General features: G+C 39.1%; 2 pseudogenes; one reads left to right on the forward strand and one right to left on the reverse strand.

Moving 5' to 3' along the window:
* Positions 1-14,412: 14,412 nt before the first annotated feature.
* Positions 14,413-44,171, forward strand: LOC112174172 (annotated as a pseudogene).
* Positions 44,172-55,951: 11,780 nt separating this feature from the next.
* On the reverse strand, positions 55,952-56,562 carry LOC112168841 (annotated as a pseudogene).
* Between the last annotated feature and the right edge of the window lie 11,354 nt (positions 56,563-67,916).

Raw genomic sequence — 67,916 nt, forward strand, 5'->3', positions numbered from 1 at the left:
GCTATAGGGGCGTGACATGATCTGCAGCAGGGCGCACTGGGAGGCAAGGAAACGGCTGGTCTACTCATTTCATTTCATAGTCCCTTTATCAGCACGAAGCCCTAACCCTAAAATCATAACCTTCAAACCTAGTTTCCTCCACTGCACACCTTGAGCCCTCGATCCCAGAAGTTCAGAACCGGCGGTGGAACCACCTGAACAGGCCGGAAAAGCCCTAACTGGTCATCGAAAAACCTGAACCGGCCATGTTAGCCTCGCTAGTGCCCCTCTGTACCTGCCTTCGCGCGCGCCCTTGCTCCTCTCGCTGACCCCTCTGTTTGCCACGCCTCCGCACAACCTCGGGCGCGCCCTCGACGACCCCTTAGTTAGCCTCGCCAGGGTGCGCCCTAACCTGCAGGCCCTTCTGTTAGCCTCATCAATGTGCGCCTTCGCCTGCAGAACCCTCACTGGCCCCTCAGTCAGCCTAGCCAGCGACAGCCCCGCACCCCCTCACACAGCCCAGCTCCATTTGCCTACAGGTTAGGCTCGCCAGCTTTAGTTTTACGGGCCACACCTGTAATGCCCATGCAATCTTGTCCAGGGTCATTAGTTAAGCCTTCTAGGGGTGTTTTGGTAACTTAAAAATTATGTATTTTATTTTATTTAGTATTTAGTCTCCTCGGCCAAGTGCATGTTTCCCACTACCTTGGCCATTTAAGCCCGTTATGCTCTTTAGGGAGGGGTTCCTAATCGGCATAGTTTGGACAACTAAACTAGTATAGGTAAGCACATGCACTTGTTCCTTGCAAGGTACTCACTTAGCTGACTTGCCTACTAGCAAGTGTTGCGCGGTCCTGTTTGCGCATCACAAAGTAAGCCTGTGACAGTTGGTATCAGAGCCAACTTGGCTCAAAAAGCGTACTACGATGACGGGAAAAATGACGAACCAACAACGAATTGATTGGTATGACCAACAACTCGGAGAACTTGCGGGGGCTGACAGATTGATTGGTATTACTACCATGTTGGACTACGTCGACCGAGAAGGGTTGGTGGTGAGGATGACAGAGATGATTAGCCTAAAGGACTGAGTTGTGGCCCTTGAAAAATCAAAAGATCAAGGGGGCGGAAGGGAGAGAAATGAAGAAGAAGCTCCTCTTCCGAACGAGCAAATGAGGGCGATGAGTGATGCCCTTGATACACTCTAGGTGACAGTGGACTCTATGGCAGAAGATGTTCGAGCCACCATTGATGCTTTCAAGAACGAGCTGGTGGAGATGAATACCAAGCTCAACTTGACCATCCGTGTGATGGGAAACTAACCTGTGACGGACTATAGGAAGGTGAAGATATAGTAACCTCAAGACTATAAACGAGCGCAAGACGCAAAAGAGCTTGAGAATTTCCTATTTGAATGGAGTAATATTTCTGCGTAGTAAAGCCAGACTAGGAAGAGGTGAAAGTGAACATGGCGATAATGTATTTGTCGGGTGTTGCTAAACTATGGTGGAGAACCAAGTACAATGACATCCAAAGGGCAGTATGCAATGTTGACACATGGGAAGATTTGAAGAAGGAACTCAAAACTCAATTCTTCCCCTAGAATGTAGAATATATTGCCAGAAGACAATTGAAAGAGCTCAAGCACACCAACAACATTAGGGACTTTGTGAACAAATTCTTTGTACTCATGCTCGACATCCCAGACATGTCAGAGAAAGACCAGTTGTTCTATTTCCTGGAAGGTTTAAAGCCTTGGGCAAGGATAGAACTCCAATGGTAGAGGGTCCGAGATTTGACCTCCGCCCAGGCTGTTGCTAAAAGGTTGACAGATTACACATTCGAATAGAACTCTACCAGGAAGACCCAGTCCTTTTTTAATACAAATGCCAATAGAACTATGAGGCCTGGATTGAGTGAAGTAGGGGAGCGGAGTCCAAATTTTCCAACCCTGGAGGAGGGGACAGGAGGGAAACTATTGTGAAGGACACGGTATCCTCAGCTGGTTGCCTTGACAGGGGCCTTCACCCCTCGACCTTTTAATCCTTCAGGCTACACTCCCAAGCCATTATCCTGCTTCTTATGCAGAGGACTTTATCGAGTGAACGAATGTCCTCACAAGACATCCTTATCTGCTCTACAAGCCCATATCCAATTAAAAGAAATAGAGGACTAGCAAGAGCCAGATGAAGAGCCTGGACAAAAGGGAGCTTTGTGATTCTTGGGGGCCGTGGAGAAACAACCACAGTCGCCCCAGAAGTCCCAAGCTAAGGGCTTTATGTTCATGGATGGTTGTACTAATGGGAAAGTTGCCAAGAGTGTGATGATCGACACAGGGGCTACTCACAACTTTGTGTCGGAGACCGAAGCACGCAGGTTGGGGATGAAGTTGGAGAGGGATGTCGGTCGCATGAAAGTTTTGAATTCCAAGACCTCACCCGCAACAGGACTATCCCGAGGGGTACAACTCAAGTTGGGTCATTGGGAGGGAAAGGCCGACCTTGTAGTTGTCTAGATGGACGACTTCGATATCATATTGGGGATGGAGTTCTTGTTGGTAAACAAAGCCATTCCTATTTCTAATGCCCAACACTTGCTTGTTATGGGAGAAAGGCCGTGTGTGGTTCTGGCAAGAATCGAGCAACCAAGTGAACCCTATCTCTTGTCTGCTATACAGTTTCAGAAAGGCGTGAAGCGCCATAAGCCTACACATGTAGCAGTCCCTCTGGTAAAGGATGAGATTAAGAAGGAAGTGATCCCGAGAGAAATTGAGGGAGTATTGGAGAGCTAAGCAAATGTGATGCCGCTTGAACTGCTTCTGGGAGCCAAGCCACCTACAAGAACACCTTATAGAATGGATCATCTGGAACTGGCAGAACTTAGAAAGCAGCTGGAAGACTAGCTCAAGGCTAATTCCTTTCGGTGCACCTGTTTTTTTCCAAAAGAAGCATGATGGAAGCTGGAGATTGTGTGTAGACTATCAAGCTCTTAACAAAGTCACAGTGTGCAACAAGAACCCAATTCCACTGATAGTGGATTTATTTGACCAACTCAGTGGTGCCAAGCATTTCACCAAGCTTGATCTCCTCTCCTGGTACTATCAAGTTCGCATTGCGGAAGGTGACGAGCCCAAGATTGTGTGCGTCACCAATTACGGTGCCTTTGAATTCTTGGTAATGCCGTTCGGACTGACCAACGCGCCAGCAACATTTTGCACCTTAATGAACCAAGTCTTCCACGATTACTTGGACAAGTTTGTGGTGGTATATCTGGATGACATTGTGGTGTACAGTTCTACTTTGGAAGAGCATATAGAACATTTGAAGTTAGTATTCCAATAGTTGTGAGATAATTAGCTATATGTTAAGCGCAAGAAGTGCTCCTTTGCACAAGTGACCATTAAGTTTCTGGGTCACGTTATTGAAAGAGGTCGAATTAGGATGGACATGGAGAAAGTGGAAGCCATAAAGGAGTGGCAAAATCCCAAGAATGTGAAAGAATTACGCTATTTCTTGGGCTGGACAACTACTATAGGCGTTTCAATAAGAACTACTCAAAGAAGACAACTCTCTTAACAGAGCTTATGAAGAAGGGAGTAACATGGAGTTGGGGCAATGGCTGTGAGAATGTCTTTCAAGATTTGAAGAAGGTTGTGATGGAAGCTCTGGTCCTCGCCTTACCTGACCTGAATCAACAATTTGAAGTATAAACATATGCTTTTGACTTCGCCTGATGGGGAGTCCCACTGCAGCAGGGGCATCCTCTTGCTTATGAAAGTCATAAACTCTCGGAAGCTAAGAGGAAGTACACGGCTCAAGAGAAGGAGTTGCTAGCTGTGATTCATTGTTTGAGGACTTGGTGACACTATTTGTTGGGGTAGAAGTTCCTTATGAAGACAGACAATTCTACCGTCCGCCACTTCCTGACCCAGCCAAAGTTAACTTCGAAGTAAGCTCGATGGCAAGAGTTTCTTGCAAAATTCGACTTTCAACACAAGGCTGGCCACATTAACCAAGTGGCCGACGATCTAAGCCGTAAGGTCGACCTTGCCACCCTTAGAATGTTGGCTACTTTTTCTGGTAGTGCCATTGCCACAGACATTAGACACCGTATCAAGGAGAGTTTGGAAAAAGATCCTGGGCACATTCCCTCATAAAAATGGTGAAGGAAAGGAAGAGTCGTCGGTTCTAGATGGAGGGTGGCATATTGATGACAAAAGGAGAACAAGTGTTTGTTACACCAGTTAATGGACTACGGAGAATGCTCATGAGGGAGTATTAGTTAGGGTCGAAGTTCGTTGTGAAGACAGACAATTTTATCGTCAGCCACCTCCTGACCCAGCCAAAGTTAACTCCGAAGCAAGCTCGATGGCAAGAGTTTCTTGCAAAATTCGACTTTCAACAAAGGCTGGTCGCATTAACCAAGTGGCGATGATCTAAGCCGTAAGGTCGACCTTGCCACCCTCAGAATGTTGGTCACTTTGTCTAGCAGTGCCATTGCCACAGATATTAGGCATCGTATCAAGGAGAGTTTGGAGAAAGATCCCGTGCACAATCCCTCATAAAAATGGTGAAGGAAAGGAAGAGCCATCGATTTTGGATGGAGGATGGCATATTGATGACAAAAGGAGGATGAGTGTTTGTTCCACCAGTTGATCGATGGACTATGGAGAATGCTTATGAGGGAGATCATGACACCTTGTGGGAAGGTCATCCTGGTTGGCAGAGAACCCTCATACTTCTAAAACAGGGTTACTATTGGCCTTAGATGCGGGACGATGTCATAGAGTACACCAAGACCTGCCTAACCTGTTGCCAGCAAGATAAGATAGAGCGTCAGAAGGCTCTAGGGCTATAGGAACCATTGTCTATTCCTACTCGCCCATGGGAGAGCGTTTCCCTTGACTTCATTACTAACCTCCCAATGGTGGGAGACTTATTAGGCATCCTTGTTGTGGTTGACAGGTTTTCAAAGTATGCCACCTTTGTGCCAACCCCAAAGTATTTCTCGGCCGAAGATACAACATGCCTCTTCTTCAAGCATGTTGTGAAGTATTGGGGTGTGCCTTGGAACATTGTCAATGATCGGGACACAAGATTCACAGGAACATTCTAGATCGAGCTATTCAAGTTGCTTAGTTCCGAGCTCAACATATCTTCTAGTTATCACCCATAGATCGATGGACAAACAAAAGGATTCAATGCGATGTTAGAGGAGTACTTATGCCATTTCGTTCATGCCAATCAACAGAATTGGGTGTAGTTGCTAGATGTTGTACAATTTTGTTTAAGCTTGAAGAAGAGCTTATCCACCAACAAGAGTGTTTTCGAAGTGGGCACTGGTCAACAACCTCTCTTGCCTCATACTGTGCAAGAAGTTTACAAAGGGGCAAATCTGCGTGCTTTCAACTTCACAAAAGAGTGGAAGATCAACGCTGAGATTGCACAAGCCTATCTGGAGAAAGCAGCAGGGCGAATGAAGAAGTGGGCATATCAAGGCCGTAAGCCTAGAGAGTTCAAAGCAGGAGACATGGTCCTTGTCAAGTTGCTGTTGGAACAACTCAGGTTCCTACACTCCAAAGACATGCGACTATTCAGGAAGTATGAAGGACCACTCCCTGTCATCTCTAAAGTGGGGAAGTGTTCCAACAAAGTTGACATTCCAGCTTGGATGATAGTTCACCCCGTCTTCCATATCAAAAACCTCAAGATGCACTAGCCAGACCTTGAAGATCAAGCACGAAACAAGCCTGTTCGAGAGCACGTAGAGATCCGACCACCCAAGCCTAAAGAAGTGGAGGTGATCCTTGCAGAGAGAATGATCAGAGTGTCAGAACGCCCGTGCTAGCAGTTTCTTGTCAAGTGGAAGGGTCTTGGAGATGATGAAATTAGTTGGGAGAATGTTGAAGCACTGAAAAAGAAGTTCAAGCATAAAATTGAAGACTTCAAGACCAAGAGAGTTGTCGAGAGCGCCGACAGCTTAAGTAGGGGAGGATGTTAGGGGCCGCACTTGTAATGCCGCAAGCAACCTTGTCCACGGTCATTAGTTAAGCCATTGGCTGGTTGCTTGTGTGCTAGGGGTGTTTTGGTAATTTATAAATTATATATTTTATTTTATTTAGTATTTAGTCTTTTCCAGCTAAGTGCAAGTTTCCCACTGCCTTGGCCATTTAATCCCGTTATGCTCTTTAGAGAGGGGGTTCTAGTCCGCATAGTTTGGACTATGAAACTAGTATAGGTAAGCACATGTACTCTTGCCTCCCTTCACGTCTTACCATCAATAAAAGAGGAATTATTCAATCATCTGTGTCCCATGATATTGTTTCTTAATCTTTCCTTTTGATTATTCATTTGTTTATCGTGGTTGCCCAACATTTATATAACTGTGTTCTTGCTTGTCGCTAGCACCATTTTAATATCATGTGGCTTTCATTTTTCCTTGCAAGGTACTCACTTGGCTGACTTGCCTACTAGTAAGTGTCGTGCGGTTCACTTTGTGCATCGCAAATTAGGCCCGTGACACCTAGCGCCTTCGCACATTAGCCTCAGCTACCCTTCGCTGACCCTTCACTGATCCCTCGGTGAGCCTCGCTACCTGCTGTTTCTGGTGGCTTTCTCCGGGTACTTCACTCAGAATGCTATACCACATGGGGTACTGATCCAACTCCTAAATCCTATACCAAGAACATAGCATTAGAGGGATAAACCGTACCGGACAGTTTATGCCTCCGATGCTTGAGTAAGATACTAATATATAAATGAATCACATAAATAGTGGATATGGAGTTACTACCCATAAAAGGTTGTTGTGCTGATCCTTTTATACTCAAGCCTGGGGAAGGAGTTCCCCATCCTCTCGATGTGGGACGTAGGTTGTCCCTCTATAGTTATATCAGCCTTCTGTCGTGTAATTAGATGGGTTGTGCTGGCCAGGTTCCGGGCCTCGGGTGTTCGGGGTGACATCTCCCATGGGCCTTGTCAGGGTGGGTTGTAAACCCGGCCCATGGTATGGTACCTGGCTATCCCTACGGGCCCTAGTTGATAGTGCCAAAACCTAGTAAAATATGTCTAGTATGTACACCTGCAAGCATCAGACACCACCGGTGACTCCTCCGGCCACCAACGATTTTTTCGGCCACCTCTGGTGACCCTAAAAAGAGGTAAACTTTTATAAAATTTGATGCTTTCAATACTTTCAATTCTTTTCTTTTCTCGAGGATTTTCAGCCTCCCTTCTTCTACCCTCCACTTCTTCTTTTGTAGGGAGACCTAAACTGAACTGTGGGGGTTCATGCTACCTCCAAGCTTCGAGATTGTTTAGACCTCCAAACTTAGAGTTTGTTGAGAAGATACAATCGACCGCATACACATCATTGTTTCGATCTAATCCAATACCTCTTAAAATTGAATTTCTTTGGAGCGATTACGCTCAGAAATTCCTAATATCTTGGGAAGATTTGGGTCAAAAATTTCTTTTGTTTTCTTGGTAGCCTTTTTGCTCCAAAACTAACCCCTTTTCTTGTTCCTTTTCAGGATGAGTAACCTGAACAAACTAGACTTCACTTCAATGGGGACAATTGGCTCTGGATATCACAAGTGGGTTCATGATCTCCGCTAGCATTTCAAGGCTAAGGAATCCTGAAAATGATTCTTGAGCCTAGTTAGGATGTGCTAACTATTGAGCAAAAGCTTTAGAAGCAAATAGAACAGCCTTGGAGGCAAATAAGGTGAAAGTCGTCATCCTAATGACTCGTCATATAGATGATTCGCTCAAGTTCAAGTATCTGAATGAAGAAGACCCCAGAAGGCTGTGGGTCTCACTTGAAGAACACTTTGGCAACATCTGTGACTTCCTGCTTCTTGACCTAAAACTGAGATGACACGATCTCCGGTTCTGTGATTTGAATACAGTTCTTGATTACAACTCGGAAGAACCTCACGTTAAATCCTTAATGAAATTCTGTGGTAAAGAGATCACAGATGTGATTTTGATTGAGAGGACTCTCTCTACCTTCCCTATCTCTGCTTTGATGGTTGCTAAGAATTATTGAATCAATGTTACTACAAGACGGATTAAAAGGTTTCATGAGCTCATTGGAGCCATGAATGTCCCTGAAAAGCATGACAATATCCTTATGAAGAACTATAATTTGAGACTTGTGAGAACATAGCTTATTTCAGAGTCCAATTATAGTCGCACACCTAAGAGTGGGCATCAAGAGAGAAACCCTAAATCTAGAGACAATTTTAGACATTCTGGTCCATATTCTCGCTCTAATAAGAAAGGTAACCACCAAAATAGGCGAACACGGAACCGAAGAGGTCAACGTGGAAAGAGAGAGGGAGGCAACGCCTCTGGCCATATTGGTGGCGCCACCAAACACTAAGAGCCATCCTAATGACGCTTTCAAAGTGCCTCAATCAAGGGAGCCTGAGCACAAAGATGTTTGTCTTCAATGTGGACCGTCTGGACATTGGGCAAAGGCATGTAACACATCCCAGAATGTTGCAAACACATACAGGATGTATCATGAAGCAAGAGAAGCGAACTACATGGAATAAGAAGATCAAGAAGGTGATCTCAAGCTAAGGGGGGAAGACCTCAAATCAAGCTAAGATCAAGAGACCGGCAATTTTGAATAAAGTTTTTATTTTCCAAGAGATGTAATAGACAATTACCATATATTTTGTACTAAATGTCATTGGTTAGGTTTTTCTTCAACTAGGCTTATCCAAAGCGAGTATGATGTCTAGGAAAGTTTTGAGATAAGTGTTACTAAAGCGATCTTTGCTCCACCGACATCTCTCCACTCACTTGGTCATATTTATTTTGGAGTTACCAAAAGAAGTTAAATGACTACCTTTTTTTTGCATTAGCTAGTTTCAGATTAGATTTTCTTTTGGTCAAAGAAACAATGATGTACATCATTGACTTATGAATAAAATTTCGAGTTATTTTCATTATGACTCCATTTGAAATTTTGAGCATATTACTTTGTGACTACAATGGTTGGGCCATCAAGATTAGTTCAAGGACATGAAATTGTCAATTAATATAATGATATTTATATCCACAAGTGTGAATAAAGTTTCAAGTTCAAATCTCCCATCTAGAATGTAGTGACTATCTAAACTGTCATCATTTAACCCAAAAAAAAAAAAGGTAAGGAGAGAGTAGCAATCACACTCAACAATGTAAAGAGCAGTCCATTAGTGGATTTTCTTGAGCAAATGACCCACCTGCTCCAATCTCAGCAATGTTTGGGTAAGGTATTTTGAAGTGGGAGATGACAATTAACAGGGATTTTAGAATTCCACGTGATAAGTGCCCTGTTTCGCAAAGAAATAGGAAGGAATTTGAAAGAACCGGGACTTTCACACGGGAAAATTACGGGGGAAATATATTAAGGCAAATCCCTTCTCTAAGTTACACCTGAAGAGGCGCAACTTTGTAATTCCCAAGAACGACCATGACACATCGATTTCTTACGATTTCTTCTGGTTCCATCGCTAATATCCAGGTTTCTTCTACACATTGGGCTTTCGTTTCTCGTTGTAATCTAGGTTTCATCGTTTAGTTTTTGGGATTTTGGACTTCCAATTTGGGTGATTCAATTATGTGTTATTAATCTTGATAATTCTTCATTTGCTTCTACGGTTTCTTCATCAAATCTGATGTGATTGGCCTGCTAGCTTGCATTCGTTCAATTTGAGGGATGTTGATTGTTTGTCGGTGTTTTGAGTTTTGGGTTTCATACATGTCGAGTAAACAAGAAGCTCAATGTTTATGTTTCGATCTTATAAAGGCCCAGTGTTTGTTTCTTACTCAATGTGAGATATCTACATTTCAAATGGAAGTAAATCCAATTGACATATTCATAAGTTTAACCCCAGAATCATCTAGATAGGCCATAAAGTCTGCATTTGAATAGTTTTGGTGGGATTGGATATGGTTTCTTTGATCCATTTTTGCTAGTTTCTGAATTGAAATCAGAGATTACAAATGTATGAATTGGAATTCAAAATGTATGATGAAGTTGATTACAAATCATTACTTGTAAAAATCGTCTTTGAACAAAAAAAAATTTGAGCTATTGGATTTAATTGTCACGTATTGATGTAGTTTACTGAAACCCTTTATGTAGTGTAGCACAAAGACTTATAAGTTCAAGATTGTGGTCATCTGTGTGTTTTTATATAGGATTTGGTTGCAGCTGGTGTTTGTGGGGCAATTGGGCAGCTGTCTAAGCCTTTAACTCTTGTAGTTCTATATGGCAAAGTGTTTGATTTAATGGCAACCCTTCAAGCTGGAGGATTAGATGGTTCTAGGCTTCATAGGTATTAAACATGGAATCAGATTATAAAAACATGTTAAGGAGATGCCACTAATGCTGGATTATGCTTAAGACTATTCTCTAGACTGTTATTACTGATGAGTTTTCTGTTGGTGCATGCGACTATGTGACTACGATACTTTTGTGCATATATTCCAATATAGACAAATACCATTAACACATTAATATCAGTAATATGAAATTTAGTTCCATTTTGCTCAGTTATACTAGACCAATAGCAACAGAAAAATCATGTTATGTATACTCACACTTTCACATAATTGAATATTCTCATTAATTTTCATGCACAATCAGACATTATTCTGAGAAAATACACTCCATTAGTCTTGACCGATCTATGTTGCCCACGCCAATTGGCATTCCATATTGATGATGGTTGGTAGGTTAGGGAATGATTCTTTCATGTATGTATATCTAGCGTCCTGAATTATTTTCAGAAGAGTCAAAACTAAAAAGAGCTATTCTTTTCACTTCATAGGATGGGTGGATGCCATTACATCTAGCTATTTAAGGCCGAAGACCAGATGTAGTAAGGCTTTTGTTGATTAAACGATCGATGTTTCTGGAATCTGGTGTGTAATCTTCAGCATGATTGTATATGCTTCCCCTCTTTCAGCTATGGGTAAGACTTTTAAGACTATTTATGAAATGAGACTTGGCAGACCCCACTACTTACTCTAGAATTGGATATGGTAATGAGACTTATCCCACTGTCAAATTAGTCAACTTGTTCTTTTGATTTATTTTTGTTCTTATGCCTATAGTAGCAAGTGAATGAACTTGGGATCAAAGGCTCTCACGGCCGCCCAACCCCCTAGAAACCCTAGCTCCTAATTCCGGCCTCTGTGTTGGCATCTTTACAGCCAAATAAACCGGATTTCTGCCGGCCTCACTGCCTAGCATGTCTAATATTGACTCTATCACCCGAAGCTTCGCCACTTCGCTCGCCATTGCGAGCAATGATGTGGTTGACATCTCTGCCATGTCTGATGGAGGTGCCCCATGCCTCCTAGCACGCTCTACAGAATAGTCGGTACGTGACTCGGGGAGTGCTGCAGCAATCTGCCGAAAGAACTGCCTAAAAGTATCCGCAAACCCCCTAGGTATCGGCTCATCATCCTCAACAGGAGGAGTTCCCCTACGTGCTCGGCGATTTCGAGCCATAGTACCTGAAGAAAGAATATTTAAGAAGTTCAAGGATCAATACCACAAGGTATCTACTTTACATGCATAATAACACACTAGTACCGAAGAGCACACGATAGGGATCCGCCGCGGTCGGGCCATCACTCGGGAGGTACTAGGCGTCATTAGGCATATAAAGTAGCAAGGAAGTAAGGAAGTACAGAATCTAGAAACCTAGTGCTCTGATACCAACTGACAGGACCCACCCCGGATTCCACCCTGGAATCCGAAGTGGCCCCGCGGGACCCACTTTTAAAGAAGGTTTACCAAAAATTTCGGCATAACCTCCCTTAAAAATGGACAACCCAAAACCTGTGGAAAACAAATTTCACTTCTAATAATCCAACCACAAACTCCTGGAGCCACCCTGCTCCCAACATTCAACCAACTCAAGCCCAAAATAATAATAGTTTAACAAGTACTTCAAGTCTAAGAAACTCCAAGATTTAGATACTACAATTTCCAAAGTTAGGTCGTAGACCTCAAATATAAATTCCATACAAGTTTGGGTCACAAATCCCATAGTAATCAGAGCAATCTAAGAACGTAAATTTAACATAGAGTACAGTAGGCTAAATAGATAACCTACAAAATATGATGACGGAAGCGGATGCGGTCACTATGGCTCACTCCTGAACGCTGAGCAGCAACACTGAAAACTGGGCATTTGAAATCGAAGGGCCCAGGGGAAAGTACATAAAAACGTTAGCGTGAGTGGACAAAAATAAACAATTTCAAACAAAAGGGATTTTATACTTTCCCACATTTATTTCTTTTAAAAATTCCCGATGCATGCAATGATTAACGAAAATAAAACAAGAGGAGTTCCGCTCATGAAAATCGACTAGCCCCGCTAATCACATACGATTTAAAAGAAAAAGTTGGAACTCTGATACTCAAGGAAAAATAAGACCAGCCCCGCTGGTTAAACGAAAATCGAGCTAGCCCCGCTAGCTTAAGTAGTAAAGTGAGTAGGGGAAGACGATAGCCATACGAGTGAGCCTCCCAGGCTAAAATACTCCCATTACTCCCGTAATATACCCTTACGCCACTAAGTGTAGCGATAGGATACCGGGCTACAGAATTATTGTCACAGAGACAGTAACCTGCGCCACAAAGGCGGAGGGCTACGGTGATCCCATCACCACGCCACAAAGGCGGAAAATCAATGCTAGCAATGATAAGTCACCCAAAGTATGGCAAAGAAAACCCGAAAACCAAGTAAATCCATAAGTACATAAAGCTTCCTCATCTCTCGTAAATGAATTTCCAACGACGTGTCCCACATGCCAAGATAATCTCAAGTTCAAAATAAATATAAAGATTTACTCCATCGAAATCTCATTTCGAAAATCTCATAAAAATCTCAAATCGCCGAGTATAAATATAATATAAATAGTATAAATCCGGAAATCACATCGGAAATAAATAAATAAGGTAAGATAAGCAAAACCAATGACGTGACCCCGCACGCCATAAAATCTTCAAATAATCAAATATCCAAAACCATTTCTGAAAATAACCATCCGCTCGAGAAAGTAATACGATAAATAAATTATAACCTCAGAATCGATTAAATAAATGCATGCATCATTCTTTGAAAAAAATAAAAGTCCACTCACAGTATATGATCAATCCAGACGTCGCTCGGTATTTTCCTCGTACGAAGACTCCTCTCGTCCTGTACGAATAGCACTCGTAAAAATATATTTACAGGACGGAAATTAACTTTACGATAATTAGAAATTGAAATTCATAACGTCCCCCTTCAAAATCCAACTCCTTAATTCACAACGAATCCATCCACAATATTCCAACAATATTCATTCATCGATATATAAATTCTAAAGTGAATTCGAAAGAATTTCGGCGATCGAATTCACGTAAATCAATAATTATTCATTTATACTCAATTCGAAATTCCTCCAATTTCCACCAAACTTCATGTATCAAATTCTACAATCATTATTGGATTTATGGAGCCAAAAATAGTAATTAAAACTCAGCTCTACGGGCCACCACGAGCCACCCACAGTGGCCGCGCGTGGGGCCCACGCGCCACCGGCAAACCACCACCAATAGCCACCAAATTTTGGTAGCACCACCTACTCAACAAACCCAATCTCTTTCTCAACTACAACAAGTTCCAATTTTACCTGGAAGAGCTCCAATTAAGCCGGTGAAAATTTTCCAGAAAAATTCAAGAACCCTAGGATCGGGTTTGATCGATTCGACCTCCACACTACAAATTGGAATGCAAGGCCTTAGGGGAAATGATCTCTAGCAAAAACCCGACCTTCGATGCCGGTTTGGTGACCAGAGATGGCCGGAATCGTCAGAAATCGGCAAAACTCGCAAGTTGCTACAGTAACCTTCCCAGCAAGAAATCGAGCTCCTCCGGCCAAATCTCCCCAAAATACCACCACAAATGCGTCAAGGGGGAGGAGACGAGCTTGGGGATAGCCGGATTTCACCGTGGGTCGGCCGGAGGAGGGAGAAATCGAAGGAGGAAGAATCGGGCTGAAGAGGAAGGAAATGTCGGGGGAGAAGAGAGGGAGAGTTACCGGGTTTCCGAAAATGGAAACCTACAGTGGTAACTTTCCATATATATATATATTTTTTTACCATGAACAGTAACTTCCACATTTTAAGCTATAACTTTCACATACGAACTCCAATTTTTACGTACCACATATGCACGCGCTCGGTTTAACGTCCTCTACAACTTTCATGAAGGAAATTTTCTCAAATTGTTAACCCATAAAAAGTCAACTTCTAGCCACCCCCCTAAAAGATAAAACTATAGCCGCGAATGGTAAAACATACAGTGATTCGTGTAACTCAGTAAAAGGGGTAAATCGGATGTGGGGTGTAACACGCACCGTTAGGCTGACAATGGCGAAGAGGCGGAAGCTGAGTATTTTTGTGCTCTCGTTTCTCAGTTTTGCCTTTTCACTGGGATCTGATGCTCACACCAAGCTACACACTTATATTGCAAAGAAGATAGGTTGTCCTCTTATCTTCCGAAGGTGATTTTCGATTAGTGATTTCGGAATTGAAGCTGTGTTTCAGTGTTCAGTTTATGTTTGGAGGTCTGTGATTGTGAAATATTGGTTATGCAGGACGATGAGCATGACATGGATGTTGATACTGCAACTTCTGCTACTCACAATAGGCGTACCTATGGTTAGTGTACTGTGGTAGAGCTTGACAATAAGAAACATCAATGATGGTCATCTGAATATGACAGTAGCATTAGCATTACAATATTGACAGTAGCTTTCTACAACTATTGTAATAGATTTTCACAATTATGGTAGTGGCGTTTTACAACTATGAAAGTAGCTTTTTACATAATTATATCATTGTTGGACCATGCATACTTTTTATTGAATTTATTTTCTTTTTCCTATTGCAATAGCTTTTTATTTTAGTTGTATCATTTACATTTCCATAGCTTTGTTAGTCTCTGAGAATAGTTTTCTCAGTCTCTGGGAGTAGGTTTTATTCTTCTTGTTTATTACTTTTGACGTTATTGAGAGTAACTTTTGATGATGGTGAGAGTAGCTTTTGTTACTGGTATTTGTGACAGCAGAGTTTGTTGTTGGTGAGAGGAGCTTTTGATATTGGTGACAGTAGCTTTTGTTGGTAAGGATAATAGCTTTTAGTTTTGGAGAGCATAGCTTTTGTTATTGACAGTATTTTTTGTTGTCGGTGACAGTAGCTTTAGTGACTTCGCCAGAAATCTCACCAGCTTTTGTGCTTTTCTGGTGTTGGTGACAGCAGTGTTTGTTGTTGGTGAGAGTAGCTTTTGATATTGGTAACAGTAGCTTTTGTTGGTAGGGATAATAGCTTTTGGTTTTGGAGAGCGTAGCTTTTGTTAGTGATAATATTTTTTGTTGCCGGTGACAGTAGCTTTTGTGACTTCATCGGAAATCTCACCAGCATAGCTTTTGTGGCTGGTGACAGTGTGACCTCCCCGGAAATCTCACCAGCGTAGCTTTTGTTGCTAGTGATAGTAGCTTTTATTGCTAGTGATAGTAGTTTTTGTGATCTCGCCGGAGGTTGCCGGAATTCTCAGCAAGGTAGCTTTTATTGCTAGCCATAGTAGCTTTTAGTATTAGTGACAGTAGCTTTTGTGGTCGCCGGAGTTCGTCAGAAGTTGGCCGGAGCCCCACTGGAATTTGCTGGAGGTCGGCCGGAGACCCGTCGGAGTTAACCGGAGACCTCGCCGGAGAGGAGAGAGAGAATGATTGTTGACTTTTTACTCTAGTGGTATTTATATAATTATGTTGGTTTTTATATTCAAAATATAACACACTTTTTAATCTAGTGGCTTTATAAGGAAAAAATTAGTTGGTGGCCTTATGGCTAAAAGAACATTCAAATATGCACTTATATGTAATTAACCCAAAAAATTACCTAAACAAGTCATTTGTATACCACCACTGATATCCCTTCACTCATGAATCTCATAATCGTTTCACCTTAAAATCCCATCACCTTAGAAATTTCTTGGAACCTTCAAATGAATCAAATCCCCTACCGAAACACTGCTTAAGAGCGAGAGCTCCAAATATCAAGTTTGCCTTCCAGCTATACAAGTCGATATATATCAAGTTTTCCTTTCCTCTAGATCTAATATAAACAACGTCCAGTATAATAGCTTAATACGAATTACCGAATCTTATATCAATCACATATGTAATGATGTATATTCAGATGATGGAGGATGATTTAGGTTCACTATTAATTAGCTGATAATAGCAAATACTAATTAACGTGTTGAATTCCCACACTCATTGGTGCCATTTTTAATTATGAAGTCCGCCTTCGTAAATTTCCTCCGAAGGTTAACACCAAATGCTAGTTTAAGCTTGCTGACTATTTGACTATCTAATATTTGTCATATCCCAATTGCATTAGAAAAACAAATTCAAAATCACATTCCCTTAGTATGCACTATACACATCACAAATGCTTAATTTGATTTCGTCAAAGTAAACGAAACTTACGTACTCAGCTATGCCTTCTTTCAATCAATTGTTTCTGACAATTAATTGAAGCAACACATGTATTTTATACCAATACATGCATGTGTTTCCTAGCTAGAATCAGAATTTCCGGGTCAGCCGGCTGTTTGGCACCCATCCTAGCTTTGTATAAATGTCATCTTAGAATCTTGCAGAGGATCACAATTAGAAATAACATGAAGAAGACGAAACCAACCAACTACCTAACTTGTTCTTTCTTACCCTTCCTTGTATCTCTTAATTTTTCCTTGGCCATAGCCGTTGAGCAGAACACAAGTACTATCGCAGTTAATGTCGGTGTAATTCTTGATGATCTTGATTCAATAACTGCAAAAGTTTGGTTAAGCTGCATCAACATGGCCCTCTCAGACTTTCATACCTCTCCTGATTCCAGTAAGTCGGCGAGGCTGGTTTTGAACATTCGGGACTCTAGAGCAGATGTTGTGGATGCAGCTGCCGCAGGTGCTTCTCTTTCTCCATCTCGTGTTAATTTGAGTTTCATTCAGACTTTTTGCAATGACTTTTGCGCTCAATTTCTAGTTAGCTAAAGCATGGTGTCCAGTTTTAACTCTTTCATGTATAATACTGTATAATTTAAGCTATCTCTTCATTTAGTTGGTGGCACAAAGTTGCAACTTGTTATGTCCTATTTCTCTTTGGATTAATTACAAAATGTACCCCGATCTATGAGGTCATTTTCACTTGAGAAAAATATACAAGAGAAAATTAGAAAAAAAAACTCAAAAAATAAGCTCCTATATATTAGGAAAAATCTATTCCTATATTAATCTAAATCCATTTACATAATTAAACATTCCTTATAGATTTTAAGTCTATAATTATGATTTTTCTTGTTTTTTTAGTTTGACTATTTTACCCTTCTGATTGAATAGGAATATTTTACCTCAAATATAGTTGTTGACTTTTAGTAAAATATTCATTTCACCTCATTTACCGGAAATGAAATATAATAATCCAACACCCTTGTCATTAACTTTCACTTGCTAATTTTGGTATTTCTAGATGAACCATAGGCCTAACTGTATAATTTTTTCCTATTGTACGTATATGTGTTAAATATTATGTGAGTTTTAACATAAGCAAATGATTTATGTACCTATCATTTAGGAGTTCACAATTTGTGCCTATCAATCAGGGAATAACTTAGGTAGAATGAACCATTGGTAAAAGGACGCGGCTATTGCCACCCTACCATTTTCTTAGTTCACCCTACAAATACTTGAATTATTAAAAGACTATATTACCCAACTACAAAATGACTAATAAGTACACTAATTTTCTAAAATCCAAATATGTGAGGAAAAATAAATACATACGTAATTAATAAATACAAAGATTACTTAATTTCTCATTGGATAACATTAATCTTTATTTTCTCCACCCAAATTTGAATTTATTACTTTTTTTTTTATCTTTTTGCTGCCTCATCATCGTGAATTCGTTAGTCAATTCACAAAACCATTAGTGTTAACTTTAACAAAATCTTTGTAATACTATTTGTGAACACCAAAAGTAAAAATTTAAAACACAAAAAAAAATAAAAATCAATCTCATCTTCATTGCTCATAGTTCTAGACTTACTAATGTTTTTTTTTTTAAGAAACGTACTAATCTTTTACATGGATTGAAATAGAGAACACTGAAATTGAAAAAAAAAAAACAAAATTAAAAAAATGAAGGTAAAGTAGATTATGATTTAATTTTTGAAATAGATTATGGTTTTATTAGGAAATTTTAATATATTTTAGTTTTTTATTGGTATAAATTAAATGAGAGATTTTCATTAAAAATATTTTTTTTCAATTGGATATGTCATGAGGATATTTTTGGAAAGAGAAATGGTTTAGATAAGTAAATTTAATAATTGAAATTAAAATGTAGGATGTAATGAGCAAGTAGGGTGAACAAAGAAAATGGTAGGGTTGCAATAGCCGCACCATTGGTAAAATTGCATAATTTTGTCTATCATTCAGGTGTTAAACATCGTGTGAGTTTTAACATAAGCAAATGATTTAGGTACCTATCATTCAGGGAGTTCACAATGTGTATCTAAATCATTCAGAGAATGACTTAGGCACCTATAATTCTAGCTTTTGAATGTGGAGATTACATAACCTCCAAACGAGGTATTGATTTAGATTAGGCTTTTGAATGTGGAGATTACATAACCTCCAAACGAGGTATTGATTTCAATTGCTGGAATCAAGAGTTGATTAATTATGGGCAATGTCTTTGTGCAACCGTTTCAAGACTTGCATCTGCAGAAAGTTTGGGGATGGTGGCAGCTTTAGTAATTCTTAACAATAATGGGTTTTAATATTTATCCTATTTAATAGGTTTTTTTTTATAGATAAACCTAATTAATAGGTTTGGGCGTATATTAAAACAATCTTATAGATGGGTTTAATCTAAAAGGTGTGTGTGAATTTGAGTGTCGAATCAAATTCCTGAATATACAAACAGTACCCGAACTAAGGCCCACTCTTAACTATAGTACCCGACTATGCAAAATTATCATTTTGGTACCTCAAATTTGAAGCCCGACTCAAGAATGGTACACACCGTCCATAACAGTGTTAAGTCTTTTGCCATTAGTCATTTTTTTAGGGGTAATTGGGTCACTCCATCTTAACCGAGACTTTTTATTTTTATTTTTTTCCTCTCTCTCTATTTCTTATACATAGCAGCTTGATCTCTCTCTCCCTCATTGTTCACCTCTCTCTCATTCTCTATGTGCAACCTCCAACTCATCTCACCGAAAGACGAGATCAAGGTCATGGATGCGATCAATCGTCTTCATATTGTGATACCCCGGAAATTCGTAATTATTTTCCGAGGATTTTCCGGAATTAATTTTATGTTTATTGGGCGGTTTCGTGGCTCGTGGATGGAGCGGAAGTGTTTCGGACGAATTTCTATTCGGAAAGTGTGACTTTAGGGATGGCGCAAAGGTTGACTTTTTATTTGTTGGGATTCATCGAAAACTTCTTCACGAAAGTTGTAGAGCGCGTCGATACGAGTTCGTGGATATGTGGAACGCGAGAATCGGAGTTCGTATGAGGAAGTTATGGCCATTGGAAAGAATTTCCATTTTGGTATAAATAGAAGTTTCCCAAGTTGGAAACTTACTATTTTCATAATTTCCTTTTCCGGAAACCATTCCTTTCTCTCTCTTCTCTCTCGTTCGCACCTTCAGAATCGAAATTATCCGGCTGACCCAACCCGAAGCCGGACGATCCGACCCGACTTTTCCTGTGAACTGCGGCGGTCTCCGGCGACGAAACTTTCCAGATCAGTTCGTCTCCTCCGTCTGGTCATCCCTGTGGTGTCCTTTAGCACCGATTCTCGGTGGTGGCGGCGGTAGAAGGCGGTGCAGGTTGGCGTTTTCGGACCCGGTTGGAAATCCTTGTTCCGACATCGGCGAGGCTTCAAGTCTTCTTGGTTGAGCTCAGAGCAGCCTCGTTGATCGATCCTTGGTGGTTGTTTGGATCGATTCACGTGAAACTTCGATCAACTCAGATTGGATTACTGTTCACGGCTTGTGAGGTAGTTTTCGATCCCTTAAGCTTGTTTTCTGACTTCGAGCTAGTTGTGAGAATTCACAAGCATGCTTAGATGAAGAACTTTGATGTTGGGAGTTTTGTGAAATATTGAGTTTTGGCGCGTTCCGGCCACTTAAGGAACTGTTTTTGGTATTATATATGTTCTACTCGTTGATACAAGCGTTTCGATATATAATATGTAAATTTTGGAGTTCGTATGAAATCGTTATGATTTTTGCAGTTTCATACCGATCGATTTATTCTATCTGTGAGGATTTGAGTGTCTGATCGACTTGTGGTTTGGTCACATCGATCGTGGACATATTCCGGAGACTTTGGGAGGTCTCGGATGTGGTTTTGCCTCGATTGGCTCCACCTTGGGGATTTTAGTTCAATATAGGGGTTTCGAACCTTAATCAAATGTGAATCGTTACTTATTTGAGATCATTGGTGATTAGTTGCTTTTAAAGGTGAATTGGACGAGTTGTTGGTGATAGTGTTAGTTCGGTTCTGTATAGAAGACGCAGCGGGAATCTGAGGTGAGTAATCTCACGAAGTTCATTCACGAACGGGTTGACCTTATTGTTTTGAGAGTTATGTAGTTAACTGCAAACTATAGTTGGTATTAGTGGCCTTCCTGAGTGAATGACCACTTATATATATATATATATTTACGTGGAATATGTATATTCTTGTGGGTTGATGAGTGAATTGAAGCAATAGGTATTGATGGGTTTCATTCTATTGTTTTGGGGCTTGACTTTTCGGGAAACATTGTGTGGGAATTGGGAATTTCTATTGTTTTGAAAAGTGTCAAGATTTGGTGTGAGTTGCTTTGATGTGATTTGAATGTTTTGATCTAACGACCGGGGGTTGGAAGATCTGAGAGTCGTAGGTTATGATTTCTCCTTTTTGTTTGATTTAAGGTTTTGATCTGACGACCGGGGAGGTCTGATGATTGGAGGTCACGGGGTGACATCTCCTTTCGTGTGAGTTGAGTAACTTTTGGGTCCTGAGTGACCATTTTGAAAGGTTTTGATCTGACGACCGGGGAGGTCTGAGGATTTGGGGTTGCTGGGAGTAACCTCAGGCATATATATCGGGACTTCACACCTTTGGCCGGGTTTGTGGATACGATAAGTTAGAGCTCTAGTCTGTTGCCATAGTACATCATGGGGGGTAGTGGGGAGCTATCTGATGCTCATGAATACGTGTTTTTAAAAGGGAGTTTCAGGGATTCTTTCTTTTAAATGTCCTGGGAGGACTTGTTTATCATATTTAATTGTCAGAGTTTCAATTATTATGATTTTGTCACGGGGTGACTTGTGTTGATTTGGGAATGTGTTTTAAAAGGGAGTTTCGGGGATTCTTTCTTTTAAATGTCCTGGGAGGACTTATTTATCATATTTAATTGTCAGAGTTTCAATTATTATGATTTTGTCACAGGGTGACTTGTGTTGATTTGAGAATGTGTTTTAAAAGGGAGTTTCGGGGATTCTTTCTTTTAAATGTCCTGGGAGGACTTGTTTATCATATTTAATTGTCAGAGTTTCAATTATTATGATTTTGTCACGGGGTGACTTGTGTTGATTTGAAAATGTGTTTTAAAAGAGAGTTTCGGGGATTCTTTCTTTTAAATGTCGTGGGAGGACTTGGTTATCATATTTAATTGTCAGAGTTTCAATTTATATGATTTGGTCACGGTGTGACCTTTATTGTTTCTTTTGGGAAAAGAATGTGCTGTTTTGGGAAAACAGGGTGTGTGTTTCTTTTACGAGTTAATGGGTTTCCTCGTTAGGGGAGTTGTGCATGTGTGGTTTTGAGTTACTCATACGGGCTTGCAAAAGCTTACGGGGTTTGTTGTGTGACAACCCGGTACACCATTCAAACGGTGTAGGGGTTAATCCTGCAGGTCAGGGTAATCGTTGCTGAAACCGAGGTAGCAAGCTAGCAGCTTTACGGTAGGAAGCCAATTTTGTGACTTTACCGTTATTTGGACTTCCGTTGTAGTGAGCTCTGAGGAGCATTTACGTTTATCTTGTTGTTGACAATTTAATTCATAAGCTTGTGTAATATATAACTCTATGGAGCGAGTGTATATTAACTTTGAGGGTTCAGGGCATCAATATGTGTGTAAGTTAAGGGGAAAAAGATTTCAGGTATTTTGTATTGATGGCTGAACATTTCACGCATATATAATTATGGGGTTATATATCGATTTATTGTGTATAAAATCAGGGGCGTGACAGTTTGGTATCAGAGCGTAAGGTACATATTTGGTGATAATCAGTACTATCCGAGTGATGGCCCGTCTGCAGCGGATCCCCATTTGATGCTCTTCAGTATTGATATAATCATTGGGTATGTAGGAGTGTTGATTGTGGGTTAGAATGTAGAATCGTCAGAGCATTGGTTTGCTCTGTGAGTGAAGTTGTGAACTTTTGTTTAGGTTCCTTGAGTTTAGTCTTTTGAGGAATGGGAACCTCTGGATTGAACTCTGGTGAGGTGATGAGGATTGTTTTCGGGGAAAACTATATTCTTTCGTACGAGCTTAGTTGTTAGATTGTTGAAGTCATGTTGTTTGACTTATGCTTGCGTTTGGAGGTTTTGCAAGTATTAATCAATTGTGTTTTGCTTCTTAGGTGATGGATTCACAGGGAGGCAGAGCTAGGGGTCGAGGTAGACCCAGAGGCAGGGGTAGAGCCCGAGGTAGGGGCAGGATTCCTCCACCGGTGGAGGAGATCTTCGAGGATGAGTTCGAGGCGTCGAATGTTGAGCTTCCTGTTCCACCTGTTGTGGAGGTTGCGAATGTGGTGGATCCCACTCGTTTGTCGAAGTTGGCAAAGGAGATTTCGAGGTTGGGTGGAGTTCCATTCCAGGGAGGTACGGATCACATGTTGGCAGATCAATGGATCGAGAACATGAAGACCTACTTCGAGATGGTCGTCTGCGACGACATTGAGAAGAGAAAGATTGCGGCGTTTATGCTCTAAGGCGATGCACGAGTTTGGTGGAGCGGCACACAGAGAGTCATGGATGTGTCCACCATGACCTGGAATAGTTTTGTGGAACTGTTCATGAAGAAGTACTTTCCGCCTTCTGTGAGGGAGTAATTGGAAAGGGAATTTGTCTCGTTAGTCCAAGGGACTAAGAGTGTGAGGGAGTATGAGGCTGAGTTTTCAAGGTTGTATTGCTTTGTGAGGCAGATGGATGCTGAGAGCTTAGCTTCGAAGTTTCAGTGGGGACTGAATGCTTCAATCCGGCGTGATGTCGCTATTCTGGAATTGAAGACGGTGGAGCTCATTTTCGCTAAGGCCATGACCATTGAGCAGGAGAACCTGATCTTCCAGAGCAGGAGTCGGCTGAGAAGGACTCCCGAAGGAAGGGAAAGGCAATTGCTTAGAGCAATGGAGGGACTGATAATCAGGGTGGGTCTGGGAAGAGGCGCAGGACTCATGAACAGGCACCAGTTATGGAGGCAGCTGCACCTGTGGGACAGGTGGGACCGCTGAGGTGTTTCAATTGTGGCGAGGTGGGCCATACTGCTAGGGGTTGCATGAGGCCGAAGAATGTAATATGCTTTAGTTGTGGCCAGGCAAGGCATTACTCCAAGGATTGTGTCCAGGCACAAGGTGGAGGACAAAGGAATCAACAGAGGCAACTACCTCAGGGAAATGCGAGGGTGTTTGCTGTTGGTCAGCAGGTTGCTAAGGAAGAAGGTACCTCATCTATTTCTGCTTGTGTTGCTAGAATGATGTGTGATAGTTGCGTACTTCTTTCCATGTGTTGTGATGTGTTGAGTTTTGCCTGTTGTCTATAGTTAGACTTTTGAGTGTGGCATGTGTCGTGATGCATCCTTCATTGTTATGGTAATAGAGGGTCTATACCACTTTGATTTTGATGGCAATAATAGGTGATGATTATGTGTGGGTCAGGCGGGGCCAAACCTTGGCTTAATTTGTGTCTCAAGTTGGGTAGACATTTATTGAGTTGTGATGCTTGGGCTTTTGTTGATTTGAGTTGAAGTGAAGGTTTCACTTTCAATTCTTGTAATGCAAGGGTTGCATTATCGAGGAAGTGATGCAGATATTGTTGTGATAATAGGATTCTGGACTCTTGTGTGATCTGTGTGTAGTGTTGCAGTCACAGAGTCTTTGTTGGGTAGTGTGCATGGATGAGATCCATGAAACGATTGGGTGACCACCAAGTGGTGTGGTAAAGATTCCTAGTATTGTGATACTTGATAGGAGCATTTTAATGCGACGTTTTAACTGTTATTTCCCTATATTTTCTGCGTTATTTCCTTAATAAAACTCTGTTTAGGAAAGTTTCCATTCTTCGAATGGGAAAGTTCCTAATTGTAGAAAGTTTCCGTTTTGTAGTTTCTATTTTCCATTTTAGAAAGTTTCCATTTTAGTTTAAGAAAGTTTCCATTTCTTATTTTAGAAAGCTTCTATTTTCAGGTTTTTGGAATAAATAAGCTGAATTGAGTTCATAAATGGAACGAGAAGTTTCATGAAGATGACATGGCGAGGAGAGAATCAAGGAAGAGTTTTTTTTAAAAAAGGAAAATATATTTTCCTTGGGGATTAAATTTGCCGTGTAATACTTAAGGAAAAACAAGGTGACAACGTGGGAATTGAAGATGATTGATTGAGGATTTCAAGGAGAGATTTTCTTGGGAGACTTTTATGGAAAGAAATATTGTTGGAGGAATAATTTGGTGTGATTGCCAACGTGAAAATCAGAAATAATCAAGGAGATGACGCCAAGAGAGATTCAAGGGAGATATTTATGGAAGGAAAATATGTGTGCACCAAGGAAAAGCTAAAAAGGCGTCTAGATTCATCCCTAAATTCCCTAAAGGAATGTTGGCCGAAATTCATGAAGAAAATCAGAATAATTTCAAGGAAATTCGGCAATTAAATATTAGGGAGGTATTTTAGAGAATTATGATTGGTTGGAACACATCACAAGGCTTACGTGGCATTCTATGATTGGTTGGACCACATCACAAGCTTACTTGGCGAATTATCATTGGTTGAAGCTATGTGGAAAATTCTGATTGCTTTGTGAACCCTAGCCATGCTCCTATATAAAACTCCCCCTTTCTCAACATCAAGGGTTCCTCTCCCCCATACAATTTACACTTTAGAAAAAAATCAGAAAATCTTCTTATCATAGCCCTGAGTTTCTCCATCCTCAAGTCATCTCCACGAGTTCAAGCAAGGCCAAGGGAGAAGAAGCATAGCCGTGAGCATCCATCATCCATCTCCAACCTTGAAGCTTGCTTTCGAGATTCAAGAGACCACCACATCAATCGTTCATCACCATCCCCATCTCACGGTGTAATCCGATTCTCCTTTGTAACCTTTGCTTTGAATTTCGTTGGTTATGAACTAGTTGACATATGTGTTTGAACAAATATTAATTTCTGGAATTTTTATGATTAATTGAGAATTTTCAGATTCATATTATTGTGATTCGAGAGTTGCTTATGTGGGTTTGTTTAATTAAATTTGCGTTATAGATAACTTTTGTATTTTAATCTTATGTGGTTGCAAACACTTAGGGTTTCGATATAATTGGTGCTAGGTTTAAGAACATGAAATCGACTTTTCGTTTTGTGTAAACTTGAATCAAAGTAGTAAAGGTTTTGTACAAAGATCGAATTTAATTAACGAGGATTGCAATTAGGTGGACTTTTCCATACTAAGTTGTACACTTGAGTTGATAGCCTTTCTCTATGTGTAATGCGTTAAACATGACATGATTGACTAGCTTTCTAGGGTTTGATTGCATGTTTGATAGGATTAATCTAGGTGCTTTCGCTTAGGTTAATTAGCATTGAAAAGTAAAAAATGGGAATTCATTTGCTTTCGAATGTTTCACATGATCAACTCCTTTCTCATGACTTAGATGAACAATATTAGGGTTTGAATCAATTTTAATCATATGTTTCGATTTTGATCTTTGTTCTCTCATTCCATTTGTGTTTTTATGTTTTTGCATTTTAATTCGTTTGTTTACTTAATTAATTTTCGAAAAACCCAAAAACAAAATCCCCCCTTTTTTAGTAAATAATGTTTATACTTGTGAAAATCTTTGTGAATATTATACTTTGTTGTAATTTTAATTGTTTAACTGTTTGACAATGACAGGTGTACCCTCAATCCCCGGAATAGAACGATCCCTACTTGCTTATACTACTATGATAGTTTTAGGGTTAAATTATGCGCTCGCTTTGAGCGCATCAATACTAGGTAGGGTACCTGTATCCATTATTGAGCTAGGTATGTTGTATAGTGAGACAAGAACAGGTTGTTGAGAAATGAGAATTGGATTTGAGCTTGGTTTATGCGTACTTGTGGGTGTGGTACGTGTAAATTTCGGGACGAAATTTCTTTAAGGGGGGTAGAATGTGATGCCCCGGAAATTCGTAATTATTTTCCAAGGATTTTCCGGAATTAATTTTATGTTTATTGGACGGTTTCGTGGCTCGTGGATGGAGCGGAAGTGTTTCGGACGAATTTCTATTCGGAAAGTGTGACTTTAGGGATGGCGCAAAGGTTGACTTTATATTTTTTCAGATTCTCCAAAAACTTCCTTTACAAAAGTTGTAGAGCGCGTCGATACGAGTTCGTGGATATGTGGAACGCGAGAATCGGAGTTCGTATGAGGAAGTTATGGCCATTGGAAAGAATTTCCATTTTGGTATAAATAGAAGTTTCCCAAGTTGGAAACTTACTATTTTCATAATTTCCTTTTCCGGAAACCATTCCTTTCTCTCTCTTCTCTCTCGTTCGCACCTTCAGAATCGAAATTATCCGGCTGACCCTACCCGAACCCAGACGATCAGACTCGACTTTTCAGGCGAACTGTGGCGGTCTCCGGTGACGAAACTTTCCAGATCAGTTCGTCTCCTCCGTCTGGTCGTCCCTGTGGTGTCCTCTAGCACCGATTCTCGGTGGTAGCGGCGGTAGAAGGCGGTGCAGGTTGGCGTTTTCGGACCCGGTCAGAAATCCTTATTCCGACGTCGGCGAGGCTTCAAGTCTTCTTGGTTGAGCTCAGAGCAGCCTCGTTGATCGATCCTTGGTGGTTGTTTGGATCGATTCACGTGAAACTTCGATCAACTCAGATTGGATTACTGTTCACAGCTTGTGAGGTAGTTTTCGATCCCTTAAGCTTGTTTTCTGACTTCGAGCTAGTTGTGAGAATTCACAAGCATGCTTAGATGAAGAACTTTGATGTTGGGAGTTTTGTGAAATATTGAGTTTCGGCCGGCGGCGGTGCGCCACCGCTTGTGGCGGCGTTCCGGCCACTTATGGAACTGTTTTTGGTATTATATATGTTCTACTCGTTGATACGAGCGTTTCGATATATAATAGCCAAATTTTGGAGTTCATATGGAATTGTTATGATTTTTGCAGTTTCATACCGATCGATTTATTCTATCCGTGAGGATTTGAGCGTCCGATCGACTTGTGGTTTGGTCACATCGATCGTGGACGTATTTCGGAGACTTTGGGAAGTCTTGGATGTGGTTTTGTCTTGATTGGCGCCACCTTGGGGATTTTAATTCAATATAGGGGTTTCGAACCATAATCAAATGTGAATCGTTACTGATTTGAGATCATTGGTGATTAGGTGCTTCTAAAGGTGAATTGGACGAGTTGTTGGTGATAGTGTTAGTTCGGTTCTGTATAGAAGACGCAGGGGGAATTTGAGGTGAGTAATCTCACGAAGTTCATTCACGAACGGGTTGACCTTATTGTTTTGAGAGTTATTTAGTTAACTGCAAACTATAGTTGGTATTAGTGGCATTCCTGAGTGAATGACCACTTATATATATATATATTTACGTGGAATATGTATATTCTTGTGGGTTGATGAGTGAATTGAAGCAATAGGTATTGATGGGTTTCATTCTATTGTTTTGGGGCTTGACTTTTCGGGAAACATTGTGTGGGAATTGGGAATTTCTATTGTTTTGAAAAGTGTCAAGATTTGGTGTGAGTTGCTTTGATGTGATTTGAATGTTTTGATCTAACGACCGGGGGTTGGAAGATCTGAGAGTCGCAGGTTATGATTTCTCCTTTTTGTTTGATTTAAGGTTTTGATCTGACGACCGGGGAGGTCTGATGATTGGAGGTCACGGGGTGACATCTCCTTTCGTGTGAGTTGAGTAACTTTTGGGTCCTGAGTGACCATTTTGAAAGGTTTTGATCTGACGACCGGGGAGGTCTGAGGATTTGGGGTTGCTGGGAGTAACCTCAGGCATATATATCGGGACTTCACACCTTTGGCCGGGTTTGTGGATACGATAAGTTAGAGCTCTAGTCTGTTGCCATAGTACATCATGGGGGGTAGTGGGGAGCTATCTGATGCTCATGAATACGTGTTTTTAAAAGGGAGTTTCGGGGATTCTTTCTTTTAAATGTCCTGGGAGGACTTGTTTATCATATTTAATTGTCAGAGTTTCAATTATTATGTTTTTGTCACGGGGTGACTTGTGTTGATTTGAGAATGTGTTTTAAAAGGGAGTTTCGGGGATTCTTTCTTTTAAATGTCGTGTGTAACATCCCATATTTTCACTTACCCGTTTACTAGTCATTTGGACGGTAAACGACAACTGCTCTTACTTTTTACCCTAATTCGGTATTTTAGTGGCCCTAAAAGATGACTTTTTGTTCGGGTCAAAATTTGAGAAAATGTTCTTCATGAAAGTTGTAGGGGACGTTAAACCGAGCGCGTGCATATGTGGTACGTAAAAATTGGACTTAGTATGTGAGAGTTATGGCTAAAAATGTAGAATTTACTGTTCATGGTAAGTTCTATATATATGGAAATTACTGTTGGTAGATTTCTATTTTTGGAAACCTACCCAACCGGGTAATTCTCCTTTCTCTCTCTCCCCGACTCTTTCTCCCCTCTCGGCCCGATCTCTTTCCCCTCCGGTTTCTTCCTCCTCCGGCCGACCCAGGACGTAATCCGGCCACCCTCAAGCTCGGTTTCTTCCCCTTGTCACGTCTGTGGAGGTATATTACGGTGATTTGGCCGGAGAAGCTCGATTTGGAGCGGAGGAAGCTACAGTGGCAGTTAGCCATTTTTGCCGATTTCCGGCGATTCAGGCCACCTGCGGTCACCATTTTGCCGTCGAAGGCTCGGTTTTCCACGGAGATCATTTCGCCCCTAGCCTCGAATCAAGATTTGAAGTGTAGAGGCAGAATTGAAAATCTAGGGTTCTTGATTTTCTGGGTTAATTTCGCCGGTTGAATTCGACCATTTACAGGTATAATTTGGGAATGTTGTAGTTGAGAAGTTTAATCAGTGTGTTGAGTAGTTGCTGTATATGAAATTTGGTAGCCGGTGGTGGAGGTTGGTGCCCACGCGCCGCCACTGTAGGTGGCGCGTGAGACTGTGTTTTGGCCAGAATTTGACTTCTGTTGTTGATATAATTAGTCAATTATACTTTTAGTTCCATGATTGCAGTTTTAGGATAAAATTGGAGAAGAGTGATTATTGATTTTGATGTTGATCAATGATGAAATTGTTAATTGAATTATGAGAAATCCATCTGTCAGATTTCCTTGATTCGGCCCTAAAGCCCATACCTTAAGAGAATAATATTAGTGAAGAAGATTGGGAGATTTTGGGCAAATAAAGATGATGTTAGGGTTTGGTTTTAATTAACGTAATTTAGTTTTCCATCCAGTAATTACGGTTTACGGACGTTATTTTGTACAGGACGTGAGGAGGATTCCCTCAAGGAGGGTTCGGATCGACGGCAGGCTTAGCCGTACACTGTGAGTGGACTTTTGTTTTAAATAGCGATGCATGCATTTATTTTCTTAAATAATGCTCTAGTGATTATTGATATTACTTTTTGAGGAAATGAATTAATTTTCGGAAATTGATTTCGAATTATATCATGGATTTGCTTTCAATAATGAGTTTCAAAGGTTGGTTTTGATTTATTATATTATTTGATGAATTCCTTATTTCCGAGGTAAATTTCTGGGATTAAGCATATCCCTAATCACCGAGTTAAGCTCCTGGAAGATTTTTAAGATGAGTTTCAATGGAGTTGGATATTCTCAATTGTTTATTGACTTTCAATTTTGGCATCGGGAATGCCTAATTAAGGATTTTGGATTTGGTTGGCTTCTTGGAGATTTTGAGAGATTTTTGGAAATGGGATTTACCTAAACTAAATTCCGGTTTTGGTTACGGATTTGAGAATATCTGGGCATGTGGGACACGCCGTCGATTTATTCCTATTTCTCACTTATCCATTTTGAGATTGAGAGTAATCTTGGCGTGCGGGGTCACGTCGTTGAATACATGGTTTCTATCTCGTGAGAAATATGGGGAAGCTACATGGATTTACTGGTTTTCGATGATTTTTCCTCACCATACGCTGGTTATGTTATTAGGTCTCCTCCTCACTGACTTTGTGTTGGTGAGTGGCAGTTGAGGTAGCTAGTTCTCCTCCTCACCTACTTTGTGTTGGTGAGTGGCAGTAGAGGTGATTTATTCTCCTCCTCACGTGGGTGGCAGTCGAGGTCATTTGGTCTCCTCCTCGCACAATCTATGTGTGAGTGGAAGTTGAGGTTATTAGTTCTCCTCCTCGCACAATCTATGTGTGAGTGGCAGTTGAGGGTAGGTAGAGCCTGAGAGGCTCCATTTCCCGTATGGTGATATCTCTTCCTTATATCTTGCCATTTCTCGACTAGCAGGGCCTAGTCTGATTTCCGTGTAACCAGCGGGGCTGGTTTTATCCTGTTGAGTATCGGAGTTTCGATCTTTCCTCTCGGTTGTTTGTGACTAGCGGGGCTAGTCGGTTTTTCTTGAGTAGGGCTTCTCCTGAATTGTTTTCTGAATCGTTACATGCATCGAGAGTTTTTTTAAGGAAATATATATATGGGAAAGTATAAAATCCACTTGGTTTAAAAATTGTTTATTTTTGTCCACTCACGCTAACGTATTTTATGTACTTTCCCCTGGGCCCTTCGGTTTCAAATGCCCAGTTTGCAGGCGAATTGGTTGAGGTCGGGAGTACACGGAGTTGAGGCATAGTCATCAGCATGGCTTCCGCATCTGTCGTTGAATTAGGTTTTCCTCTTATACCTTTCTATTAGAATTGCTCTGGTTACCTATGGGATTTATGATATTTGAGTTGGGATGCGTGTTTTGTGAATTGGAGACTGATGTTGATTTGGGGAAGCAGGGTGGCTCCAGGAGCATAAGGATGAATTGATTGAGGAGTGTAAATGTTTTCTACAGGTTTGGGTAGCCCATTTTAGGGGAAGTTCCGCCAAATTTTTGGTAGAATTTCTTCTAAGGTGGGTCCCGCAGGGTCACTTCGGATTTCAAGGTGAAATCCGGGGCGGGTCCTGTCAGTTGGTATCAGAGCATTAGGTTGTCAGGTTCTGTAGACTTGATCATATGTAGTTACCGTATATGCTTGTTGTTACTCAGTACCTCCCGAGTGATGGCCCGACTGCAGCAGTTCCCCATCATATACTCTTCGGTGCTGTTGTACTCATCAAGTGTGTACGGTACATATCTTGTTGGTGTTCCTTGGATTCTATGCCTCCTGTACGCCGACCTCATAGGGACTTCGCTACGTGTCGGATTTATACATGTCATGCACCCGTCCCTAGTAGTGGTAGAGTAAGGCTACTCTACAGATTCGAGTTGTACTATGAAATGTGATTCGAGGAAATGTTGTGGTTATTCCTTCCTCGGAGCCAGTAAGTTTGTTGGAACTGGGTTTAAGGCACGAGAACGGAGTTCATTTTCGTGTTTGAGTATCTGAGACGAGCAACTATAGCTTTGGGCTGTCTCTGAATACTTAGAATCAGAATTGTGGTTTGATGTGGGATTAATTGTAATTGTGGTTCTAACCTTGAACCGAGTTACGGGGGATGTGTCATGTAGACGTGGTTGGTGTTGTAAGAGTTATTTTGGATGATACTTTGCAATTTACAAAGGAAACCGGATTGGAAAATTCCTCCATTTGGACACCATGGGCTGTCGACCTGACCATGACTTGTGGACATAGTTTTATTCAAGTGAAGGAAATTGATTTTTGTGGCTTTTTGTGTTATGAATTGATTTTCTTAAGTTTTGGATTGTAGTGAGTATGGAGATGGACAGAAGTGAGTTTTGGAAGTCGTTTTGTGTTTAAATTTAAGTAGGTGGGATGCTTAAAGTTTTTCAATGGAGTTTGGTTTTGATCATTAAAAATTGGGAGTATTAGAATCAACTCTTTGTAAGTGATATTGTACGAATATGTGTCTTTGGTTAATCAATTTCGGTGAAATGGTCTAACACAACTTCGGGGATTGACGGTAGTGACATTGTTGGGTATCCATAGTGGGTCAAACGAATTACTATGTGATATGGAGTTTGATTTGAATTCTAAATCATGGAGTCATAGGAATTGAAATGTAGTAAGTTCTTGATGGAACAATTGATAGATTGAATGATTGAGATTTTGTAAGAGTAGTAAGGACGTGGATTTTCTCAGCTGATTCAGGGAGTATTTTAGGTCATAGTTTGACCAGAGTTCTAAGTTATATTTTGAGTCAAACCCCTTATGGGTTTAACTTGGAATTTGATTGTTAGGTGGTGGGACCACTTTCATATCTTGGTATCGCAGGAGGTGATACGAGATGTTGGATGGGTGTCCTTCATCCTAAAACTGGTGTTGTTTATCAGGGGAGGATGAACCGTGTAGCGAAATTTGGAAGTTGGAACCGATTAAAAATACAAAAAGGGAGTTTTAGAGGTTTTGAAAAGTTTCAGAAAATCAAGGACATTCGGCTCGTCTTCCGACGTTTTTGATCACTTTTATCGCGCATGAAGGTACTATTAGGTGTCATTGGATATCCATTTGGGTGAAATCGTTGAACTTGGGATCAAGAAATAGTTGTAGTGACGCAACTGGGTGTCCATAGCAATTCAAGTGGAAGTACTATGCATTGTGGTTATTATCTTAGTTAAAAATCTTTGAGCTATGGCGAAGGTTTGGTAGTAGTTTCCTTGCGGGGCGACATTAGTCAACAAGTTCCGGGATTCTGGTAGCTTTCAATGATGGATTTCTCGATAAGTCTTTCGAGGACTATGGAAGAATTTCTTTCCTTCTTGTGGACTACGTCGTTGCTTCAATATCTCTTTTTCTTAATGCACGAGTTGATTTTCTTCCCTGCAGTTTTTGGGGTGCTTTACGCTCACATAAAACGATGCGCTTTTGCTTACTTATCAAACCATTTACAAGTTGCTTTGAACATAAGGTTTTTCAGTCACGAATGGAGGTAAACTTTTCTTTTGGGATGTTTGAGTTTGGCGGGGTTGCTATGGAATCGATCAATTATTATGACTGGTAAGGTTTCAGTTTGAGAATCATTCATTTCAAGTATTGAGTTTCTAATCTAGTTGGTCCACTCTTGGATCAGATTTAGAGCATCCTACTAGTGTTGTTGGAGACATCGTAGTCCATTAAAGGATTTTGTACAAACAGGGTTTGGAAATTTCCACAATATCGTATCTGTAATGAAATTGACATGAGGTTTTGTCAGACGGTTGGAGATGTTGCTACTTGGGGCTGGTGAAGTAGTTATAAGAGAGAGTTTTCCTAACTGATTAAGAAAGCTATTTTATTTTGGTTTGATAAAAATTCGAGTCTAGCATCTATTAATTCAGATTGTGGTGCTCTCGGTGATGAGAATTACCTGGATATATGAATTAAAAATATCATTTTGGGGGCAACAGGGATCAATGAGAACGGCATGGATTCAACCGGATTTCAGATATATGACTATTAAAGAAGTGTAGCCTCGGCTAAGAACAACTTGAGTGTGATGCATCTTCTTCCAGATTTGATTCGTTGAGCTGGAGGGAGTTAGTAGTTATAATTTTTGCTTGCACGGGATTTCTAAAGGCATGGTACTTGGCATGGTAGTTAAGTGAGTATTAACTTGTAAGAAATAGTAGTAGTTTGATTGGAGACATTGGTAATTAGTAAATCTCTTGAGACACATTTGATTTAGAAAAGTTTTTCACATTATCGTATTTATAAAAATTTTCGAGTGAGGTGATGTATGTGTGGCCAGTAAGGTAACTATCAAATGAGTTTTCCTCGTTGACTTAGAACGTCTTTTCAAGGCTGGACCAATGATTTTGGTCAGGTATCAGAGTAGCGTAACGGAAGTGTAGTGGCCCCATAACCTACTTGGTTAAGAATTTATGGGTCCGTTTCGAGGTTGACCTTCGTATGTTTGACAACTGTGGGACCTTTATGTGAACGACCTTCGATTAGGAATTTTATGCACAAACAAATAAGGAAGGAAATGTTGTCTTGTGGTAGCTAAGGATGTTATTTGTTTTAGAATTGTCGATCAGCAATGACCATCTTGTGGTTATCACAATGTTGATGGTGAATGGGTTGGATCTTCACTAAGCGACTTTTATGAGAAAGTTATGAATGCTATAATTTTAAAAGGGTGGTTTGTGACGTCAATATCATGTGTTATCTGAGCTAACTATTGAAATGAACTTTCTTTTACACTGGAATTCATGTACTTGCGAGTTTATGGTGCTACATGGTTCAACAAGACAAGTGATTCGACTTTGGGTGTTGATAATTTTAGATTATAAGCATGTCTTCATTGCTTTTGTAGTGGGGATCATCAGAGTTTTGTTGGTTATTGATTTGAGGTTACGAAAAGGAAAGCTTAATCTAAGGAAGAGTTTGATAAGTTTTGAGATTGTGGTGTTAATCAATTGGTGTGCCTTTTCTTTTCTAACCGGCATGAAATTTCGAGGACGAAATTTTTATAAGGAGGGGAGAATGTAACATCCCGTATTTTCACTTACCCGTTTACTAGTCATTTGGACGGTAAACGACAACTGCTCTTACTTTTTACCCTAATTCGGTATTTTAGTGGCCCTAAAAGTTGACTTTTTGTTCGGGTCAAAATTTGAGAAAATGTTCTTCATGAAAGTTGTAGGGGACGTTAAACCGAGCGCGTGCATATGTGGTACGTAAAAATTGGACTTAGTATGTGAGAGTTATGGCTAAAAATGTAGAATTTACTGTTCATGGTAAGTTATATATATATGGAAATTACTGTTGGTAGATTTCTATTTTTGGAAACCTACCCAACTGGGTAACTCTCCTTTCTCTCTCTCCCCGACTCTTTCTCCCCTCTCGGCCCGATCTCTTTCCCCTCCGGTTTCTTCCTCCTCCGGCCGACCCAGGACGTAATCCGGCCACCCTCAAGCTCGGTTTCTTCCCCTTGTCACGTCTGTGGAGGTATATTACGGTGATTTGGCCGGAGAAGCTCGATTTGGAGCGGAGGAAGCTACAGTGGCAGTTAGCCATTTTTGCCGATTTCCGGCGATTCAGGCCACCTGCGGTCACCATTTTGCCGTCGAAGGCTCGGTTTTCCACGGAGATCATTTCGCCCCTAGCCTCGAATCAAGATTTGAAGTGTAGAGGCAGAATTGAAAATCTAGGGTTCTTGATTTTCTGGGTTAATTTCGCCGGTTGAATTCGACCATTTACAGGTATAATTTGGGAATGTTGTAGTTGAGAAGTTTAATCAGTGTGTTGAGTAGTTGCTGTATATGAAATTTGGTAGCCGGTGGTGGAGGTTGGTGCCCACGCGCCGCCACTGTAGGTGGCGCGTGAGACTGTGTTTTGGCCAGAATTTGACTTCTGTTGTTGATATAATTAGTCAATTATACTTTTAGTTCCATGATTGCAGTTTTAGGATAAAATTGGAGAAGAGTGATTATTGATTTTGATGTTGATCAATGATGAAATTGTTAATTGAATTATGAGAAATCCATCTGTCAGATTTCCTTGATTCGGCCCTAAAGCCCATACCTTAAGAGAATAATATTAGTGAAGAAGATTGGGAGATTTTGGGCAAATAAAGATGATGTTAGGGTTTGGTTTTAATTAACGTAATTTAGTTTTCCATCCAGTAATTACGGTTTACGGACGTTATTTTGTACAGGACGTGAGGAGGATTCCCTCAAGGAGGGTTCGGATCGACGGCAGGCTTAGCCGTACACTGTGAGTGGACTTTTGTTTTAAATAGCGATGCATGCATTTATTTTCTTAAATAATGCTCTAGTGATTATTGATATTACTTTTTGAGGAAATGAATTAATTTTCGGAAATTGATTTCGAATTATATCATGGATTTGCTTTCAATAATGAGTTTCAAAGGTTGGTTTTGATTTATTATATTATTTGATGAATTCCTTATTTCCGAGGTAAATTTCTGGGATTAAGCATATCCCTAATCACCGAGTTAAGCTCCTGGAAGATTTTTAAGATGAGTTTCAATGGAGTTGGATATTCTCAATTGTTTATTGACTTTCAATTTTGGCATCGGGAATGCCTAATTAAGGATTTTGGATTTGGTTGGCTTCTTGGAGATTTTGAGAGATTTTTGGAAATGGGATTTACCTAAACTAAATTCCGGTTTTGGTTACGGATTTGAGAATATCTGGGCATGTGGGACACGCCGTCGATTTATTCCTATTTCTCACTTATCCATTTTGAGATTGAGAGTAATCTTGGCGTGCGGGGTCACGTCGTTGAATACATGGTTTCTATCTCGTGAGAAATATGGGGAAGCTACATGGATTTACTGGTTTTCGATGATTTTTCCTCACCATACGCTGGTTATGTTATTAGGTCTCCTCCTCACTGACTTTGTGTTGGTGAGTGGCAGTTGAGGTAGCTTGTTCTCCTCCTCACCTACTTTGTGTTGGTGAGTGGCAGTAGAGGTGATTTATTCTCCTCCTCACGTGGGTGGCAGTCGAGGTCATTTGGTCTCCTCCTCGCACAATCTATGTGTGAGTGGAAGTTGAGGTTATTAGTTCTCCTCCTCGCACAATCTATGTGTGAGTGGCAGTTGAGGGTAGGTAGAGCCTGAGAGGCTCCATTTCCCGTATGGTGATATCTCTTCCTTATATCTTGCCATTTCTCGACTAGCAGGGCCTAGTCTGATTTCCGTGTAACCAGCGGGGCTGGTTTTATCCTGTTGAGTATCGGAGTTTCGATCTTTCCTCTCGGTTGTTTGTGACTAGCGGGGCTAGTCGGTTTTTCTTGAGTAGGGCTTCTCCTGAATTGTTTTCTGAATCGTTACATGCATCGAGAGTTTTTTTAAGGAAATATATATATGGGAAAGTATAAAATCCACTTGGTTTAAAAATTGTTTATTTTTGTCCACTCACGCTAACGTATTTTATGTACTTTCCCCTGGGCCCTTCGGTTTCAAATGCCCAGTTTGCAGGCGAATTGGTTGAGGTCGGGCGTACACGGAGTTGAGGCATAGTCATCAGCATGGCTTCCGCATCTGTCGTTGAATTAGGTTTTCCTCTTATACCTTTCTATTAGAATTGCTCTGATTACCTATGGGATTTATGATATTTGAGTTGGGATGCGTGTTTTGTGAATTGGAGACTGATGTTGATTTGGGGGAGCAGGGTGGCTCCAGGAGCATAAGGATGAATTGATTGAGGAGTGTAAATGTTTTCTACAGGTTTGGGTAGCCCATTTTAGGGGAAGTTCCGCCAAATTTTTGGTAGAATTTCTTCTAAGGTGGGCCCCGCAGGGTCACTTCGGATTTCAAGGTGAAATCCGGGGCGGGTCCTGTCATCGTGGGAGGACTTGGTTATCATATTTAATTGTCAGAGTTTCAATTTATATGATTTGGTCACGGTGTGACCTTTATTGTTTCTCTTGGGAAAAGAATGTGCTATTTTGGGAAAACAGGGTGTGTGTTTCTTTTACGAGTTAATGGGTTTCCTCGTTAGGCGAGTTGTGCATGTGTGGTTTTGAGTTACTTATACGGGCTTGCAAAAGCTTACCGGGTTTGTTGTGTGACAACCCAGTACACCATTCCAACGGTGTAGGGGTTAATCCTGCAGATCAGGGTAATCGTGGCTGAAACCGAGGTAGCGAGCTAGCAGCTTTACGGTAGGAAGCCAATTTGTGACTTTACCGTTATTTGGACTTCCGTTGTAGTGAGCTCTGAGGAGCATTTACGTTTATCTTGTTGTTGACAATTTAATTCGTAAGCTTGTGTAATATATAACTCTATGGAGCGAGTGTATATTAACTTTGAGGGTTCAGGGTATCAATATGTGTGTAAGTTAAGGGGAAAAGGATTTCAGGTATTTTGTATTGATGGCTGAACATTTCACGCATATATAATTATGGGGTTATATATCGATTTTTTGTGTATAAAATCAGGGGCGTGACACATATTATGTTATAATCAAGGAGACACGCCACCCTCACCCATTCATATAATTCCTTTCTCCTTTCTCTCACGACACATCTGAGACCCATCAATTATCGATTCCTTTTCCCTCCCTTTCCTAGTTCAATTTTCATATAGAATCTCATATTCATTAAGATTTGTGATACTTAAACTTACGATTTGCACCGGATATGACTCAGTCCTTCCCATAATGATATCAAAACCTTGTCAAGGTTTATTCATACTCAAAGTTTATTCATATCAGAACTTGACCTGCTGGACTTTTACTTATCAAATTCATATGGCTCTTGATTGTGCTTATGTTGAGATTTTAGTTCATAAACCTAGGCATGTCAAGCATTCATCACCAATTGGTTTGATGTCAATCGGAGTCAAAATGAATTTTTGACAAATTTCCCAAGTTGATAGAATGCTGCTGGAATTTTTAGGAAAAATGCACAGTTTAGTTTGTTTTCATCCATCTTTTCTCATACTTTCCGAACTCCAATTTGCTTGAAATTTTAGTATGTTGTACCTTAACATACAACTTTGCATCTGGAAAGTTTTAAGTTCATTTATCTTAAAATGAATTTTTACTAATTTTCTAAACGTGAGACATTCCTACCCTTATATATCTCTTTATTTTGTGTTCTTCTTTGATAGTCCTTGATTCCGTTGAATAGGTTTCCAATGGTGAACATCAGCCACCCCATTTAACTCATCTCTCCCTTGAAAACAGAGCACCGCCACCACTCATTAGTCATTACCATCTCTCAACCTCACCCATTTTTTCTCTTCTACCTAAACCCAAATCTTTGAGGAAATGATGAAATTTGAGCGAGCAATGAGGATGAACAATTGATAGAAGAGTAAGGGATGAGGAGGTGGTGGTGTGTTCGAAGCTAGAGAGAATGAGAGTGAGGAAGAGGTTGGTTGGCTACTATTTTTGGCAGGAAGAAAATGGGTGTGGTGAGATTAATGATGGGTGGTTGCGCAGAGAACAGGTGAAGGAGATAGATGGGTATCAAAATGACCCAATTACCCCTCATGGTTTGTCACGTGGCTTGAGACTTAACGTTGTTATGGACGGTATCTACCATTATTGGGTCGGACTTCAAACTTGGGGTGCCAAAGTGATAGTTTTCCATAGTCGGATACTGAAGTTAAGAGTGAGCCTTAGTTCGGGTACCATTTGTATATTTTTCTCTTTTCATTTTCATACCCTACTATTACATTTTTGCATTTGCATACCTTAAGTCTCATACTGTTAACAATTTGATACCTTGACCACTAACACCATTAAATTTTTTAGGGCATTTTTGTCACTTTAATAAAATTATGACTTTTACCATTTACTTTAAATAATTTTTTTTTTTGAAGTTACCAAATATTAATAGTTAGTGAAAACATTCAACAAACACTTGTACTATATTTTTTGAAACATATATTATTATGGATGAAAATGATTAGAAGTATTTGCATATGTCCAATACTAGGTTATGAGCTCGAATCATGAAATAATAGTTGTAGCATTTGAGTTGTTTATTTAATAAAAAAAAAATATTTGCATATACTTTTTTGGTATTTTAACAAGATAATAAAAGATGACCAAATACTAAAGTAATTAAATAAATTAGAAGCTAAGAAACAAAAAATTCGATCACAAAAACTCATTGGTCATGGCATACCGTGAACTAAGCGTTCTTTGAGAAATCTAAGAAAAAAATCCTAATGAAAAAAAAAAATTTAATAACAAAGTTCAATGAAGAAATTTTATTTAATTATATAAAATGGTGAATTGACAAAAATGCCCTTGAATATCAGCAATATTATTATTATTATTATTATTATTATTATTTTTTTGATATGGGGCATGTGCGGCTGCCCTCAAGCCTTGATTAATGAAATTACATATAATACAAAGGGCGCCCCGGGGTGGGAAACGTAGAGCCTGACCCCAATATTACAATAAGCATCAAGAGAACATCTTGAAATAATATCAAGAGTCTCCACTAAGTCTGTATTCTAACAAGCACCAATTCGCGAAGAGTGAAACTAGCTACTCTATTTGCTTTAACTAAAGCGGTGATATAACAGAAAAATTACTCTTTTACGAAAAAGCATAATTGCAAATAACACAGCTTTCCTACTATGTTGCGGTACGGATACAAATCCGGTGATACTCCATTTCATCCTGCCACTAGGAGGTTGTGTCCATTTGATCAAGTAAATAACTCGCCGCCCTGCTAGGCCAAACAAGCAACACTAAGTGTGCGAACTGGAACCAAGCTCACGTCGCCCTATCATATAGAGATAGGATCGGACCTATTGCTGGCAATAAGCCACATCTAATTAAACATAAAAGGCAATAAAATATAAAATAAAGCATAACATAAAACCATTTTGGGACCTGAGCCCATGCCCAATATCAGCAAAATTTAACAGTGTTAGTAGTTAAGGTATCAAAATACTAACGCAATGAAATTTAAGGTAGGCAAATGCAAAAATTTAGTAGTTTTTTTTTTTTTTTTTGACTTTGTCATGGGGAACCCAAAGGCTTCCTAGGCCCAAGATAAACCCCTTCGACGCATCAAAAATTTAGTAGTTAAGTATGGAAATAAAAATAGTCTCATAATTTGAGAGGTAATTTGCCATTAACCCTTTCTCTTTTTATATGGAAACCCAGGTTTGGATTTAATAAAGAATGTTCAAGTGCAAGCAATAATTGGACCAAAATCATCAATGCAAGCCAACTTTCTAATTGATCTTGGAGACAAAGCTCAGGTTCCCTTAATCTCATTTTTGGCAACAAGTCCTTCCCTTAGTTCCAAAGGTAGTCCATATTTTTTTCGAGCAACAGAAATTGATTCCTCTCAAGTAAGAGCCATAAGTGATATCATCAAAAGTTTTGGATGGAGAGAAGCTGTGCCAATCTATGTAGACAATCAGTTTGGAGAGGGAGTATTACCTTACTTGGTTGATGCCTTGCAACAAGTCAAGGCTCGTGTCCCTTACCGAAGTGTCATACCTCCAATGGCCACTGATGACCAACTTGTTGCAGAGCTTTACAAATTGATGACAATGCAAACTCGAGTCTTCATTGTCCACATGTCTGATGATCTTGGTTCTCGAGTTTTTGGCAAAGCAAGAGAGCTAGGAATGATGAATGAAGGCTATGTTTGGATCATGACTGATGGATTAACCAATTATTTAAGTACATTGAATGATTCAGTCATGAATTCCATGGAAGGCACATTAGGAGTGAGGCCTTATGTGCCAAGAACAAAAGAACTCATTAACTTTCGAGTACGATGGAGAAGGAAATTCCAACAGGAAAATCCAGCCATTGATACTGCCAAATTAGATTTCTTTGGACTTTGGGCTTATGATGCTGCTTATGCATTAGCCACGGCAATTGAAAATGTTGGCACTACAATATTTGGCTTCTAAAACACTACCAGCAATACCTCCATGATCAACACATCAATTGATCTTGAAACTTTTAGGGTCTCCCAAAGTGGCCAACTACTTCGCCAATCCTTGTCACGTACTAGATTTAAAGGTCTAACTGGAGATTTCAGTTTTGTTAATGGGGAGTTACAATCTTCAGCATTTGAAATAGTGAATGTGAATGGTCATGGAACAGTAAGAACTATTGGATTTTGGACATCACAGGGTGGACTTTTGAAAAAGATTTCACTCAATTGTACAAATGCAAACAATGTGGGATTGGGATCTATTATATGGCCCAGAGATTCTACCTCTATTCCAAAGGGATGGGAGATCCCCACAAATGGGAAAAAGTTGAGAGTAGGAGTTCCTGTGGATAATGGTTTTCCTGAATTTGTTAAGGTGGTACTTGATCCCATCACAAATACTACAGAAGCAACTGGTTCGTGTATAGACATATTTAATGCTGCAATACAAAAATTACCATATGCTGTTACTTATGACTTCATTCCCTTTGCTTTGAGCAAGCCTGATGGGACTCCTGCTAGCACATATAATGATTTGGTTCAGTAAGTTTTTCTTGGGGTATGTAGTACTTGAATTATCAGCTCTCAAAATTTCATTTCTTATGATTGCATCAAAGTTAATTTCTAGAACTCAATGAATGAAATTAGTAGTTCACTTTTGCACGTTGGCAGAACTTCGATGATGTAGTAGCAGCGACGACAATTAGAGGAAACAGGTCTTTGTATGTGGACTTCACATTGCCTTTCACTGAATCAGGAGTAGGGATGTTGGTGCTAATGAAAGATCAGAACAAGAGTAAAAATGCGTGGTTCTTCTTGCAACCTTTGGCCAAGGACCTTTGTCTCTCAACTGTTTGCTGTTTTATCTTCATAGCTTTTGTGATTTGGTTTCTGGAACATCGTATTAATGAAGACTTTCGCGGAAATCCTTGGTGTCAAATCAGCACAAGCTTTTGGTTTTCATTCTCAACAATCACTTTCTCGCAAAGTAAGTAAAATATATACTCCAGGAAAATATGACATTTAACATGTGTGAAAAAGATTTTATTCTTAAATGTCAAATCTGGAATTTCTAGCACTAAACGGTTTAACTCAAGCAAAGCATTTTTATATCGACTACTACTCCTGTCAAAGCTTCCTAGGACTCTGTTGCAAAGTATATATATGTTTTGTGAACTTGATAGATATTGATTTTTTTATGTGCATGACCGAATTGCATGACTGAAACTTAGCTATGTACTTCATCTTGAAACTCTAATGGTTATCGTACATGTAGAGAAAGCTTGTATTGGCAAACTTAAATTTTTGACATCAATATACAGGAGAGAGAGTGGTTAGCAATTCGGCAAGGTTTGTGGTGCTCATCTGGGTGTTCGTTATAATGATATTGACACAAAGCTACACGGCCAGTCTAATGTCACGATTAACTATCCAACAACTCCAGCCAACTTATACCAACATAAACGAGCTTATAAACAACAAGGAGTATGTGGGCTACCCGGAGGGTTCTTTTGTATATGAGCTTTTGATACAAAGTGGTTTTGATCCTTCCATGATTAGGGTCTATAAATCGAAAGATGAGTGTGATGATCTTTTGACAAAAGGGAGTAGAACAGGTGGTATTTCCGCCGCCATTGACGAAACACCCTTCATTAGGCTTTTTCTTGCAAAATTTTGCTCAAAATATACCATGGTTGGGCCAATATTTAAAACTGATGGTTTTGCCTTCGTAAGATCTCCCTCTCAAATTTATTAATACAAAGTAGTACTACACTATTAAATATAAACTAATTTGGAATGCTTTTAATTTTCTCCTTTTCTGTTCTTTTATAGGTATTTCGTAAAGGTTCTCCTCTTGCACCTGATATTTCAAGGGCAATTTTGAACGTGACCGAGGGAGACAAGATGAAAGAAATTGAAAAAAAATGGTTCAGTAAACAAACTGAGTGTTCAACTACTAAACCAATGGTCTCTGAGTCCAAGAAGCTTGGGCTTGATACCTTTTGGGGTCTATTTTCAGTTGTCGGGGCTGCTTCACTATTTGCTCTCCTCATATCAACACTTTACTTTTGTACACATGATGATGATAGTGTAATTGTTACTAGCACCCCGCCAAATGACGCATCTAACACAGATTTCAACGACTCACCAAGTGAACAAGGAACACCAGTTGATCAACGATCTTTGATAATACCAATGCATATTGGCACTGAGTCGGACAGTTTGAACCATCAAATACTAGCGAACACTAGTCCTCAACATGAAGGAGCTGAAGAAAACAATGCATGAAAATAAATTTAGATCTACACCTTTTCTTTTCTTTTTTCCTTTTTCCTTCCCTTTGTAAGATATTGAATAGTCAAGATAAATTATATCTACACTCTTTCATTTTGCTTTTTTACAATAGGATGTCAAGCTTTTTATAGAACTAAATGTAGGTAACAACAAACATGACCTGCCCGCAAGGGCCACGTCAATATTAAGTCATGCTAGGCTACCCTAAAACAACCTAAATGCTATAACCATAGTAATAAGCACCAAAAACCGAAGAACCAAGAAAAAGTAAGGGCAAAAGAAGAGGACCACCCTAACTTATTCAACGAACCAGGGACCACTCTATGCAGAGGAGGCTTCCCAGGGTTCAAGTAAAAAATAGACTATACTATTAATGTTAAGAGCTCAAGGCTCAGTGACAAGCCCAAGACTCAAAAGAAATAGCTTCCAAGCCCAAATAACAAAATCCTCCAAGCCCAGCTCGCCACTAGCCTTCATAACCAAAGAGACCTACAAACAAGGCCTAAGAGCTAGCGTCTCCAAGCCCAACATCTATAGAGACCCTAACTCTAAACCCTTGCCCTTTCCAACACCTAGAGACCACATCGGCAGTCCAAATTCATCAAAATTATCCTACACGATCTGACTACCTCCAAAGTTACCACTCCAGCCAATATCCTGTGCCGGCGAGCCACAATTGTTTTCCCTAAAGTCTCCTGCCTCGCCACCAGCTACCTCAACCATACTGAGACTAGTGGAGAACAAGCCGCTACCATTTCCTCACATCTTCAAAGAAGAAGCCGCCGACCCCACCTCAGTCATCGCGCGCCACCAACCAGGACCAAAGTCCACCCCATTGGCCTTGCAACATAGGATGGTGCCCGCATGCGCAATTGTAATCTCCTTGCCTGGCAGGGACGTAGCCAGAATTATATGGAGGGTTGGGCTAATTTTAGCCTAACAAATATTTTATGCAGAACTCTTTTTCTTTTTTGAGATTTGGAACCCAGTGGGAGGTTCATCGATATCCTCACGCCTTTATTATTCAAAACTACAATGGGATGGACATAAAACCAAAACCCCATAAATTACAAATTACAAGCATATATCTAACTGAACCGTACCCTCCGAGGCCCACTAACTTCGAATTCAAAAATCACTGAATCATTATCAATACAATTTGCAAACTCTTTTTCAATGTAGAGAACCATCAAATCATCAAGAAAGTCATCTTCCATCTTATTTCGAAGTTTGCTTTTTATGATGTTCAAAGATGAAAATGCTCTCTCTGTTGTTGCTGTAGAAACTGGCAGAGTCAAAATAAGGCAAATCAACCTGTAAATCATAGGAAAGAATGCTGACTTTCTTGTTTCAACTAACCGCCGACACAAATCAGACACATAATTTATCTTGGAAAATCTTGCATCCTTTTGAATATCTATTAGAAAATACCCACACTCCATGTCTAGAGCAAACATATCAGATGATGTAAAATCTTAAGAATAAAACTTCAAAGCAAGATTGCTAACATCTTCATATTTGAATGAAACAAAATTATCACGAGGGTCAAATGTAGCACTAAGAACAAGGAACTCCAACGAATTATCTTGAAATCTACTATCTAGCTCTGCCAATTGAAAATCTATCACATCATTAAGTATATTGACCCGATAATAATGCTCATTTGTAATATTTTGTTCACAAGCCCTTATACCTTTCTTGTAAGGAGCAGACATATCCGGCATCATAATATCATACTCACAACAAAATAATGCAACCTTCATAATCAAATTATCCCAACCATCTTCTCTTATATCTAGAAGTTTTGATATTGTTATTGAAAGAAAGTTTAGAGCATTCAAAATGTCTATGGCTTTTTTTTGCAATGACTGACAAAGAAAGTCAGCAATCCTCATAACATCATGCATCAAAAGCAAGCAAAACACAAAATCAAAACGCTTCATAGCCTTACTTACACTCTTTGCTTCTCCTTGTACTTTATTTGGTCCGTTTGCAACCAATTCTCCAAGAGTTGTTCTGGTGGCTCCAAATAATTTAATCAAACTTGATATAGATCGAAGATGTGAACCCCAACGAGTAGTCCATGCTCTTTGCAAAGTGCAAGACTGATTAGCCCCTCTACCTGTACCAAGTGTACCAGCAGCCACTAATTCTGCAATTTCTTCTTCTCTCATATCTTGAAGTTTTGATTTTGTTATTGAAAGAAAGTTTAGAGCATTTATGGCTTTTTTTTACAATGACTGACAAAGAAAGTCAGCAATCCTCCTAACATCATGCATCAAAAGCAAGCAAAACACAAAATCAAAACGCTTCATAGCCTTACCTACACTCTTTGCTTCTCCTTGTACTTTATTTGGTCCGTTTGCAACCAATTCTCCAAGAGTTGTTCTGGTGGCTCCAAATAATTTAATCAAACTTGATATAGATCGAAGATGTGAACCCCAACGAGTAGTCCATGCTCGTTGCAAAGTGCAAGACTGATTAGCCCCTCTACCCGTACCAAGTGTACCAGCAGCCACTAATTCTGCAATTTCTTCTTCTCTCATATCTAGAAGTTTTGATTTTGTTATTGAAAGAAAGTTTAGAGCATTCAAAATGTCTATTGCTTTTTTTTGCAATGACTGACAAAGAAAGTCAGCAATCCTCATAACATCATGCATCAAAAGCAAGCAAAACACAAAATCAAAACGCTTCATAGCCTTACCCACACTCTTTGCTTCTCCTTGTACTTTATTTGGTCCGTTTGCAACCAATTCTCCAAGAGTTGTTCTGGTGGCTCCAAATAATTTAATCAAACTTGATATAGATCGAAGATGTGAACCCCAACGAGTAGTTCATGCTCTTTGCAAAGTGCAAGACTGATTAGCCCCCCTACTCGTAGTGTACCAGCAGCCACTAATTCTGCAATTTCTTCTTCTCTAATAACTTTTAACGCTGAATGCCGTTTTGCAGAAGAATCAACAAAATTTACAATGAAGTTCAGACTAGAGAAAAATTCCCAAATATATGCACCCCTTTAGCTGCAGCATTTAAAGTCAATTGTAAGCGATGAGCAAAGCAATGCACATAATATGCAGATGGACACTCTTCACGAAACAAAGCTCGTAATCCATTAAATTCACCCCGCATGTTGCTAGCACCATCATATCATTGGCCACGCATGTTTTCTACCTGAAGGTCATATTGAGCAAGAACTTTGGATATCTCATTTTTCAAAGTTTGAGAACAAGTGTCTGCAACACTAATAACTTTGAAAAATCGTTCTCTAATAAACCCATAACAATGATAGCCATTTGCTCCCTATTAGATGCATCAACTGCTTCATCAACTAGGATACAAAACATGGCATCTCCACTTGCTCACGAATCTTGGTTCTAACTTTGTTGGCAAGAATAGTGGCAATTTGTTTTTGAATTTATGGAGAAGTATACTTGGCATTTACAGGAGCATTTTCTAAGACTTTTTGAACTTCTATATTCATTTTTCCAAAAGAATTCACAACTGCATTGAAATTTCCACCATTGGATGAATCAATGGATTCGTCACGCCCTCTAAAAGCACATCCTTGGTGGGCTAACAACGTTACACTCTCTATAGTAGTAATAAGCCGGAGTCGGTTATTTGCTACTTCTTGTGATGATTGTGGCTAATCACTCTCTCAATATGTTTAGATGGGTTTCGTAGTGTCTCCCACTTGAGCATGGCAGCACTATGTAGGAATTTATGCCTCCCATGTGAGCAAGAATACCAGACTGTTTGGACATAACATTCTTCCAACCTTGAAACCCATACTCAATGAATACTGGATGGTGGGATTGATAACTATCAAAGAGGAAACACGGGAAGCAATATGCTTTGTCTAACTCTTCGGAATACTCAAGCCAAGGCCAATCTTTGAACCATTTGGCATTAAATTTTCGACCTTGACCCCCATCAAAAGAAGATGGATACTTGCTTAACTGAGGTTGATACGGTCCAAAGACCACATAAGCTCTTCGAATATTGTCACACTCATTCAAATGATACTTGCATATTGGAAGTCGTATTCCAGGATCACGCTCAAGAGAAGTAACATCAAAATTTTCTTCTATCTCAATTCTTTCATCACGACACTCTTCTAGTGGAATAGGTGGAGAATCATTTATAGGAACATCATTCACAGAATTCTCAATCACATTTCTACTCCCACTCCCACTCCCACTCCAGATTTCATTCCCACTAGCACTTGATGGAATATCACTTGTAAACCATGAAAGAATGTTTTTATACCGCTTGGGTTTTCGGCGATCCGTCATTTTATTCAATACCTATAATATATATACATATATTTCAATATAACAATTAATAATTAACAAGCAAGATGGAAAAATATGCAATTATGCAAAATTAAATGGCCTAAGCTTAGATAAACAATTATCATTTATCTAAAAAAAAAACATCACTAAAATCCCAATTATGTGGAATCTGGACACCAAACATCAAACACCACATCACCATTCATCAACCGATTCAACACATTCCCAATTATCAACAATTCAAGTATTCAACATCAACCCATTCCCAATTATCGACATCAACGGATCAACCCATTACCCATTCCCAATTATCAACATCAAGTCATCATTCATCAACCCATTCGGCCATTCCCAATTCTCAATTACTGAATTACGACCTCACGGTCCTCACCCTAAAGTCCTAAACACCAAAATCAAGAATTCAAAATTCAAACAATCAAACATCATCAGCGAGATTCAAACAATCAAACATCATCAACATGGGTATTGGGTATACGGTGTTTACCTGAGAGCTGAGAATCTGAGATTCAGGGATTGGAGATTTGAAGCCTTCAAGAGTTCAAGGAGCAGGAGTCGCAGAGAATCCAGTGATGCAGACCGCAGTGGAGGTGGCTCGGTGGAAGGTGGCGGAGGAGGTAGAGGTGGCTCGGTACCTCGGTGGCTGGAGCCTGGAACTCTGGAAGAGTGGAAGGTAGAATCAAAATCGATCTGAAGTTTCAAACTTGGGGAGAGAGTGAGAGTATCTGAGAGTATGGAGTCGGGACCGAAAGCAGAAATACAATTGCAAAGCATTAGTATTTTTTTATTTATTTGGGCTATACCCATACTTGGTAATTTTTGGCCCAATTTTTCCCTTGGGCTACAGCCGAGACCGCCCTTCAAGTGGCTCCATCCCTGTTGCCTGGCACATTGCCCCTGTGCAAACGTCCACCAAATCCAATCGCCCAGTGAAAACTAGAATCATCCAACCCACCTGTGACTAGAAGAAGACCAAGCAGGCCAAGACCCACCCGAAACTCTATGAGAATGGAGATGCTTGACCAATTTCACAGCTAAGGAAGAAACCCTAGCAGAGCACTCTTTCAATTCTGGACTACACCTTCCATTTTCTTCTCGTTCTTTGAACAATTAAATTTTACAAGATATGCTTGAGAGAGAGAGAGAGAGAGTTGGTTGAACTTCCTAATTGGAAATGGTTTATGTCAAAGTTTTTTCCAATCAGGAATAAGATATTTTCTCTCGTACAAGAAAGTTTGATTTATCTTACGACCTATTGAATTATAATGGGGTGCCTATATATAGAGGGTAGGGTAGAAAACTTAAGGCATAGTTGATATGGTCATCGGCCATGAATACTACTACATGATTATGCACAACTTTTATTGCATATATTCAAATTAAATACTACTACATGTTTTGCAATCAAAAGCATGTATAGTTTATTGTGATTAGCTGCTAATGAATCAAAATTTTGTTTGATTATTGCTAGTGCATATATTCAAATTGAGTGCGCTACTGATTAGCAATAAAATTAGTTATTGTTTACCTACCTGAACTTTCACTCATTCTTCATGTTAGTCCCTGAATTTCCAATTTCATCAACAACACCCTTAAACTCTCAATTTTCATCAGCTGTGTCCAATTTCTTGAGCTCTATCCAAATTGGATGTTAAATCTGAAGTGCAGGCCTACGGTAAGGGCTAAAATGGTCATTTCAACAACAACAACAACAAAAAGATTGGACAATTTACATGGTTTTTCCTCCAAACACTAAATTCTTTCGGATCTTCCTCACCTTCGTCTCTCTATCTGCAAGCCCTCCACATAACACTATTCAACCCATTTGTGTAGTACACTGACATGGCGGAGCCCAACCACCCTACACCGACTCACCGCAACTCGCTTGCTAGGTCCATGAGTCACATGCTTATCTCTTCTGTCCAGTTAGGTTTCGTTACAAGCGGTGACTCTACCAAACCCAAGGGCTGCTCTCCCTCGCCGCCCATGTCAGCGGAGGAGGAGCTTGGTTGTAGCAAAACAATGATGGAAAAAAAAAATAGAGTCCTCTAGCTTATGGCACCGGTTGGTCCTCATGTCTCGTCGATCGCCAGCTCTCGCTCCGGTTGAGTAGCATTAACAGGCTGGGTTTCCGGCGAGGGTGCTCGATCAACGGGCTCATTATGGGGCTCCATGTGGGGCTTTAAGCCTCTCCGCAGTGCAGAGCTAGGAGCTTGAATTTCTACAAAGTCGCCATCTTATGAGGTTTATTACCGCTGCAAACTACCATCTCTACATGTGATATATATATATAGGGTTAAAAAAATATAGAAAATTTTACATTGAATTTGATTTAATACTCAAATCAAATTTGAGGCTTTAATTTTTGAAGAAATTAGAAGAACCCAGATAAGGAATTGGGTATATTTCACAACCCAAATCGGAGTTCTTTTAGGTTCTTTTGAAGAAACCCTGATGAGATTTTGTGCTACCTAAGGAGTTTTTGTATTTTCTTCTGATAGAAATTGTATTCTCTAGGGTTTGGTATCGGAGGAGCCAAAGAGAGAGAAAGTGATGCAAACAAACTGAGAAAGAATTAAGTGGGTTGGGGAAAAAGAGGTGGAGAAGGAGCGGACAAGGTCAATTTCGAGGAGTGAGGTGTGTGTGTGTGTGTGTCTCTCTCTCTCTCTATATATATATAAATATATATATATATATATATATATATATATATATATATATTCTTTTAATTCATAATGCCATTTTAAAATCCAAGGGAGTTTGTATTTGGCCATAAAATACAATGTGACTGGGAAATTTGTGCCATAGTTTGTGAAGTTCTCGACTGTTGAGAAATAGGTGACTGCATCTTTTATGGGTTGCGGTGGAAGATCAAATGGGCATCCATGAGCCCTCCTAAAAAAACTATTGAACAAAATAATTATACAAACCAAAGCATAGTAACTATAGGAAATCAACTAGACAAAATGGAAACAAAAGTAGATAACATTTTTTCAAAAGTAAGCATCCTATGCCAAAACCAATCAGAAACACCATTAATTCACTTCAGTGAAATAAATAAACCTGATCTCAAGCCTATCTCCACTACACAAAAATTTGAATAAATGTTAAAAGAGCTAAAGACAAAAGCTTAACCAAGTAAACTTGCAGTCATCCATATCCATGAATAATCTTCAGAATCTTCCCTCCATTCTGACAGTGATTCCAGTACGATTTCAAAAATAGATAAAAAATTTAGAGATCTCCAAATACACAGAATAGCTCTCCCAACAAGAAGAAATTTCAAAAATTGGACAGAACACACTATACCATTAGATATTCAACCAGTACATATCCTAGTAATCAGTTTTCAGTCTCTTCCGATAAAACATACGAATGGAACATTGATAATTTATCTGAACAAGAAATATTAAATAAATTACATCATATGTCCATGGTGGCCAATAGCTATATCACCAAACATAATTTTAGCCAGCCTGAAATTATTGACATCCTTTCCACAGGATTCACAGGAATGCTTCCTAGTGGGAGAAACATCTCACACTTGATTCTAGAGCAGCCATTAAACAAGTAGTTAAACATGACAAGGATGGACTTCCAATCTTCGATGAAAACATCGGGATGAGAATTTCTGATGCTATCAACACTTTATTTTACAGAATTATTCAACATTTCATCAGCACAACTAGTCATATTTGTGAGACCCGAAAATTTCAAGTGTCTCTTTTGAGTTTCAATGGATACGTTTTTGGTTGTTTCCTAATCTTCAACATATCTCTTATGACAATTCTTGCAAAATTATTATTTGCAAAATTTGTTCAACTTCTATATTACTTTTAAATAATGATCTCTTTTCTACAATTTATATTCCTAACATATTTTCTTAAATTTTTATTATCATCCCATATCATTAACCTCTTTTAGAGAACTCCATCAAGACTAACCTTATTAAGCCCAATTCTCAAAATTAGTTCTTTAAGAAACAAGCTTAACCTTTTTCTGCCAGAAATCAAAAATCTCCCCTTTCTTCTCCTCCTGAAGCTTCTCTTAGCCCTGTTTACGTCAGTCAATTTTCATTCCTTAATTCACCTAAATCGAAGCCTCTGATTGAAAAATTTTCTTCATCAAAGTTGTTCATCATCATCTCTTCTATAACATATCCAAAAATCAGTGCGATCAGATCTGTAATGAAGTCTGTACATCGATCTGAGTAGAGGTTGGTCAAATCGGAAGTGGCATTCCTTGATATATGATTGGGCTTGCACTACTAGAATTAGGCCCTCAGACATCAGCCAAAAACCGATGAGAAAAAAAATCCCGACCGATGTCTTAGTGGGTGATGAGAAAGGTCCGGAAAATCCAGACATCGGTTTTTAGCCGATGTCTAGTTATGTATACACATCGGTTACCCATAATAAATAGATGTAAATACGTTTAAATATAACAAACTTGTATATTTAACTATTATTAAACCCTCATCTTATTGCCTTTAATGCTTAAAGAAATATAGATCCTATAGCACATCTATGCATTTTAACATCGTTATTCATTTAAGAAACGATGACTGATACTATTTCACACATCGATTCTCAGGGAAAAACAATGTCCATTATCTTGTAAAACATTGATTTTGGTAAAAAAGCGATGTTCATACCATTATGAAACATCAGTTTTTTAGTCTGCATTGATGACCATACTTAAACTAGACAACGATCTCTATTTAAAACTCGATGTGCGCGCACTCGTTTGTGACACATCGATTCTAACATAATAATTCGATTTCTATTGGTTAATGAGACATCGAGTTTCTTTTTGAAATTGATGCATTCTCTCTTAATGGTCTTCATTTTTATAGTTAAATACTGATTTAAATGAGGATGATGTCCACAAAATATGTAGTTGCTCCTATAAAATGCAATCCACATTTGACATGAGTAATTTGAATATTGGGTATTCTTCAAGTTTCTGTCCAAAATCATTATCCTTGACAGTTCACAAAATAAGGCTAAATAAAAGCCCCATTAACCTACTACAAGGCTAGCCTAGCAATTACTATTGCAGTATCGTAAAACAAGAGTTTTACATTAGCTCTTCCAAGCTGTCGTCGATTGGTTTTTCTTCAGCTGAGCTTGGTTGCGACTGCTTGTCACTGCAAAGTATAAGAATATATGATTAAGCAGTATTGTAAGTAACTGGGAATTATGCTTCTGTTTCCAAAAGCAGGTTAGAATATGATACCAAATTAAAGCCTATCTTACCAATTCTGTCTGTCACACACACATGAAATGATGTCAAAATTAGTTTAAAACTTGGTGCAAGTCCTCAAATAGAGTCCTATGAAAATGCAAGAAGATGAGTTAGGAGTTGTTTGTGTCAATGATTTATTGCTCAATACTACCTCACTGATGTTAATTGATGGGGTGTAGTCCATAACAAAATCATAACTGTGCAGTAAGTCATAGAAATTGAGGAAATGGTGGGGAGCGGTAGTTAAAAAGGAGGGAACAAAAGAAGATGTTTCACTCTGAGTTAGACAAGGATAAGTAATATCCTAGAATATGCTGCTAATGTAAGAATTGAAATGGATATAGTAGAAAGTAATGGAGTTGACCTTTTCAGATTTTTGTTTGCAATTGTTTTGAAAAGCTGCTTGCCAGCTGACTCAAAGTTTCTCTTTTTTGTTGATGCAACCTGGTTAGGTTGAGGGCTGGTTGCTTTGTGTTGGAGGAAATGGCTGAACATCTTGGAAGACTCCTTTGACAATGAAGTTTTGGAAGGTGCCTACTTTCAGCTTGATCTGTCCCTGTGCTTGGAGGATTATCTTAAAAGGGGAAAAACTAAGGCATAGCTGATTTCACCTCTTGATTGTAAAACTCCATAAGTAGTAATTCACAACTATATGCTCCTTTGCATGATCATGAAATTTCCAAAATAAGAAAAAGAATACTGGAACTTCCACCATGTTACCATAGGAGTTTCATAATTACTGGAAACTAAAGAATAATTGATCGAACTATAGTGCCCAAACGGCATCCACAATTTCCTAAACTAAAACAATAAATTTGGTGTCCATCGTAAGACACATATTGCACCCAGTATCGTTCTAATATTCACCTCCCTTATGGAGCAATTCTTAATTTTTTTTTGTCACATCAGGTACGTTAATGGACAAAATCATATGACTTGGGACAGCAGTAGGACGGATGTGGGCTTTGGAAGGTGGAAATTTTACTTATGGAAAGTGGTTTAGAGGAGAAAGGAGTCACGATTTTTCATTGAGAATAATAGGAACATGTAAATAGGAGATGTCAACACAACCAAGCATTTTGACATTAACATATATGCAAATAATAACATCAATAGAAACTTACAGTTCAACTGACTGTAAATGTCCAAAAAGAAGCATTTTATACAAATATGAATCACTTCAAAGTACTTAAATACCTGTCAGTATTTAATGTTCTGAAGAGCACACGACGTACTCCCTTTGGAATATTTAAGGACTTCATCACTTCAGCTGCAATAATTATATAAATTAAAGGAATTAGAATACATGATATGCTCTCGTCACTAATAGATTTGTTTAGCAACTAAGAGGCTATAATTCATGTCAACAATTCTGAGGTTGCATCCCAGAAAAAATTAGTAAACAGGTTCTATTCATTTAAACTAGCAGAGCAGCATAAGAATCTGATGTTAGAGCAGGATACATACCAGTTATGTTCTTGTCCCTTGGCACATCAACTCAAAATGCTGGACCTATAGGCACGAACCCATATAAACATCATAAAAACATTAGTGATGGAAAGTTTGCAACAATATCAGTAACATGCTTGTTTTCCTCTTGTCTACGTCTCCTTTAAAAACAGGGTAAAATGTAACATGCATGGAAATATATGAAGGGCAAAACTTCATAATGAAAACAGAAAGTATGATTCTATGCTATAATTTAATAAAAGTGAAAGAGAGCACAGCATCCACAAAGTATAATCCCCAGTTATGGAGAATAAGGTCAAGGTTTACAGAACAAAGAAGCATATTATGTATTAGTTTAAAGCCGATAAACTAATTCCAGTCCCTTTGCACCACAGTTCCCCCAGGGTGCTAGAAAAAGTAGATGTTATTATGTCTATTGGATTGGAAAATGTTCTCTCTGGGTTAAGGTTATCAAAAAGTAGTCTCATGCATGTTTAAAAGTAAAAAGCAAAAATTAATATAAACACTTCATCTGGAAGGATAAAACAAGTGATAACAAATCTCAAAGAAATCCAACAAACCAAACTTCACATTCTCCTACCAAGCATACGAGAATTCAAACCCAAAAAAGGGTATCAAACATGAAAATCGCAAAACAGATTAGAAACATATTCCCTAGAATTGAAACTGAAAATGTAAACATAATCCACTCTATGCCAATCATTTGAAAATCTAAAATACAATGCTATTTTAGGCTCAAGATCCAATCTTACAGCCACAACAACCTCATTCAAGGCAAAATCTCAAGCATTATGTGATTAAAAAGCAAATTTCAACTATACCCTTAATATGAATATATAAGTTCAACAATATCACCATATGACAAATCCTACACATTCAATGCACACAACCATTTCAAAAGTACAACCATTTCAAAAGGACAGAATCAAAGTATCGAAGCACTCACTTAATTCCAAGATCGATATGCTCCTCAATATCGAATCCAAAGCAGCCAATATCACTGAAGTTCTTACGCAAAAGCTCATACTCCTTCCCCTTCAGCCCACTCTCCAACAATAACATAGCAAGTGATCTTCTCATTACGCCTGAATCCAAAAGACCTCACAATGTACCGAGCTACACAAAATCACAACCCACCCACAGTCAAAACCCACAAACACATAAACCCTTAAAAAGATGAACAGAAAAACCCTAAAAATCTCACCTTTGGAGAAAACAAGGGTCTGGTCACTGAGTTGCTCCAAGACCTTGGCAGCCTTGGTGAGACGATCACTGTTCTCACTGAAGGAGATGTTGAGGACAAGCTTCTGGACCTTAATTTCTCTCATGGGGTTTGCGAGCTTCTTCTCCAACGCCTGCAATTAGGGTTTTATAGAAGAAACAGATTGTTAGATTACGAAATCAACAGAGGCTTGTTCAGATTCGGAACAAGAGAAAACAGAAAGAAGGGAAGAGAGAGAGAGAGAGAGAGAGAGAGAGACCATTGCTGAAGCTGAGGTCGCGGGTTAGGACAGAGAACGAGCTCCAGGCTCCAAGCTGAGGTCGGGGGCGTGAGTCAGGTTGGAGAAGGAGCTGGGGTCGGGGACGTGAAGAAGGAGGCAATCAAAGTGTGAGTGATAATTAGGGTTCGAAAGTTTTCACACAAAATGACTAGTGTTGGAGGGAATTAAAATTTCGGACCCCTGCGTTTCTCAAACTTTTTAACTTAGTCCCTCCGCATTTTTTTCAAAATTTTGAACGAAAGCTTACACATTGGTTAATTTAACTATCGATTTTCAAACCACAATAGAAATTGGTTATTGCATAAACCGATGTTAACACGTTTTTTTACATCGCGTGCAATTCTGGCCAATTTAATAGTGATGAAGTCTATTGACATAATTCTAGTAGTGTTGGCCAAATTCGTCTTGTCTCCATCTTTTCCTATCGAATTTCATGAGGAAACTCACCCATACGTTTGATTCAGTGGTGAGTGTCTTATTTTTTCTCTCAACTTTGTTCTTAATGTGGTTAATGATATGATTGGCTGGTTTCTGGTTTTGTATCTATATTCATACAACATGCTCTTGTATTGCTTAGCTTGTATTTGAAATTTGGGTTTACTTGATCAAACTCCCTGAGTTTTATATTAACCTCTTACAGAATCCTTATTTTTGGATTAAATTCCTTGCATATCAAAGCCTATTCATGTGCTCTCTCTGAATGCATTAAAATTGATTGTGTTTTCATTATGTTTTTGTCTCTGGTTAAATGATTGGCAAGTATTGTGAATCTTTCACTTCAGCTCAGTGATGTTATTAAAAGCTAAATATCCAAAGCTTGTTATTTTCAGTCTCATTAAGGAATCTGGAAACCAATTCAGTTTCGTTCAATTTCTGACCAGCTGAAATGTTTTGAACATAACTCTTTCCATTTTCATCCTTGTTACTTGATTCTTTTTGGGATGTATTCAGTACACCTTGAACTTTATTTCTGGAAATTTTAATCTTGATTGGTCAATGTTTACTATGTCTAAACCATCAGATTGTCCAGTTCCAAAATAATCCAGCTTTGTCATCTTTCACTTCCATATAGTTAGTGACACTTGCTTATTTCCAGATTACGGCCTCCTATAACTCAAAGGAGATCAGTGGATGATGACATTGCATCGATTATTCACCCAACATTGATTAGCTTTGGACTCCAGGTAGGGAGGCTCACCCTAGTTAGCAGTTTTTCTGAATTCTTTGATTGTCTGCAATTGTTTTATAAAATTTTCTTGCTTGAGTTTATGAGGATGACTTGAGAGTGAGTGAGGCATAACGATTTCCTTGGGTTTCGATCCCCTAAACCTCTGGAGGGCTGTACAGACTGGATAGTGTCTGACATCCTTTGAGGTGTGACACTAGTTCTAGGTGGTATGGCATAAATGGACACTCTTGCTACTCCTCATCAGTTGTTGAAGATTTAATTCTTTGGTGAGGATGTAGTTGGCTATTATATAGACTAGTCAGGTTTGGTTTATACCCGGGTACTTATGCTTTTGCGTATAATTTTACATTTCGAAATCTTTTAATGATTTTGAAACGTTTTTACTCAACCGACGGGCCCACTACTATTTGGATTTACATATTTTGAAACCTAGCTAGGGTTGATGTACTGAGAAGCGAGGACGAAATCTCACCCCTACTTTAGTTTCTCTTGTAGGTACTGTGCACAAAGTACGAGGATGATTCGGGACTGAGCTGGGTGTTATGTTCTTTTAAATTCTAGACCTGTTGGTATGGTTGTACTTATATTTGTTCACCTCTGTTTGTGCCCTTAAGTTTTCATTCGATGAGGTGAATGTTACTTGTAGAATATTATTCTTTGGCCAAGTTTATTATTCTTTCATTGATATATTCATTCTTCAAAGTCAAGAACCAAGTCTTTTAAGTCTCAAACTTCTGTTTATCGTTTTTAACTTTCCTTTGTTTCAATATGATACTCTGTGTACATACTATTTTTTGAGATTCAGGTTTTGGTTTGGGTAAAGTACCCTTAAGCATTGTTAAAGGGCTAAATACTAGTTAGTACCCTATGGTTTAGGTCCAAAATCAATTCAGTCCCTGGACTTCTAATTTCATCAAAAACACCCATGCACTTTCAATTTTGATCTAATAGGTCCAATTCGTTAATATTCTGTTATGTGTTCAAGTTATAGTTGGATTATTTGTTGAAAAACTATTTATTTTTAATAATAGGACTCACTCCTAAATTGACTATGCAGACCACCTCGACACCACATCATAAAACATATGCCATATATGAGCCACGTTAACAAGTTAAATAACTCAATTGTTGGAAAACTAACAAATTGGACCTATTAGATCAAAATTGAAAGTGCAGGGGTGTTTTTGATGAAATTAGAAGTTCAGGGACTTAATTGATTTTGGACCTAAACCATAGGGCAGTGGTATTACTATTTTTTGTTCTATTTTTTTTGCGTTGAATTGACCATTTTAGCCCTTACAGTGGGCTCAAACGTCAGGCTTAACGTCCAATTTGAACGGAGCTTAAGAAATTGGACACAGCTGATGAAAATTGGGAGTTTAAGGGTGTTGATGAAATTGGGAGTTTAAGGGTGTTGATGAAATTGGAAGTTTAGGGACTAACATGAATAATGAGTGAAAGCTCACGTAGGTAAACAGGAATTAATCCCAGTAAGAAATATGCATAATTTATATTGATCAAAATAGTATAAGGTAGTTGCGAATGCATTAATTATTCAATCGATGATGCTAGTGCTACTACATCCTTATCATTATTGCTAATATTGCATCCCTGTTTGGTTTTGATATCATTAATAGAGGTCAGAAATAGCATATACATCAATTTCACAATTGGATCATTTTTCTAAAACAAACAAACAAATAAATACTTGATAAATACCAATTATTCAATCTACTAAGGTCGTTTATTAAAACATTTCTTAAACTACCAGCGTTTCCAGGGTGTCCTGAATTTGGATAATGAATTTCTCAAGATTCAAAAAAAGGGCCTAGGCAGCTCCATGCCTTTCCGATTATGGCCTAGTCGATCGAGCTGGGCGCGGGGGTGAAAGTTGGCTACCTAGGCAGTTTAGGCTGTTCCTAGGCGGGCTGGGCGGATTTGACTAGGCGCTGGGCAGTCGGCGATTAGGCATTCTGTTCTTCTTCTTCTTCTTCTTTTTTTTTTTTTAACTCATCCTAAAACTATACCCTATCAGAATTCAGAAACCTAAACACAAACTAAACCTCACATCTCTCTACCTCTCTCTCTCTACCTGGCACGGCCGCACAGACCCCTTTTTTGTCTTCGACGGTGATGTCGTGACGAACTGAAGGTGGTAAGTTTTCAATCTTCCAAAAACACCGAGATAACAAAATCAAAAGTTTGGTGAATTGTGTAACAGAGAAAAGAAGAAATACGAATTGAGATTTGATTTTCGTTTCTGGGTGTTTGATTTTGGTTTTTGGGTGTTTGAAATTTCAAATAGAGCACTGCAAAGATTGAAAGTTTATGATGAGGGAAAGAGAATATGGATTGGGTTTTGTTTTATTTGTGATAAGGAGTTCTGGGTAGGTTACTGAGATGGCATTGGGGATTTGAAATTGAAATATGGCACTGCAAAGGTTTGAGCTTTCCAGGAAGAACATGAGAGAGAGAGAGAGGGGTGGTGTGTTTGCTTTTGCTTTTTCAGCTTAACAGGGTATAAAGGGAGATTGGAAGTTCTGATTATTTGGTGGGCCATGGGAGTTAAGGCCTAATTAGTCTTATGGATGAGAGGTCCGGTTTAGTTGGATGAAGGAGTTATTTTTTATCTACTTTGACTATTTTTAATTAATTGTTAGACTTTAAATATATTTATTTATATAATTGTATATCATAAAAATAATTAAAAATTAAAAAATTAAAAACCGCCTAGTCCCCGCCTAGGCTCCCACCTAGGCCTCTAGGCACTAGTCCTTGGGTCACTGCCCAACTAGCGTCTAGTGTTTTTTAGAACCTTGGAATTTCTACAGCCCCTTAATATCTTGACCAAGAGATGATGTCCGACTCTGGAGTTTATTCTGATTCTCCCTCAACTACAGAAATTGCTTAAGCTAGTTTTGATGACAGTTTGCTCCTGTCTCCTCCAGAAGGACGTCTTTGTTTAGGTTCCGAGCCAAACCCACTGCCAAGTTGGCTACACTGTCGGTCTGGTAAGATGGGGTAATGATTGGAGAGTCATTCTAATCTTGTTGCAGCCTTAACTGTCCTGTTATGGTAGTTCCCGTCGGTGGGTTGTTTCCTCATGATTCCAAAGCATTTAACTGTTCTTTGCCCCTGTAATAAGAGTTAGCCTTTGAATTTCTCTCTCAACGAGAACACTAATTTGTAAGAGATTGGAATCCTCAAGATCCATATACGTTTTCATATAACCTGCAAAACAGAAGCCGAGCCTAGTGTGTACCGAACTTAGACGATCGATTCAATAACAACTCAAGCAGTAGGCGTGAGCTAGGTTAGAATTCATTACCAAAGATGCTTGATTGTGCCTCCTTATATAGGAGAATACAAGTCAGAGTATGATGGTCTAAGAGTAATCCGAACTCTAGTCGGAATACGTGTCTTTCAAGTAAAGAAGATTGAGAAGGATTGTCTTTCCTAATTCTCGAGGTTAACTCGAATATCACAAGCATTAATAGTGGTCATATGTAGGCCCAACCCATCCTTCTGCAGAATGTGCGCTTCGGGGTATTAGTATGTATTCTACTAGGACTCTTCTCTCTACAAGTTCATATACATGCTGAGTCCAGTATCATGGATACTTCATTATGACCATATCCGGACCCTATATCCTTTGTGATTCCCTTAAGATTTCTTCCCCTTTTAGGATAATATATAAGATATTTCATTTATTATGACCATGTAGCCTCTCTGATATTCTTTCGTGTGGACCTCCCCCGAGGCTTACTGATATGCAAAGTATACTGCCTCAAGTAGCCTATTTCAGGCATCCTAGGCTATTAGTTGAGTGTATACATATGGTAAAATTTATGCTCCCACAATAAGTACTAATAGGAAAAACTAGTTTTACCTTCTGCACCACTGGTTCTTGAGTGAATTTGACAGTTTTTTGATGATACAAGTCTTTGCGTGTTTGTGAGGACACCTATTTTATGGCTATATGGGCACCTATTTTATGTCTGCATGGATACTTGTTTTATGTCGTTTCCAAAGAGGGTATCGGGTTAATGTCTGCGAGAACACGTTGTATGCCTCTTTCAAAGATGACTTCAGTTTAATGCTTGTGAGGACATGTTGTATGCCTCCTCTGAATATGGCATCAATTTAATGTTGCAAGGACACATTCTGTTTAATGTTTGCAAGGACACATTCTGTTTAATGTTAGTAAGTTCACCATCTATCTGTGAGGACACAATCTGTTTAATCTCAGTGATGACACGCGATCTGTTTAACATAGCGAGGGCGTAGTCTGTTTAACATCACGAGAACGCCGTCTGCTTAACTTCACGAGGACACACTCCATTTAACGTTGCGAGGACACATTATGTTTAAGGTTGTGAGGACTTGGTTTGTGCAATTTCATCAATCGTTTTGCAATGTCAAAAAGATTTTATTCCACTAAATGTTTAATACACACAAAAATATGAAACATGAAGGAAATGTAATGAAAACATCAACGTTGTCTGTCACAAACAGCGACACTGCCTTTTATTGGAAGACGAATGCATTATAAATTGAAAATATCTTTACCTTGATAGAGTAAGATTTGTGACGGCTTGATTGTGAATCGGGTCTGCACGCTTGATACGCTAAAAACAAGCGCACAATTTAACCCTACGCAGGTCAATTTTCAGTATAAAATAAGTAGGGATCGTTCATGTCGACGATTGAGGGTACACAATTAATCACGAAAAATAAACTTACTAAAATACTAAACAAAAATAAATGAAAACAAATTTTGGGGGTTTTAGGGTTTTTAAGAAAAATAGAAAGAAAGTATTAGGTGAATTATTTTCTAAATCCTAGCTCCAGTTACGTGCATATATCCTAAGTGTCGACCCAAAGAACATAAACACATAAAAGTTTTCAATCAAGCAGAAATAAACAACCAATTTCACGCCAACGTTCAAGAAATGAAATTAACCAAGACACATGTTCTACATAATTGGGGCTTCAAACCTCGCGTCTAACAAAAAGAATGTCAATTACACATTGTTTTAAAAGCTAAAATAAAACAAATAGAGAAAAAGAAGAAAAAGATTGTTAGAACTGGATGGAGAATATACACACTCAATATTATGGAAGGGAGAATATTTCACTACAATGCACACATGGTTACATGCAACTCATGCAATATATAGGACACTAACAATAATTATAGACTCTACAACGTCCATAACTAACGTCTAACTTATTAACTCATAACTCTATATCATAATCACCCACTACACCATGAATGGCCACTAACTTACAAATGGAAATACCCATTATTTCATGCACTACACCCACTAACTCATGCATGTAACTCACATTAAACTCCTAATTAAACACCAAATAACAACTAATTAAAGACATGTTTATTTTCCAACATCCCCCCTTAAACATGACTTTTATGTTTTGGACCGACTCCAAGTGAAACTCTCAATTTGCTAAACGTCTCTATCTTCAACAGTTTTGTGAAGATGTCAGCAATCTGGTTGGCTGACTTAACAAACTTGAGCTGATCAAATCTCCTTCTTATTCACAAATTCTCTAATTTTGTGATACCTTGTGTCAATGTGCTTGCTCTTTTTAATGGAACACTGGATTCTTGGCCAAAGATATTGCAGATTTGTTGTCAATGTAGATTTCAGTAGCTTTCTTTTGTGCCAAGTTATGCTTTTTCAACAAATTTCTAAGCCAAATAGTATGAAAAACACATGATGTTGCAGCAACATATTCCACCTCACAAGTATAAAGTGTCATAATGGGTTGCCTATTTGAAGTCCATGTGAAAGCTGCATCTCCCATATAAAAAAACAAGTCTAGTGGTACTCTTTCTATCATCAATATCTCTAGCCCAATCACTATTACTATAACCCACAAACTTCAAATAATTTGCTGGTGAATAAAGTAAACCAAAATCAATTGTACCTTTGAGGTAACGAATAATTCTTTTGGCTGTCTTCATGTGGGTGCTAGTTGGCTTCTTCATATAACGACTAACAAGACTAACTTTATAAAGAATATCATGTCTAGTGCCTGGTAGATATCTCAAACTTCTAACCAAACTCTTGAAAGTAGTTGGATTCACCTTTTTAGCAACATCATGTTTGGATAACTTCACTCCACACACTACAGGTGTGATTGCAAGATTGCACTTATCCATCTTGAATTGTTGGAGGACTTCTCTTGCATAGCTCTCTTGTGAAATGAAAATTCCTTCCTTCATTTGCTTCACTTCAATGCCAAGATAGTATGACATGAGCCTAATATCGGTCATCTCGAATTTTCTGGTCATTGCTTTCTTGAAATTAATCTTCAAACATTCTTGAATTATTGCCTGTAAAAATTAAATCATCTACGTACAAGCAAACCAACAACATATTACCATAATTATTCACCTCCACATAAAGAGCATGTTTATGTGAGCACTTCTTGAAACCATCATCTTGAAAATACTTGTCAATTTTGCTATTCCATGCTCTTGGTACTTGCTTGAGTCCATAAAGTGCCTTCTTGAGATGAAGCACTTTATCTTCATGCCCTTTTACCACATACCCCATGGGTTGATCAATATAGACTTCCTCTTCTAACATTCCATTCAAGAAAGTAAACTTCACATCTAATTGATAAATCTTCATTTATTTTGCACAACCAAAGAAATAATCAATCTTATGGTTTCCAATCTAGCAACAGGAGCAAATACCTTATCATAGTCGATGTCAGGTCTTTGGTTGTAACCCTTAGCATCAAGCCTTGCTTTGTACTTCTCCACTTCTCCAATTGCATTCTTCTTGGCCTAGACCCATTTTAGTCAAATGGTCTTTTGGCCTTGTGGCAAGGCAGCAATCTCCCACGTATTATTGTTATTGATTGCTTCAATCTCCTTATCCATTGCTTTCATCCACTTCTTTTCTTGAATAACAGCTTTAAATCTTATTGGCTCACATTTAGCAAATAAGAAAAATAAACTAACATCATCAACCCATAAAGCTACCTCATAGATTTCATTCAAGCTCTTCTTTCCTTATGGTCCTGTATTTGGTAGTGAATCATCTTAAATTGGTGATGGAGGGGGAGTGTGTGGTGGTGATGGAGGAGGAGTTTGTTGTACCTCTTCATGAGTATATGCAATACTCCCAAATACTCTTAAATGGAACACATTGGGCTACATTGGGCTTTCTTCCACTCCATGCTTCTTGGGGTGTTTGATTCCATAAGCTTCTAGTAGAACACCGATTGGAAAGATAAACTGCACACTCTACAGCTTCAGCCCAAAATTCTTTTGGCATGCCCTTGCTATTCATCATGCTTCGAGCCATATTGAGAATTGATCTATTTTTTCTCTCCACTACGCCATTTTGTTGAGTATGGCACCGTTAGGAAGCGGCGAATTCCATTATTGTCACAAAAATTTTGGAATCCATTTGAAGTGAATTCCCCTCCTCGATCAGATCTCAATGCCTTGATCTTGCAACCACTCATATTTTCAACAACAGTCTTGAATTTTTTAAATGTACCAAACACCAACGATTTCTCCTTAAAAAAAAAACACTTAAGTTTTTCTGCTAAAATCATCAATAAATAGTAGAAAATAATTATTCTTACCCAAAGAACTTGGTTTGATTTGACCGTAGATATCTGCATGAACAAGCTCCAGTGACTCTTTTGCTCTTGTAGTTGCCTCCTTAGAAAAACTTTTTCTTGAATGCGCGCATTCCAAGAAGACACTCTTCACGTAAGGGATTTGGAGAATGAATTGTTGGCAAGCCTTTCACTATTTTTTTCCTCTGCAACAAATCTTCAAAATTCACGTGTCCAAATCTCAAGTGCCAAAGCCAAGAAGAGCCTTTGACAAAAGCCTTTGAACACCTTGCCAATTCAGTTTGCAGCTTCAGCAAGAACACTCTATTCTTCGTCATTGAAACTTTGGCAATTAGCTTATTCCTCCGATCTCTAATTGAAAGATAAAAGTCTTTAAACAGAATGGTATATCTTTTCTCCAGAAGTTGATGCAGACTCAAAATATTATTTTTCAATGAGGGCACATAATAAACATTTGAAATAAATTATTGGCTGCCATCCTTCAAATAAATTGGGATTTTACCTCTCCCTTTAACAACAACTCCGGATTCATCTCCAAATGTGATCTTGCCATTGAATGATTCATCAAGATCCATGAACATGTCTCTATCATCGGACATGTGATTGCTTGCTCTAGTGTCCAAATACCATGTCTTGTCATTCTGCTTTGTTTTTTCTTCTCATTGGAAGGTTAATAGCAAGGTTCTTTCCTCATCTACTTTTGCATAATTGCTCCTCTCTTTGTAGTATCCAGCACCGTTTCCACATTCAATGGATTTGTGCCCAACATTTTCACATCTATAACATTGAACTTGGGACTTACCAAACCTGAAATTTCCTTGTTGGTGTGAATTGCTCCATCTTTCATTTCCTCTTGAAGAGTTTGGATTTTTGAGCTCTTCCTTCATTGTAGCTAGACTTGTAGCCACCTCTTCCAATTCTTTCTTCTCTGGCACCTCTTGCTCCTCTGAATCCTCTTCCACTTTCTCTTCCATTGCCACCTCATGCTTCATTGGAATTGTTATCATTGCCGGAGCCTTCTCCACCATTCAAGGTGAGTTTTATTTGAAGCACTTTCTCCAGGACCAGTTCTTTGTTGTTCTTCTTCATTCTCTCCTTATAGGCTTTTAGAGACTCAGAGAGTTGATCAACAGTCAATGTATCCAAATCTTTGAATTCTTCAATTACAACTATCACATGTTCAAATTTTAAGTCTAGTGATCATAAGATTTTCTCAATCACCCGGGTGTCGATAATCTCTTCACCATCTCTTTTCATCTGGTTCACAATTACTTGGACTTGTGATATATAGTCAGAAATTGATTCCGACTCTTTTTGATACAGACCTTCAAATTCTCCTCTTAGAGTTTGGAGCAGCAGCTTCTGCACCTTGTCTCTTTATAGAAGTTCTTGAGAATCTCCCAAGCTTCATGTGCCATTGCCGCATTTGAGATTTTCTCAGATGTATTGTCATCCAAAGCTTGAAGGATGAGACTCAATGCCTTTTTGTCTTTCTTCCTTGAATCCTTCAGTGCCTCCCTTTGGGCTTGTGTCAAAGCCGCTTCTTTTTGTGTACTATGCACCCTGTCTCAACAACTTCCCAAGCATCAAAACAACCGATCAAAGTCCTCATCCGAACACTCTAATTATTGTAATTTTCTTTGGTGAGCAACGGAACTTGGAACGGGGCATTGTTTATACCAGTCTGTTAGAACTGGATGGAGAATACACAAACTCAATATTATGGAAGGGAGAATATTTCACTACAATGCACGTACACATGGTTAATTACATGCAACCAATGCAATATATAGGACACTAACAATAATTCTAGACTCTATAACGTCCATAACTGACATCTAACTTATTGACTCATAAATCTAAATCATAATCACCCACTACACCATGAATGACCACTAACTTACATAACGGAAATACCCATGATTTCATGCATTACACCCACTAACTCATGCTTGTAACTCACACATTAACCTTCAAATTAAACACCAAATAACAACTAATTAAAGACATGTTTATTTTCTAGCAAAGGTGGTAGTGGATGAATAAGAAAGAGAGATAAAAGAGAAGGTGGAGGGTGTAGTTGTTTTGAATGTATTGTAGAGGCTCTCTATATAGGAGATACGCAGCCCTAGTTTCCTTCTCCAACAATGCTTCCAATTGCTTCCCTAGTTGCTTAAGGTTTTCTTTGATTGTTGAACAAATTAATTATTTTCAAGGCTTTGTAATCTTGCATAATCTTATAGAATTCTTCTAGGAATCTCCTTGATATTTTTAGCATCAATAACCTACCAAAAATGCACAACATATTCGTCCAAAGAAGATTCTCAGCCAATCTGCCCTATTTTGACTAGGATTCAATTTCTGTCACTGAAGCTTCCTTCTTGAACTAGTT

The sequence above is a fragment of the Rosa chinensis genome, chromosome 6 (genome assembly GCF_002994745.2).
Source record: "Rosa chinensis cultivar Old Blush chromosome 6, RchiOBHm-V2, whole genome shotgun sequence".
NCBI classification, from domain to species: domain Eukaryota; kingdom Viridiplantae; phylum Streptophyta; class Magnoliopsida; order Rosales; family Rosaceae; genus Rosa; species Rosa chinensis.